At 37.5% G+C, this 72,089-nt stretch overlaps 1 protein-coding gene and 1 pseudogene across 5 annotated transcripts; one reads left to right on the top strand and one right to left on the bottom strand.

The window, feature by feature from the left end:
• Positions 1 to 12,872: 12,872 nt before the first annotated feature.
• Positions 12,873 to 59,279, bottom strand: DCN (decorin). Of its 5 annotated transcripts, XM_007449105.1 has the most exons (9): positions 59,269 to 59,279; positions 46,185 to 46,230; positions 45,158 to 45,404; positions 33,812 to 33,924; positions 27,348 to 27,561; positions 26,433 to 26,546; positions 22,092 to 22,185; positions 18,639 to 18,777; positions 13,376 to 13,892 (listed from the first exon to the last, which is right to left on the bottom strand). In XM_007449105.1, the coding sequence occupies exons 3-9, from the start codon at positions 45,369 to 45,371 to the stop codon at positions 13,698 to 13,700; spliced, it is 1,083 nt and encodes a 360-aa protein (XP_007449167.1). In that variant the 5' UTR covers positions 45,372 to 45,404; positions 46,185 to 46,230; positions 59,269 to 59,279; the 3' UTR covers positions 13,376 to 13,697. The 5 variants fall into 5 exon arrangements, with proteins under 5 accessions (XP_007449165.1, XP_007449166.1, XP_007449167.1 ...); XM_007449103.1 differs by lacking the exons at positions 46,185 to 46,230; positions 59,269 to 59,279 and adding an exon at positions 49,289 to 49,677 and having other exon boundaries at positions 12,873 to 13,892; XM_007449104.1 differs by lacking the exon at positions 59,269 to 59,279 and having other exon boundaries at positions 13,173 to 13,892; positions 46,185 to 46,360.
• Positions 49,786 to 54,804, top strand: LOC103082373 (coiled-coil domain-containing protein 159-like; annotated as a pseudogene).
• Positions 59,280 to 72,089: the final 12,810 nt, after the last annotated feature.

Below are 72,089 nucleotides of genomic sequence, written 5' to 3'. Positions count from 1 at the left end.
TAAAAGTATCAAATTACTATGTTGTAACCTGATACCTACATGTACTGTAAGTCAATTATACTTCAGTTAAAGAACTACCAAACCAATACATTGTACACCTTAAACTTAAACAATGTTATATATCAATTATGTCTTAATAAGAACAACCCACCCCCCAAAAAATAGTAGTGTTGGTTTCCTTACTCTGACCGACAAAGAACCAGTATTTTTTTGGTAGGATAATTATACCTTGCCACCAACCAAATATGACCATTCCAGTTGCTCACTGAAGAGTTTGTATTAGAAGTCTTTTTACTTTTAGCCATTGTCATAGGTACAGGGTAGCATCTTATTGTGTTTTGTATGTTTTGTTTTCTGTTCTTTAAATAAAAATTATATATATTAAAAGTGTACAACATGATGATTAGATAGACATATAAATAGTCAAATGATTACTACAGTCAAGCTAACTAATGTATCTTCTCACAGAGTCACCATTTTCTTTTCTTTGTAGTAAAAGCATCTGAAATCTACTCTCTTAGCAAATTTCCAGTATTCAAAACAGTATTATTAACAATAGTCATCATGAGCTTTTAAACAGCATTTCCCTGAGGACTACGTGATCTGTACATGTTGTACATCGTTGATCTTACCATACATTTTTTGGGTTATTTACATATTTTCTTTCATGAAATGTCTGTTCAAAAGTTTGTCTAGTTTTTGAAGGTTGTTTGTTCTTACTGAAGTTAAGTTTATGTTTGTATACACACACACACACACACACACACACACACACACACACACTCTGGATGAAAGTTCTTTGTTAAATATATGTATTAGAAATGTTATCTCTCAGTCTGTAGCATTCTTTATTTTTCTTAAAATGTCTTTTGAAGAGTAAAAATTTTAATTTTATTGAAGTCCAACTTATAAACTTTTTTTTATTACGGTTCATGTTTTATGTATCATATCTAGGAAATCTTTGCTTACCTCAAGTTCACAAAGACTTTCTCCTATGTTTTCTTCTAGAAATTTTATAGTTTTAATTTTTACATTATATTTATGATCCCTTTTGAGTTAATTGAATTTTTATGTAGAGTATAAGGTAATGGTCAATTTGCATTGTTTTTCATACCAATATCTAGTTGTTCCAGGACCATTTGTTAAAGTGCCTTTCTGTCCCGTTTCAATTGCTTTGTCACTGTCATTGAAAATCACTTAACTATATACGTATGGGCTCATTTCTGGGCTCATCTCTCTTTTGTTCAATTGATTTTTATATCTATCCCTTGGCTAATGCCACACTATCTTCACAGAACTTTTTTAAAAGTGTAAATGATCAATTTTTTTCTTGGAAAAAGAGCTTTGTATCTACTCAGTTGTTTGCATTTTCATGTAAAATTTAGAATCAGCTTGTCAGTTTCTATATAAAGTCTTATTAGAATTATGATTGAAATTGTGATGAATCTATAGGTCAATTATCTTACAATAATGAATTGTCAAATGATGAACACTGTATATGTCTCCATTGTTAAGGTCTCCTTTGACTTCTTTTTTTTTTAACTTCTTTATTGGAGTATAATTGCTTTACAATGGTGTGTTAGTTTCTGCTTTATAACAAAGTGAATCAGCCATACATATACATATATCCCCATATCTCCTCCCTCTTGCCTCTCCCTCCCACCCTCCCTATCCCACCCCTCTAGGTGGTCACAAAGCACGGAGCTGATCTCCCTGTGCTATGTGGCTGCTTCCCACTAGCTATCCTTTGATTTCTATAAGGGATATTTGATAGTTTTTTATGTATATGTCTTACATGTCTCCTGTTAAATTTATTCATAAGTTTTCAAACATGCATTTTATAATTCTAAGATAAACAGAATTTAAAAAATCCAGGTTTTTGCTGCTGGTAAGCAAAAACAAACCTGATTCTTGTGTATTAACCTTGCATTCTGTGGTCTTGCTAAACTGACTTATTAATTTTAGTAGGTATCTTTTATTGTTACCTTAGTATTTTTATGGCTATATTCATGTCATTTTCAAGTGAAGATGGTTTTACATCTTCTAATCTTCATTCTTTTCATTTATGTTTCCTGTCTACTGCATTATCTAGCACTTTCTGTACAATGTTTAATAGAAGTGGTAAGATTAGTCATTTTTGGTTTTTCCTGATCTTAGGGAAAAATGCCCCACTTTCTAATACCATCATATTGAGGGGTAGGGTTTCAACAGATGAATTTTGGAATGTCACAGACATTCAGGCCATAACAGAAAGGGAATGGATAAATGAGAGAATGAGGGAGTAAGCCAGGGAAGAGGTGGAGGAGATACCAATAAGAATATTGAGCAGGAAAAAAGATCTTTTTCTTCCCCAGTCTGTTAGCAATGCAACTCCTTGTCCCCTAGCTAATGGATTAGGCCTATGTTTAATTTCATTTCTCTATCAAAGCCTTTTAAAATTACTTATACCTTGTCTCTTTCAGAATATAAACAAATTCCACTGTTGGTCGTAAAACAGCAATGAGATTATATCAGTGAATACACTTGTCAACCAAAAGCTGTCATATCAATGCAAAGTATTGTTATTGTTATTATTACCACTGAAAGAAAACCCAGTGAAAGGATATAAACTGAGGAATGTTAACTAAACTTATTGTGGTGATCGTTTCACCACTATATATATAGTATGTGTGTGTAAAGTCGTCCCTCGGTATCCATTGCAGATTGGTTCCAGGACTTCCCACAGATACCAAAATCCATGGATGCTCAAGTCCCAGTCAGTCCTCTGTATCTGTGGATCTGCACCCATGGATTCCATTAACTGCGTATCACTACATGTGTTTATTGAAAAAAATACGTGTATAAGTGGACCTGCACAGTTCAGACTGGTGTTGTTCAAGGGTTAATTGTACACCTTAAAGATAACGTTATTGTTTATAGTATTTGTAATAATATTTGTAATTATATCTCAGTAAAACTGGGAAAAAATACATGCTTGCCCATGTGAAAAAATAAGCCAAAACAACTTCAAATCAATTTGCTATTTTCAGAGTCAAAAAGGACCAAGGTCAAGGAGTTCTAGCAACCTATGTAAAGACACTATTTACATTATTACCTGATTTCCAGTTTTTGCCCACTAGGGCCAAAGGCATTCTTTCTCAGAAAGGAGTTTAAAGTGGACCCTAGATATCTGAGAAAATGTAGGCTTTGTGAATGTGACAGCAACTTTTATATCCCAGCTGTGTTCTACAGCCCACTCATGAGTAGCTGAGTTTTCTGTACTAACTTTCCCTTTCAGAAACTACGAACTCTATCATCACTCATCTTAGGTAAACAGATTTCTAGTATATTTATCAATGAGAGTTGCTGAAGCTAGGAAGATATACCAGAGGAAAAAAAATCCATCTATCAGTCCAGGTGTTATGAAAAGGATCTTAATCAAAATAACAGCATTCATGAACAGCTGGTCTCATAAGTTTATTTATCATTTCCTAGACCTCAGAAAAAGCTTTGTGAGTTGTAGGTGGCCTGGTATTTCTCACAGTGTTCCAGATGTTTTTCCTGAAGTCAACGACAGCCACAGGAAATTTGTTTAGCGTTGTAATTTTTAATCATGAACAGGGACACAATACTTTTGACTTTCATTTCCTCTCAGAATCTTCTCAGGTATTACCATTTCATTCATTTTTAAAGTTGATTGAAATAATATCTCACTTTCACATCCCACTGTTATTAATTACAGGAAATCAAATATACGTTTTTTTGTTTTTATTTTCTCCAGACCTAGCATAGTTCCTGTCATATTCTATGTCCTCAATAAATGTGTGAATTAAATAAATATGTGAATGAATGATCAAATTAATTAGAATTTTACTTTTTCTCTTATGAGCATGTTAAGATTACAAGAAGATACCCCCTCCATACACAACCCCCACACACATGGTTTTGTGAGAAGATAAGAAAAAGTAAATTATTTCAAGAGAAATGTTTTATATTTTTTTACATATTGATGCCAGATCAGGTGGCCTCATGGATTCTTCATAAACTAGTGATCAATAGAAGTTATAACAGAATTGTCTATGCTGGAATTCCATGAGATAATGATCAGCTATGGAATTTATATGTGTTTCCGTGGTTTTCTAGTTAAATGTGTTGGTACAGTGCCTGAGGCCCACCGAGACCTCCTGCAGTTTGAGGAATATGCTTTCTTTATGGTACAGGACTGTTTATTCATAACTGTCAAACCACCAGCAAGTTATCAATCCACATTCAAGGCAGACACCAAGCCGTATTTTTGTTATTGTGAACTCTTGAGGGAAACAGAAACTAGACTGTGTTTTTATATAACTTTTAACTCATAAGAGAAAACACAGGGATTTTTTCAAAAACAATAAAATGCTTTCTCCTCAAGAGGTTTTTATTTCCTCGTATTGTTCAAGCAAGGACTGTTTTGGAAATGCTGACAGGATCTTAGCAAAGGCATCCAGAGGGAAACATATGTTTATTTATCTAAGAAACCACAAGAACATTGCAAAAGGCCAGAATTGTCCCTGTAAAATATGTTGCTAACATTATGGTATGACTGCTTAGTTTTGATAAAGTCAAGCCATTTCTGTGCTGAAAAAGGAGGGCAATCTATACTCTGACATCTCCCAAACTTCTGTCTACAGCCCAACCCTGTCCCTGAGCTCCAGACTCCTAGATCAAGAGCCTCTTGTATACCTCTTCATAGAAACTGAATAGGCATCTTATTTTATTTATTTATTTATTTTTGCGGTACGCGGGCCTCTCACTGTTGTGGCCTCACCCGTTGCGGAGCACAGGCTCTGGACGCGCAGGCTCAGCGGCCATGGCTCACGGGCCCAGCCGCTCCGCGGCATGTGGGATCTTCCCGTACCAGGGCACGAACCCGTGTCCCCTGCATCGGCAGGCGGACTCTCAACCACTGCGCCACCAGGGAAGCCCTTAATAGGCATCTTAAAAGGAACAAATCCAAAACCAGACTTTTGATTTCGGCGCTCTCCACTACAGCCTCCTCGGCGTTTCCCAACTCAGTCAAGGGTGATTTCATCCCCCCAGTGGCTCACACTAAAATTCGTGGAGTCGTCTCTGTTCCTCTTCTTTCTTTCTCACACCCCATTTGATCTCTCAGCCATTCTTGCCCTCTGTATTTTCAAAACACTTCCATACTGTGACCCATTCTCACCGTCTTCTCTGTTACTAACCAGGTCAAAAAACATCATCACCTATTGTTTATTACAATCGCATCCTAAATACCCCTCCTGGGTCCATTTCTGTTTCTGGGTCCATGCAACCTGAGGTACCCTTTCATACACAGTTGAATCAAGTCATTCCTCTGCTGAAAACCCTTCAATAGCTTCCTGTCTTGCTCAGGGGAAAAGATAGTCTTTAAAATTGCCTAAAAAAGTCTTACAGGGTTTAGGTTCCCATTACCTCCCTGACCTCACGCCATATCTTCCCTCTCCTTTATTCATTTTACCTGTCCACATTTGATCTCTTTCTTACGAGAACCTGCCATGCATCTTCCTAACACTGGGCTCCTTTTTTGGCTTGCTTCCTTCCATCCTTCGTATCTCTGCTCAAATGTCACTTTATCTGAAGGTCTTTTTCTGATCATCCTATATAAAATAGCAAGTCCCAGCCTCTCATTTTCCTTATTCCCTTATCTTTTTCTTTCCTCTGTTTTATTTGTCATGCCCTGGAAGGTCTCCTCCCACTGTGATGTCTGCTGCATGAGGGTGAGACACTGTTCATTGCTCTATCTCCGCCATCAGGGCAATGTCCGACACACAGTAGGTCTTTAATAAATATGTGTTGAATGAACAAAGTGATCTGTGCTAGTAGATATGTCAGGCCTAGATAGGAGGGTTAGATTATTTTGATGTTTGAGTAGATTTAAAAATTGATTTGTGTTCCTACGTTTGTCTGTGAAGGCCTGGGAGCATAAATTTAGCTCTCATAGTCCTTACTGGAATAAGGAGCCTGGAGGGCAAGTCTCCTAACCATCGATGGCTAATCAATGGTTGGGAGTCATGTACTCAGGGGAGCACTTCATCCAGTCCTTCTCTGGTTATTGTGCACTGGGGGGAAATACGGACTTTCTCTTACTTCAAATTTAACTCCATTTGAAAGTTGTTTTACATTCCTGGATGTTTATGTTTGATTTTAATAAGTTTAGTGTTTTCCCTCTCTTGATTTTCCTTTGTTTTCCACTGTTACGGTTTGTAGTGTGAAACTGACAGTCTGTCACAGACCTGTGACTTGGAGTAACTGTGACAGATGGTGCACTAGAATATATAAACAGATCTCTTAAAAGAAATTACTTAGCAATAAGTGTGGGAATTAAAAAATGAGCAGCAAAATCAGAAATGAAATAACTCAGCCACCTATAACACCTGTTCTGCAGGAGATGAGAGTCTGAAGGGCAATGAAGTCTTGTAAAGAGTTAACAGTGTGGGCTTCCCTGGTGGCGCCGTGGTTGAGAGTCCGCCTGCGGATGCAGGGGACACGGGTTTGTGCCCCGGTCCAGGAAGATCCCACATGCCGCGGAGTGGCTGGGCCCGTGAGCCATGGCCGCTGAGCCTGTGCATCCGGAACCTGTGCTCCGCAATGGGAGAGGCCACAGCAGTGAGAGGCCCTCGTACCGCAAAAAAATTTAAAAAAATTAAAAAAAATAAAAGAGTTAACAGTGTGCACTGAGGGGCAGTCTTAGAACAGGCCTCGCTGGAACTCTGGATGAATGAGAAAGTGTTGTGTATATGTTTTTAGTGTTTAGTTTACTTAAGGGATCAGGCGTCTCTTTGCCTGGAAGATAAGGGAATGAGATCCTGCATCTGCAGCTGCAATAAACCGTGGAATGAGGAATTGTATTATGGAGAAGGAGGAAGGATAAAAGAAAAGGAAGGTATGGGGATGATTCAGTAAAATGAGTGAACCAGGAAAAAAAGCGTACACCCAGGTTATGCCTGATTTATGTGATGAGAATGACATAGTAACTTTCATTGCCAGATCAGGGTCATTGAAGAGGAATGCATGAAAAGAACATAAATACTGTGTTCTGGAAAATTTGGGTCACTTGAATATGGTAAGATGATAGCTCTTAAGACCAAAATGTGTACAGCCTAGGCTAGCTTGAATGTATGAAGGGGGCTTACCCAGCCACAAAGGGTCAGGGCCAAATTCATACTTTCCAACCTGTTATGTAAACCACACACATTCAAACAAAAGTGTTAATAAAAAGGAAAACAACAACTAAATAAGCATTCTAATAAAGATAGAAAGAAGTGAGTGTTAATGGTTGAATTATGTCCCCTCAAAAGATAGGTTCAAGATCTAACCCCTGGTACCTGTGAGTGTGACCTTGGCAGAGGTAATCAAGTTGAGACGAGGTCATACTGAATTGGAGTAGGGCTTAATCCAATATAACTGCTGTCCTTATAAAAGAGGAGAAAAGACAGACACACAAGAGAAGGAGGCCATGTGGAGACGGAGGCAGAGATTAGAGTTATGCTGCCTCAAACCAAGAACATCTGGAACTACCTGGAACCTAGAAGCAGCATGGAGGTGTCTCCCTTGGAGCCTTCGGAGGGAGCATGGCCCTGCCAACACCTTGATCTTGGACTTCTAGCCTCCAGAACTGTGAGAGAATAAGTTTCTGTTATTTTAAGCCAGCCAGTTTGTGGTACTTTGTTACAGCAGCACTAGGACACTAATACAGTGGGTGGCAGGGGGGCAGGGGGGGTTGTTCACAGGGGCCAAGCAGTGGGAGACAAAAGACAGACATGGTCCAGTAGGAAATGAGAGGACCCTATTGCTTTGTCCCTCAAAGTACAGACTGAGGAACAGCAACATTCCTGGGAGCTTTTTTGAAATGAACAATCTCAGGCCCCACCCTAGACTTGAGACATAATTTCCCTTGAGATGATTGCAGCCCAAACTATGCAGCCTGGGGAAAAACAGCAACAGCAATCAACATATTTAAACCCTTTTCATGTATCAGGCTCTGATCTGAGAGTTATACTCTAAGTTAACCCACTTAATTCACACACCAATCTATAAGGTATGCACTATTATTATTCCCATTTCACAGACAGGGAAATGAGTCACAGAAAGGTAAAGTAACTCTCCTAAGTATGTGAATAGCAAATGTTGAAGTCAAGGAAATGAGCTGCATTTATCTTTATTTCAAAAGAAAAATATACAAGAAAAAGTTGTGCTGATACCTGAGAGTGGGATGCTGAAGGGTTAGCCCTCTCTCTTCTATGGATCTGAACAAAATTAGAAACAGTTTTACTGCTGAAAAAGGTGTGGTGGAATATCTACCTTGCAGAGGAAACTCCAAAATCTTCCCCATCGTTCTATCTCTATCCATTCCTCACCCAGCTGTAGATTAAGCAGCAGGGTAGCTGCACTTTTTCCCCTACAAGAGGAAGCTACAGCATGAAGGAGGCAAGACTAGAGAAGAGAGTGCAGCATTCAAGGTCCAGCTCTGAAAAAATTGTCTAGAGATGACGTAGACCTTGAACGCCAAATGCCTTCCCATAGAGATTACCATTTCACTGTAGTCATGAGAGTGGGATCTCTTGAGAGGTGTGAGAGAGAAGAAGAAAGGCGTTTCCTCCCTCCTATTGAACGTTCTGGGAAATTGATATTTTGTCAGCCAGCAAGACTGTGGAAAGAGAAAAAAGGCCACTTCCGCTAATGTTATCCTCAGCTCCGTGTATATCAAATGTACATATAAACCACTGCTTCTGCTTCAGAAGAAAGTAAAGGAGAAAACCCTCCTTTATGCCAGTGGATCAGAGATGACGTGCTATGTACACTTCTTTTTTGCTTTTTCTTTCTTTTTTTTTTTTTTTTTTTGCGGTACGCGGGCCTCTCACTGCTGTGGCCTCTCCCGTTGCGGAGCACAGGCTCCGGCCGCGCAGGCTCAGCGGCCATGGCTCACAGGCCCAGCCGCTCCGCGGCACGTGGGATCTTCCCGGACTGGGGCGCGAACCCGTGTCCCCTGCATCGGCACGCGGACCCCCAAGCACTGCGCCACCAGGGAAGCCCCTATGTACACTTCTGAGTGGTCGAACTTACTCCCCCACTCAAATCTCCCTGTTGAACCTTCACACGTTCATCAAAATCCACTTCAACACGTACCTGCTCGGTGAAGTCTTCCATGTTCCTCTGTGCTTATTCTCCTACCCTTGGAAGATCCTCTGAACTACTGCTGTAACTTGCATATACTCCTATGATAAAATTTATCCCTCTGTATTTCTATTGTTTGGTTAAATGATTGTGTCCTTTGTTAAACTCTGATCACCTTCAAGTCAAAGATGGCATCTTATTCATTCTTATATCCCCAGTGCCTGGCACAGATCTAGTAAATACTTTTCCATGAATAAAAATCCACTCTGTACCATGAAAATCATATTTAAAGTCATTGGGAGTATTTAGAATATGATACCCACCAGTTACATATGGCTACTAACTTAAAATTCATTAAAATTACATAAAATTTAAAAGTAAGTTCTTCAATTCTATCACATTTCTGATACTCCATAGACGTATTTGGCTAGTGGATACAGTACTGAACAGTATTGATATAGAACATTTTCAAAGTTGAACAGGTTTTGTACAATATTTTCAATTTTTATGAACAAGTTTATCTCTTTTGAAATGTGAAAATACTAATTTGTTTAGTGGCATCCCACCATTTGTTTAATGGTGGGATGCCCATTATTTTATAGCCCTGCACACTATTGCAAAGAAGATGGAAGGTGTTATGGATGTTCAGTGATTCTTCATTGTTGGGCATATTCTTTTCTAAAGTAGCAGAAAGCAACACATTGAAGTGACGGAAAGTTTGCCTTTCTTGCTTACAGGCTGTGTATCCATGGGAAAATTACTTGACCTCTCTGTGGCTCCATCTGCTTATCTGTAAAAGGGATATTAAATAACCATACAGAGCCCACAGGGCTGTTGTGAACATTAAATAAGATACTTTATAGGGCTTCCCTGGTGGCGCAGTGCTTGAGAGTCCGCCTGCCGATGCAGGAGACGCGGGTTCGTGCCCCGTTTCGGGAAGATCCCACATGCCGTGGAGCGGCTGGGCCCGTGAGCCATGGCCGCTGAGCCTGCGCGTCCGGAGCCTGTGCTCCGCAAATGGGAGAGGCCACAACAGTGAGAGGCCCGCATAACGCAAGGAAAAAAAAAAAAAAAAAAAAAAAGATACTTTATATACAGTTAAGACATAGTATTCAATAAATAATAGTGATTATCTTTATGGCACCTGCACCTCAACCCTCTAACCTATTATCACAATGCGGAGGAACTGCTGAGAACCATGGATAGATTCCCTTCATAATTTTTAAGACTATCACCTTTGCTCTTGACATGCTATGAATTGCATAAACTGTTGCATAAGCAAGGGCTGACCCTAACTGGATCAGGGCTATGATTCTGACTCTGCATTTTCTATATCTCAATTTCATCATCTGTGAAATGGAAATAGTATATTTTTATGGAATTTTTGTGATAAGTAGACATGGTCCAAAAAGAGCCAAACACAGAAGCTGGCAATTTGTTGTATGCATTGAATAAACTCTAGAAATAAATATCTATTGTTGCTACTGTTGCTGTTGTTGTTTTTATCTTTCTACCAGGAGTTATCTCATGTCTGCAATATATTCAGTGCTAGTTTATTGAATGAATGAATGAATGAATGAACAAATGAATGGAGTATGCTAAAGCAATAAATAGCATTTCCATTTATTGGCTGATAATAGACTATGAATAAATATCACTAATGTGATCACTTGATAATTAAATAGCTCGTACAGAGCTTTGTACATTCCAGGCAGTAATTGGTATGAGGAGAATATGACTAACTGCAACAGTTTAGAGCCCTGTGCTCTGACTCTCATGATTCTTGTTTTTAAAATTTATTTTTAAATTAATTTATGTTATTTTTGGCTGTATTGTGTCTTCGTTGTGGTGCGCGTGCTTCTCACTGCGGTGGCTTCTCTTGTTGCGCAGCTCGGGTTCTAGGCGTGTGGGCTCAGTAGTTGTGGCGCACGGGCTTAGTTGCTCCACGGCACGTGGGATCTTCCCGGACCAGGGCTTGAACCCGTGTGCCCTGCATTGGCAGGCGGATTCTTAACCACTGCACCACCAGGGAAGCCCTCTCATGATCCTTATAATTATCCAAATATTATTTTGGTTTTCTGCCAAATTTATGTACAATACATAATTGACTCCCTGTTAATATTGACAGTGTGCATCTTCTGTTTACTCTTCGATTTTTAATACTAACCATATTTCTTTCAATAAGTAAACTCTGCTTTAGTCAGAGCCATTATAAAAAGTCTGCTGTTTCATAATGGAAAACCAGATTTAGCTAATCATTTTACAAAGTTTCATCAAATATTTTTGTATTTATTAGCACCTCTGATCAATGCAGAAAAGTGTAAAATAATTGGGGTCATAAAAAGTGCCTGGGATGACAAACGATGTAAATGTAATGCTTAGCTGAGGCTGGTAGAATTTGTTCAATCATCCTACGGATACTGTTATAGTGTTTGGGCTAGTTATTCTTTTATTTATTTACTTTTGTGTGTGGTACGCGGGCCTCTCACTGTTGTGGCCTCTCCCGTTGCGGAGCACAGGCTCTGGACGCGCAGGCTCAGCGGCCATGGCTCACGGGCCCAGCCGCTCCGCGGCATGTGGGATCTTTCCAGACCGGGGCACGAACCTGTGTCCCCTGCCTTGGCAGGCAGACTGTCAACCACTGCGCCACCAGGGAAGCCCTGGGCTATTCTTTGAGTGTCCTGACCGGATCCATTCCCCTCCCTTCTCTGCTCTGCCCCAGGAAGAGGCTTAATCTTCCTGGTTTTCTTGATGGTTATCTTCCCTTTAGGTTTGATCAGTGAAAGGATGTAAAGTAGAAGGAAAGAAAGGTTGATACCCTGCTTCAGTACTTCACCTCTGGTGGGTGTTACAATCCCTCCAGGGACATGGCTGCCTGGGCATGGAAACCTTCCATGGCTGTCCTCTCAGCTCCAGAAACTCAATTTCTTCTGCTGTCCATTTAGCCACATGGGTGAGAATGCCTTTCCTCCATTGCCCATTCCTAGGTGCCTCACCATCCCTAATTTCATGCCATAAACTCTGCACACACTCTAAAACAGTCCCTTCATTAAATTATCCTCATTTAAATTCTCTGGGGTAAATTCTGTTTTCTACCAGACCCTGACTTGTACAAAGGTTAAAAGAGAAAGCTCTATTGCCAGGTATTTACCAGGTATTTAACTATAAGAAAGTTATTAAACTTCTCCTAACTTCAGTTTACTTTTCTACAAAACGGGAATAACAATAGTATTTACTCATTTGCTCTATAGGGTTGTGAAATTTGTATGTAATAATGAGGGAGAATCTCATGACTTTTCCTGAAATTTTGTGTTAATATGTTTTTGTGTGTGAGTAAATCATGGAGGAGATTCATATTTTGCAACCATACAGGAAGCCAGCCTGAAAATGTAATGAAGGAAGGCAAAGCTGAAAGAATTGCAGAGAAACTCTGCTAGAGGCTCATCTAATAGCAGGACTGTTTTGTATTTCCCTTTATCGTTACCAGTTTGGATTTGGGTCTCAGTATTTACAGTCAGAAAACACCCAAGGTTATAAAAGAAATAAACTGTTTTCTCATGTTTACTTATTAGATGGTGATAGCATAAATGTATTTTTTGATAAATATTTACTCTTGGTAAATCAGCCCATTCCCCAGGCTTGTTGAATGGTCTGCTTTGATAGCTATTTCTAAATCCTGCAGAAAAAAAAATTTTAAATCGAAGTTTTAACTAAATGCAGGAAATATTTCTAATACATCTAGTAAGTACAGAAATGCTCAGCCTGATTACACACATAATAGTTTTTAAATTGATTTAGTATTTAGTAACTAAAAATATTGGTTTTTTAGACCAATAAGAGAAAGTCAGTTTTGTGCCTTATCAGCTTAATACTGAATATAGATAAAGTAAGTTATAATGCACAAATGTCAAAGGACAGAGGTAGAATACATACCTAAGAACTTGAAAAGGTGTGCTGTTTTTATCAAGAAAGCAATGTTTACTCTCTTCAGAAAATTGAGGTTAGGGAAGATTTACAATTACGCTTTTATACCATAGTAATTTAAAATGTACTTGTGAATTTATTGTTTTTCAAAATAATGACATTAGCAAAAATTTTACATAGGCTGTATTGAATTTACACACTCAAATGAGGCTTTCTCAGTAATAATGGGGATGAATACATTATTGCTAGGCTATGTCAAAGGCGCTAACCCCCCTATGAGTTACAGGAGATTGATACCATTTTTATTGATTTCTTCTGGAAATTAAAAGCTCCACTAAATTGTTTACTCCCAATTTTACATTTAGTGAAATAAGAATATCTGCAATAGCTCAGTTAACATCAATAATAAACTTCAAAACAGGATTCTGAAAATGGCAGGCAAATGTTTTTTTTTTTTTTGTAGGGAATTTTTTAAACTGCATATTTGGCTTTATGCATAATAAGTCATGTGGGAAAAACATCCACATTGCAGTTAGGTTTCCAGTATCTAGCTTTCTTTTTTTTTTTTTTTTTTTTTTTTGAGCAGTGACATTAACGCGATTTTGCCAGGTTATAAAAAACGAGGGTTTTCTTGGGAGCTACTTATAGTTTCCGAGCTGAATGGCAGAGCGCACATAGACACATCGGAAGGTGGATGGCTGGATCTCCCAGTACTGGACTGGGTTGCTGAAAAGGCTCACCCCGGAATAAGAAGCCTTTTTGGTGTTGTATCCAGGTGGGCAGAAGTCGTTAGGGCCGATTGCAGAGATGTTGTTGTTATGAAGGTAGACAACCTACAACCCAGAATAATGGCACATGGTTATTTTCCTCTAAATATATTGAGACCATACACATATATACTTTATTCTTTTTTTAGTACACTCATCCTTCAGTTTAAATACCTTAATACTTCTCAAACCAAACTTTTGATTTCTCTCTCTTTTTTTTTTTTTTTTTTTTTTGCTGTACACGGGCCTCTCACTGTTGTGGCCTCTCCCGTTGCGGAGCACAGGCTCTGGACGCACAGGCTCAGTGGCCATGGCGCATGGGCCCAGCCACTCAGCGGCATGTGGGATCTTCCCGGACCGGGGCACGAACCCGTGTCCCCTGCATTGGCAGGCGGACTCTCAACCACTGCGCCACCAGGGAAGCCCTCTCTCTCTCTTTTTAATCTTGCTTTTCCCTCCCTTCGTCTTCCTCATCTCAGTATATGGCATATCAGTCTTTCCAGATGACTCAGGCTAAAAACACTGACATTATCTTTGACTCTCCCTGTCTGTTATACTCTCTGCCCAACCATCAACAAATCCCGCTAGTGCAACCTTCAAAATGCACATATAATCTAGTTCTGCCCCATATCTACTCCTACAGTCTTATCCAAAGCCACCATAAGGAAGTAATATATAGTGAAGTAAGAGAGGGTATAGAGTATTAGAATCGAAATTAAAAATCACAAACTCTAAGAAAAACTTGAATGTCACTGCATTTGGAATATATAGACCTAGAAATTTTTAAGAAAAATGTATTCTATGTTACAAACTCAGCTCAATGAATATAATGTTATAGTTCATCAGAAATTTTTTCTGAAATATGTTTTATGGTTATGTTTAAGATAATGGTAATTTGTTCATAGATTTTCTTAGGGAAATTAATATCAGACTTAAAAAGAATTATAGAAATGAGTTTTTACTCCAATTATTTATATGTGAATTCTGAAGAATAAGAAGTGAATTGATCATAAACCCAAGGCTAAAATATAATGCTAAGGCAATAATTTCTAAAGCAAGCTATAAAACCTATGAGGTACTCCCTTAAAATAATTGACTTGACGGCTTCCCTGGTGGCGCAGTGGTTGAGAGTTTGCGTGCCGATGCAGGGGCCACGGGTTCATGACCCGGTCCAGGAAGATCCCACATGCCGCGGAGCAGCTGGGCCCGTGAGCCATGGCCACTGAGCCTGTGCGTCCGAAGCCTGTGCTCCACAACAGGAGAGGCCACAACAGTGAGAGGCCCGCGTACCGCAAAATAATAATAATAATAATAATAATTGACTTGAAATATTGTTCCACCTACCAGAACACTTGCACTCATATGCTGGTGAAAAGGGTCTTAAGAAAGGGTTTAGAAGGAGAACAATAGATGTATTACAAAAATAGAAACAAGGAATATTAAAATCAAAGCAGTATCTGTGAGGTTCGTGTGTGTGTGTGTGTGTGTGTGTGTGTGTGTGTGTGTGTGTGTGATTCTCAAACTTTGAAAATTTCTTCTTGTCATTGACCATTCTCCATTTCTCAGAAGTGATTAACAAGAAAGGAGAGAGGTGTTTGGTGGGAGTTTATGGCTAATAGTGAAAACAAGAGAAGGAAATATCAAGACATAAAGAAAGTATTAGTCTGTGTAAAAAGGAAAGTAAATTTCCAACCTGTTCTATGAGGTCAATATTTTCTTAAAGCCAAACAAAAATCATCACGAAAAAGAAAACTACAATTAAATATCTCCTATATAGACAAAAAAATTAACACAATATTAGGAAACTGTATCTCACAACATTATAAAAGGACTATTCACCATGGCCAAGACCAAGCATGATTTATCTCAAGGGTGTAAAACTTATTTAACTGGAAATCAATTAATTTAATATAGCATATTAAAGGAATAAAGGACAAATCACATGATCATCTCAATAGAAAAGAGAAAGCATTTGAAAAAACACTTTCATGATAAAAATTTTCAGTAAACTAGAAATCAAAGGGAACGCTTTTAACTTGATAAAGAGCATCTACAAAAGACCTATAGCTAGCATCATGCTGAATGGTAAAATGTTGATTGCCCTTTTAAACTAGGGACCAGGCAAAGATGTCTAATTTTATCACTTCTATTCAACATTGTACTGGAGATTCTAGCCAATGCAATGAAGTAAGGAAAAGAAATTAAAGCAATTCAGATAAAAAAGAATACTTAAAATTCTCTTTATTTACAAATTACATGATCCTGAATGTAGAATATCCAAAGGAATTCACAAAAAATTACTGCAACTAAAAACAATTTCAGCACAGCACTAGGGTAGAAGAAAGATACACAAAAATCAACTGAATTTCTATAAACTAACAACAAAAAATTCAAAAATAAAATTATGGTAAACAATTCATTCACAACAGCATCAAAAATAATACAAAATTTAGGAACAAACTTAATAAAAAATTGTAAAACTTGCACACTAAAAATGCCAAAATATTGCTATGAGAAAATAAAGACAAAATAGAGAGATATCCCATGTTTGTGCATTGGAAGACTCAATGTTATTACAAGGAAAATTCTCCCCTAATTGATCTACAGATTCAACACAATTTCTATCAAAGCCCTAGCAATCTATCTGAGAAGAAATGAACAAGCTGGTTCTAAAATCTGAATGGAATGCAAAGAAACAAGAATAGCCAAAATTTTGAAAAATAAGAACAACGTTAGAGGGCCTTCATTTCTAATTTCTAAACATAATCAAAACCTACAGTTATCAAAAGGTGTAGTACTAGCAAACAAAAGTGGTATATCCATACAATGAAATGCGATTCATCAATAAAAATGAATGAATTACTGACACACGCTACGATATGGGTGACCTAAAATTACTATGATAAATGAAAGAAGCCAGCCACAAAAGCCACACATTGTATGATTACATTTATATGAAATGTCTAGAAAAGGTAAATCCATAGAGACAGAAAGTAGATTAATGGTTTCCCGTGGCTGGGGATGAGATTAAGAACAAGTAGAAATATATAAAAGGGATATTTTGGAGGTAATCAAAATGTTTTAAAACTGGATTGTGGTGATGGTTGAATAATTACATGATTTTGCTAAAAATAATTGCACTATATAGATATAGAAAAGAAAGTAGAGTAGGTGAAACCCCTGGGACCCTCTAGAAATGCAGGTAAAATGGGTACATGGATGCCAATTAGAGATGGAAAACCAAGAGTGAGGTCCTTCTGAATGTGGGGCTCTGTGTGAATGTCCATGAGATTTGCTGATATTCAACAAAGATTTCAAAATGGCATGTTTTAGAATTTTTTCTCTGTGACTCACAGTAAGACACACACTATATATTGAGCTTTAGTATATATGGATCTATGCATATGAAACAAAAATTTTATTAAATACTTACAATTACAGTGATATTTTCTATCCTATTCAACTTATTCCATCCCATCCCATGGGATATTCCAAATGAAACTATTAAACTGATTTTATGAACTCAGTAATATGTCCAGACTAAAATTTGAAAAACAGTAATCAAGAAGATGGAAATTATTATTCTGAGATCTAAAAACAAAACCCAAACCAACCAAACAAGAAAGCCCACCACCAACAAAAACCTTAATAATGACAACATTAGCTTTTTTTATTAGGTGTTCCAAGCATCTTGGTTTACTTGTGGCTCCAAGCTATGCTTACTCACCACTCTACTACCACCACCAAAGACCCATTGAAAATGAATCACCATGAAATAAAATGTCTTTAATTTCATCTTCATATGTAGAATTCTTACACTTTACTGAAAGCTAGCTAATGTAAATTGTGATATGTAAACTTAATTTGGAGTTTTTGGCACAACTCAATAAAATAAAAGAGATCAGAAATTTATTGACACTGTTGACAGCAGAGTAAAGGATAAACCCATTTTGAACCTCAAACAAAGAAGTTGAGATACTAGATTACCAAAAGGTCAACTTTATAAAACGGTTTTAACTGTAAAAGAGTGTCAGTTTAAGACACAGTTTCTGAATCACCATGATTTAACTAAGTACCTACTGAAATTTCTGAAAGAAACAATTTAAATACAATCTTTAAAAAAAACTGAAAAATTAGAAGAAATATACAAATATGTAAAATCTGTTGATGACCACATTATTGATCTTTTAAAAATATATAATTTAAATAATGTGTTTGTTTAATTTCCTCAAGGTAACAATGGAAATCTTATATTGTTATATATGAAATTACTATGATTATTTAAGGTAATAAGCACGCTTTACATTTATAGATTTGTGGACTGTAAAGCTATATTACCATAGTGGGCCACTGAACCATATCTTCTTATCTTTAAGAATACACTATAACTTGATAATTTGTATAAAGTTAATTCAGTCAGTCACACTACTATCAATAGATAAACACTGTCTTTTGACCTATGTGACATCTGCTGAAGCTCAAAGTTACAACTACTATTTTATTCCATATCTATGCACTACAGATGATATCATCTTTTCCAACAAGTATGTATTTGTTACACTGATCTGTGACTTGAAACTACCCTGTTTCATAAAAAAAATATTACATTCTGGAAGCAAGCATTATAGTAAGTTCAAGGCAGTAGTCCTAATTTTAAAAAAGTAATACTAATTTAAACCTATAGATCTCACAAAACCAGAATGAATATGTAGAAACATTAAATATATCTCTGCAAAAGAATTTCTAAGCAGAGCTTGAATTGAGGATTTGCTCCCTAGATATCCCTCACAATAGTTAGTGGCATTGCATTACCTGGATGTACTTATGATCCGCCAGCCCACCAGGCACTTTGATAAGCTTGTTGTTGTTCAAATGAAGTTCCCTCAAATGAGGAGTGTTGGCCAGAGAGTCATTGTCGACAGCAGAGATGCTGTTGAAACCCAGTCCCAACCTGCAACAGAAAACAGAAACGAATGGATACGCTACACGTGGATGCCTTCTTACAGGCGTTGTGTGATTAATCAAGTCAATAGGAAAAGAATTTTGTTTTGTTTTGTTTTTGTACTTACTGTTACCTCTGCCTAATGTGATTTTTCCAAACTTTCTGAGTTGGATAGAGCCCATTTGTTCTTAAGGTTTCAGCTCAGAGTTACCCTCTTTAAAACTCCTCTGACAGTACCAGACTGGATACGGTGTACCCCTAGTGAATGCTCATATAGCATCCTGTTATCACCCTCTTGTAAAACTCTAAGGACTGTGTACTTGTGCGTCTTGCCTTGAGAAAAGTGACTGTCTTGTGGTATATCCAGTACTAACACAGAGCTTGATATGATCAATGAATAGCTGCTGAATTGACTGTAAAATGAATACAGTGAATTCATTTGAGAGAAAAATGAAAGGAACATTATCATTTCTGGCACTTTGTAAACCAAGCAATTGTATATTTATTAAGCAAAATTTATTTGTTGTAAATAAAAAGTGAAAGGTTCTAATGAGTCAGTAAACCTACCTGCCACAAAGTTTAACAGAATTAGCATCTTACATTTGTTTGAGTTTATCAGTGACCATCTGTTAACTGTCAGAATATGCCTGGTGCCAACATTCTTGGCCTCTAGAGCCCTGATCTCTGACCCTGACCTTGGCCCCTCTGACATTTCTCAAGGTTTTGGGTTGTATTTTTTTTTTTAATTAGATGTTTAACAAGTGAGACTCTGCAGCTGTGATGTCCCCTCACAGTAAATGGGATTCAAAAGTCAGGAGAAGTTGACTTGAAGACAAAACTTGTGTACCCAACATTCTAGGAATAAATCTCTGTCAGAACCAGAGTTCTGTCAATCCAAAAGGGCAGAGAGAGATGAGGCAACAAGGTTGTGGAAGAGAACCAGAAAGTTCTAAGGAAGAGAAAGGGGAAGAATCTATTGGATTCCTTCAAATTTAGTGAAAAAGACTTGGGTCCTTTTTGTAGGATGATTCCTGCTTGCTTTCAGCTAGTTGAGATCTTTGAGCCCTTTTGGGATTTAGATGTTGGTTTAGGTAACCAAAGTCTTCCAGTTCTAATCATGACTTGGTATTTGAAATAACTGAGATTAAAGTGTACTGATTTTAGGCTATTAATAGCACAGTTGGTTTGTCTTACCTATTGATTATCAACCTGGCATCTTGTCTCAAAATATTTTGTTTTTTCCCAGTCTTAAACTTTCATCTCTTGTTTCTGGTCTTTCCTTTTCTATTTCAGAATCATGTCTCTATTTCTTATAGCACTCTAAATCCCATATCCAATTTGGGCTAATATATTTCTTAGAATATAATAATCTTAATTATCTATTGAAGTAAACTACATTTTCAATGATTAATTTATATTCACTCATCAAATGTTTTTGAGAACCTATTATGTTGAAGACTTTTATCCTAGGCTTGTGAGGGCAGAGGAGACATGGCTCAAAAACCACTATGATTCTTTCCATCAAAGAATATTCCACCTATTAGGGGAGATGATGATATATATGCTTAATAAGAAAAGGGAAGTTTGCCTGATTAAAACACTTTTTTTTTTTGCAGAGGGACATACAGTATTTTCTCTTCACTTGCTCCTAGTAACTAATCGGAATATTTGCACTGCAACAATGTTCTGAGATCAGTGGCTGCTTTTTTCTCCTTTCCTCAGTTTTGATTTTCATCACCAAAATACCCTTCATGCTCCAAAATCAGTGAGGAGCAAAAAACAAAGATTTGATGGTTTAATAGATGGATTTTTCTGGACTTGATTCCAAAGATAAATGTATTTAGTCAATTCAGGAGTTGGGAAAGTTTGTTGGCCAATGAGGTATTTTCCTCTGATTTAATGAATGGAATTCAAAATCCATTTAAACAGAAATCTTCATTTCTATTGACCTTTTCAAAGTTTATTAGCTCTTTATATTTCTATGCTTCTATTTGATACAAAGCATATGATTTTATATTAAAGAGAGGAAACTCAAAATCTCCATACCACTTTCAGTACAAAATAAACTTACTTTTCTAAAATGGCACAAATATTACGACTGATTTACCATATTTAGAATTTTATACTATGGTCAATCCCAACTGTTACTTCTACTCTTCCTCTTCCTCCTCCTAATAATAATAATAATCCAATAATAATAGCTGTCCAAAAGACAGTTCTACACAATGCACAACAATGCAACTTATCTTCCTACAGTTTTCTCCAGCTAGAGAGACCTAATCAACATAGAAAGGCAGGTAATGCATAACAGTATTTTGAAAAATATGTTCTTCATTAGAGAGTATAATTAAAATAGCTTTAGATAAAGGATTTCTTATCATTTGAGACACCAGGGTTATATATTGCAGCTATAGTCACATGCATATGACACCTTCAGGCCTCACGCTTCACTGGGTCACTGGGGTATACCCACAGAAATGGGAAAAACTGCATTATATATCCATCTGCTCTTAGGTATTTCTCAGAGACAAATGATATGCTTTATATTTATTTATCCACTATGAAATTTATATGCAAAAAAAGGAGTGAGCCAATTTGGTACAACCCTGTGCTTCTCTGTAAGGACATTCAGCAATACGTGTGGATGAAGAGCAGAGTGTTCCTTGAAGACAGCTGAAAGGGTCTGCCAGCACTCTTTTTTTTTTATTGCTTTACCACATTGCAAATACAGAAAGACTGAAGTTAGGTTAGAAAGCAGGATGGGCACTAGTGATCATCTATAAGGAAAAGAAAAAGTTAAGAAGGCTCAGAAAAAAAGTTTTTTTAGAGTACATTAAATGTCCAGAGACACTTTAAACTCTTTAGAGAATAGGAATTAGAGAATCTCATGATAACTATTCTGTACTGTAGTGTGAGATGCCCAATATTCCCATGTCTGGTAGCTTTCATTTTAATACATTTTCAGATTCTGAATACTATGTTATAATTTACTTAGCCTTCTGTTTCATACAGTCAAGTTAGAACAGATTGAATGAATATACTGATTTAATCAAATATCTTGTACATATATCTAAATTAATCTAAAAACAATATGGTATTCATAAAAAATAAGGGTGATTTTGGTGGGGTTATGATAAGAACACTTTCATTATTTTTTTTTAATATTAATAATTGGGTAAGCTGAAGTTTGAGGTTTGTAGAAACAACAACAAAAAATTGTGGTTTAGGCAAAAGAATCAATCATCATGTTTCTAATTCTGAGCATATAGGCACAATATACCTAGCCATTTTACTGATAGAATGTTATGAAAGAATATTATTACTTAGCCAAATTATTCAGTCCTTTCAGGCTAGCTGCATCAACTTTGGTGATTTTGTTGCCATCAAGATGTAATTCAGTAAGGGAGGGAGGAAGACCTGCAATATGGAAATATAAGCATTTAAATTAGCAGATAAATGTAATTAGAGAATGTACAAAGACTTAATGAGAACATGTGCCATCAATTTCCCCAAAGACATACAGTTTCAAAGGACTTTCTTTGCATCTGATTCATCAGTTTTGCTTTTCATCTTTTTCCTTCATCCCTTTTATACGATATGTTTTGGGAAGTAGCACAAGCCCTTTCTGCTTTTCTCCTCGATTTATTATGACAAAAACACGGACTGGGTTTATCATGTAGTAGATTTTTGTCTTAGCCACTGTCAGGATACAGTTGTAGAACTGAAGAAAAACCCTGAATCTCATTCGTTTCTTGCAGCTTTGTTAATGGGCTATAGCACTGCCATTGACAAAGGATAATAACTGTAAAATGAAGAGATGGGCATTTGCACTACAATAAAGCGATTATGTATAAGTTCAACCTATAAACAGACTTAACCAGGTATTTTATTAATGAGCATAATTAATAACTAACACTTATATACTGTGCTGGCTTTAGTTTTAATCAAGTTTTCCATGAAAACATCAAATGCCTCTGTAATACAGTGTGTAGCAAGAGCTAACGCTTACTTGTTCCTTTAAAATCAAAACTGTTTCTTTATACAAGATGAGTACAGAGACCTATAATCAAGTGATCTGCCATATGTGGGGAACCTGGGGAAAATATTTTAAATCCAAAGTATCCACTAAACCTCTGGATATTACTTCGTGAATGGCTACGGCTTCTAAAAATTTAGTAATGTAAATTTAAAAGTTTAAATCTTTTATTTTCATTTCCTCCTGCCATCTGCGGCTCTATTAGGTTTCTATACAGCTTTTTAAATGGCATATTGTTCCATTTACAAGAACAGCAACAACTACAAAGAAAATAGCAAGTTGGTTACATGTAGAACTAACATCTGCTTAGCAGATATTGGGTTGGCCAAAAAGTTCGTTCGGGTCCTTCCGTACGATGTTTCAGGCAAATCCGAAAGAATTTTTTGGCCAACCCAATAGTATTGGTTGTTTGTCCATAAAGAATAAAACTGGAAAATCACAGGTTCTGTTTGGTCTGAAATTTTCATTGCAACCCACTGAATTCTGTCAAGATCGCCTATTTAACGTAAAAGTTTATTCCATATTTGATTTGAAAATGACAGTTTCTCAATAGTAGTATGATTTGTGTGGGAGATACTAAGGAAAGGAACTTGTACTTACTAAATGTCTGTTATGTGCTGAACACTGAGATTAGCATTTTCGTAACTTAGCTCATGTAATTTTTTTCAGTGTATAAATTATTTTTCATTAACCTCGTTTCATCGATGAGGAAACAGAGATTCACAATTACCCATTTTGTAGGCTATCTAGCTACTAAGTGGGGAAAGTAATATGCTCCCAGATGGCCAAAGAGAGTTAAAATAACATGTTCTTAAATGAAGGTAATGAAATAACAATGGCATTATTCTTATGAGTAAATGTCAGGAAATCAGTCACTCTTGGAATAAGGGATTTCAACCACTTGAGTCTCCTTAGAATAAATAAACGTGGATTTTTAAAATACTTCTATAAAGAAAGCAAGTGAGTATATAACAAAGCAATGAGTGTATGTCCTTTTTTCCCTATCACTATGAAAAGACATTAAAAAAATGTAGTGTCTCTGGAACACCAATTATCATCTCATCCATCATTCTTACCTTGTTTCTAAGTGTCTTCCCTTTTGGGACATCAGTTTCCAAAAAAAAAAGTTATGGGAAGTTTGACTGTGGAAGGAAATTTTGCAGTGGGATGGAGAGAGGCAAATTTATAAAGAATATCATTAGCCTTTGCCACTATAGCATTTAGCCAAATTACTTTTTTTTCTTTTCCTTTTCCATTTTTAAGATAAAATATATTGAGAGCCTACTTTGGGCCAAGTACTCTATATATATTACAAGTCTTATTTATTGATACATCTATTAATCCTCACAAATATCCTAGAAGATAGGAGTCACTAATAGCTTCATTTTATAGGTAACAAAACTGAGGTTTTGTGGAATAACTAGCTTGAAGTCACAAAACAGCTAAATGATTGAGTCAAGCCTCTCAGCCAGGTTGGTCTAACTCCAGAGTGTGAATTTATAATCTCTCTACTCCTCCATGGCCTTTTCATGTCCCTCAGTGATGGGACATAATATATGGAAATTAAGGCGCCTGGAAAGTGGTGACATCCAGGCATAAGGGTCCCAGCCTAGGAAAGGTAGACTCTTACATGACACAGGCATAAATATTCACAGGAAGAAGGACTTAAGACGGCAGCAGAGGAAAATGGTCAAACGCATGAGCTCTGATGTCAGCCCAGCACAACCCAGCTGTGCCACTTCCTAGCTCTAAGGCCTTGGTCACAATTTATCTCTTTAAGACTTATTTTCCTCACTTATAAGACAGGTGTGATAATATTACTATAAAGGATTGTTTTGAGATTCATATAACAGAAGCCATGAAAAGCATTTGGAACAAGTGCTTAATAAAACTTACTTACTATGATTTTAATATTATTAAGAGTTTAGTAACTAAAAGCAAGCTAGAGAAGATGAGAAAAGAGCACCTAGCATAGGGATAGACACATGTAAGAAATCAAGGAAAACTGATCACTAAGTGATGAAATGTGTTACTGAGGTATATTTAGGAGATGTGATTAGAAGGACAGCAAAATCAAAGATTGTACTTAATGCAAATCATCTGGCAGCATCAAGTAATGAAAAATACCTGGACTTTAAATTCTAGCTACTTTACTTCACCTCCTACAGCTCTAAGCCTTTAGGCAAGATAAATATAGAAAATTATATGTATATGTATATATATATAATAAAATATACTATTGTAAATATAAATTAAAAATATATTTACAAATATAAAATCCTTGCACTGGGGATTAAAAAATTACTTGTTACATGTAACAAGTCAGAGACTCAACATGAAAGTCCTTTGTGAACTATAAATCAATCTCCCTCTATCTATCTATCTATCTATCATCTGCACCAGTAGTTGCTATTAATGGGCATCAAAAACATACTTTGTAGCAAAAAGACTGTGGAGAGGGCTAGGGGTAGTAAGAAAACATTCTATGGACTCCGTACTCGCTAGACTTGAAGTTTCTGTGGAAGCACAGTAAAGGGAAGTTGTTTTCTGTGGGCAAGTACCTATATTTTCTACCCAATTCAAGAACAAGACATCTAAGTTGAGGAAGGGCCAGACTAAGGGGAAAATTGGAGAATACAGAGGCAGTTTTGTGAGACTGAAAAACCTGGGACCAGAAAAATGTAAAACTTAGAGAAACTTATTTTTGGTGATTTGATGCCTTTTCTGTCACAAAGATTGGCTTATGTGCCTCTCCGGGCTAAGCCTTAGCATGATGAGCTTACCCCTGTGACTGTATGATGATTGCTGTTTATTTGCCTGTCTTTGTTCTATGCAATAAGATCCTTGAAGGCAGGTCTACACCCTATTCACTGCCCTGTCTCCAGTGTTTGTACTTTGCCTAGGCAAAAGGAGTGTTTAAAACACTTTTAATGAATAATAGAAGGTAATATTAATCCACTACTTATCTACAGGCCATATATTTCTCTATTTATTTAGTTTTAAAACAACCCAATGAAATGAATGTTAATATTATTACCACTTTACAGATTTAAAAAATGTGTCATAGATGTTGAATAACTGGTCCAAGATCGTAGAGCCAATTAGTGACAGTCTGAACTCATGCAAATGAACCCCCAAATCCACACTCTTTACAACACACACCACCACTCTTAAATAAGAATGTGACCACTGTGAGTCCTGTTATTCAGATAGTAATGACTAGAATGTCCTAAGATGGAAAGGAATTCACTAAGGGATTAGAGACTCAAAGTAAAAATTGGCTCAATATCAGAGGTACTTCCACGTATCATTTTTTTTTAACAAAGTACCACTAAAGCACTCTATTTTTTAAATAACTGTACTTTTTTTCTGTGATATCACAATTCCATAATATAAAATCATTGTGTGTTAACCTACATTTTATGTTAGATGTAAGAGACTTTATAGGTGAAAGAGTCTACGTTTCTACTGTGAGCCTAGAGGGCCCGGCGGTCAGCTAGGTTCAGTAGAAACACTTGGAGGGATACAGAATGGCTGCTTGAGTCACCATTCAAATTTCCAAAACCATTTTTCAGCGTCAAAGCCTTTGGATTTAGATATTCAAATTGCTTTGGAGAATTTTCGTCACCTTGAGGGATGGTGGTTATATTGGTGTCAGCAATGCGGATGTAGGACAGCTTCTTCATTCCCTGGAAGGCTCCACTTTCAATGCCTGAGCTCTTCAGAGGGTTGGTGCCAAGTTCTACAAATGCAATAAGTGCAAAGCTTTTAGAGGACAATTTGAGGATCTTGCAAGTCAGAGTACTGTCTGTTCAACAAGAAGAAATTCGGGTTAATAACAACTTGCCTGAAAAACAAAAGAGAAATTAAAGGACATGCTTCTCAAAGGGATGGAAAATGGGGTAAAAATTTCCCTTATTAAAACAATCAAAAAACGAACAACAACAAAAAACCCCAAAGATTTATGAGAAAGCAATAGTAGCAAAAACGACAACAACAAAATTATTTAAGGTCCATACACAGGTCTGCCTAGAAATCAATAAAAGTAAGTGTTTACAAATCACGCTTATTATGGGGCAATTACTTTACTAAGATATATTAAAATGTTGTTAAAATAATTTGAATCTAGGATTTTTTAAGCCAATTATAAAATTACAAATATTTTACCACACATAGAGAAAAGCTTTAGAACACATTTTTTTTTAAAAGCAAATGATTTATAGATGTTCAGACTAGAACAAATTCCCACAACAGAAAGGTATCCTCCAAATATCTCTAATAAGCACTAGTTAATTCCATCCTGTACCTTGCATCTGCCCTAGAGCTTTCTTCCACATTCTCAGATCCTCAAGGACAAGAATAAAAACGTCTTAAGGCACAGATTCAAAATCCCATTTCTCTTGGCCCCGGCTACTGTTATTTTTATAGTATTAAGACATGTAAGTTCGAGCTAATTTACCTTCCTGTAGCTAAAGCTTACTTGTAATCTCTTAAGGTGAACCTTGAATCCTGCCTGGTCTTAGAGTTATAAGAATATCTGTACCTACGACAATCAACTGGTTCAATCCATTGAGCACAGACTTTCGCACTTTGGTGATCTCGTTCTCATGGACACGCAGCTCCTGAAGAGTTTTGGGCATTTTCTCTGGCAATTCCTTCAGTTGATTCTTGGACAGATAAAGTCGTTCCAATTTCACCAAAGGTGCAAATGCCCCAGGGCTGATTTTGCTAATTTTGTTGTTGATAAGAATCAACGTCTGTAGGCAGTGAACAAAAGCAACATCTTAATTCCAAAACCTTCCACACATAAATATGTATGTAAAGCAAGTGTGTGGTTTATTCATTCCATTCATGGGACTAGCAGAGAAATCTGCAAAATTAGAAGAAATCAGAAAAAAATTAAACTGATCTGCTTCCTTTACTTGAAAACATATGTGGACCTGAACATCAGGAGTAAAGGGGAGAGAAATTTGATAAAATACAGATTATAGATAGATAGAGATAGAGATATTTAACTTTTAAACAATAAATACTCCAAAATATTGAAATTACTAGAGTGACCTGAAAAGAATCGTGTGCCACAGGCATCCATTCTCCAGTCAGTTTTTCAACCTAAAAGTCCATCTTCATTGGCTGTTGTCATAGATTCCACTAAAAAGGGGTGGCACTAATTTATAACATCACAAGCAATGCAAGAGAGTAACATTTTCTTGCAGCCTCACAGAGTTAGATATAATCGCCTTCCAAAAGTTTGCCAAATTAGCACATTATGTTGTAGCTCATTGCTTTACTTTGCATTTCCTTGTCACTTGAGAGGTTAAACAAATTTCCTTTTTTATTTTGCTACCATTTATTGTTTGGAGGAAAAGGAATGCTTGCTCACAGAACTTCACATTTTTCTTAAGTTTTTGGCCCACGGGCCCAGCCACTCTGCGGCATGTGGGACCCTCCCGGACCAGGGCACAACCCCGCGTCCCCTGCATCGGCAGGCGGACTCCCAACCACTGCGCCACAGGGAAGTCCAGGAGTAAAGGGGAGAGAAATTTGATAAAATACAGATTATAGATAGATAGAGATAGAGATATTTAACTTTTAAACAATAAATACTCCAAAATATTGAAATTACTAGAGTGACCTGAAAAGAATCGTGTGCCACAGGCATCCATTCTCCAGTCAGTTTTTCAACCTAAAAGTCCATCTTCATTGGCTGTTGTCATAGATTCCACTAAAAAGGGGTGGCACTAATTTATAACATCACAAGCAATGCAAGAGAGTAACATTTTCTTGCAGCCTCACAGAGTTAGATATAATCGCCTTCCAAAAGTTTGCCAAATTAGCACATTATGTTGTAGCTCATTGCTTTACTTTGCATTTCCTTGTCACTTGAGAGGTTAAACAAATTTCCTTTTTTATTTTGCTACCATTTATTGTTTGGAGGAAAAGGAATGCTTGCTCACAGAACTTCACATTTTTCTTAAGTTTTTGGCCCACGGGCCCAGCCACTCTGCGGCATGTGGGACCCTCCCAGACCAGGGCACAAACCCGCGTCCCCTGCATCGGCAGGCGGACTCCCAACCACTGCGCCACCAGGGAAGTCCATTTGCTTAAGTTTAATGTATTTTAATAACTGGTTTACAGAATAAAGGTATAGATAATAGGATATGCAGAGACAATATACTTTTCTTCTGTTTTTGCCCTTTTTACATATAAGGGTTTTATGTAGTCAAATATGTTATTTTTGGGGTAATTTAAAAATGTTTCTGAGTTCTATTCATATAGGAAGTTACTTGTATCCATTATTGTTATACTATAGATATTGCTATACCTACTTTTGGACTACCTCATTCTCCTCCAATGATCTATATGTATACAGAACAACACTGATATTATTTTAAGTCAATTTATCAACTAATCCTAAGGAATTTAGGATAATTTTATCAAGGTTTAAGAAACTTGTATTTTCAATTGTAGAACATTTTTAGGAGCATATGAAAATGGAGAGAGGCAAAATAGGAACTAGAGTAATAGAACGGTGAGAACTTTCTGTCTCAGAAATGCAGGACTACTTTCTGAAGGTAACAGCTGGTTTAATGACCCATGTACATCCTCATATAGTTCACATTATTTGACTAACTAAAACTTGTTACAAGTAATATAATCTTTTAACTAATCCTAACAGGTACATTGGTTGATTAAAACAAAATCCTAGGAAATTTCAAAGACTATTACAGAAAGTTCAAAAACCCATGAGGGTTAAAGTCATAGGAAATTGATATTAACAAGCAAAATGTCCAGAAAATCAGTAAAAGCCAGAGCTAGACGAGAGAAGAGAGAACGTGCGTCATTAAAAGGCAGCCAAAATGGTGGATGCTTAATTATAAAGGCAAAGGCCATCCTTAATTGCCACCCATGCAAGAAAATTCTGAAAGACCGATACAATTAAATGAATTAAACGTGGTCTGAAAATCTGTCTTATTTTACGTTAAATGTTGAAACCTTTTATGAAGAATCAACCTGCTGATGTGTTATCTGAAATTTCAGGTAATAAAATATTACTTCTTTTCCTAGATAATAACTAGACAATGTCTCTACTGGTGAGTATGCTGTAGTAATAATAACTGCTGCTAAATTTTGGGGTGGTGTGACATTTGTTCCCAATTATTTTTTCAGTAAAGTAGAAACTATAATAACACCTACAGGGGGTTGTTGTGAGGATTAAAAAATGATCATGCATATAGTCTGCTTCTTTGGAAAGCACCTTTCAAATGGCATTGTTGGTTGAAAGGTCTAGTCCAGCAAAAAGCATCTCCACTTTCAGAATAAAATAAATGTGAAAAATGAATCAACCATACAAATTTTGGTCATCATGATGTAAAATGTTAAGATATATATAAATTAGAGCTTCATCTAAAACAGATCCATATGTGAAAAAAGGTACTCATGTATATACAGTACTGCTAAAGATGGTCAATGTTAGTTTCACGCACAAGGACATGTATTTAAGAAAGCACAGTTATAATATTATAACAGGCAATGGAAAGATGTCAACATGGGAAAAAACTAATTACATTGGCTAATGACAAAACAGAGAAAGAATCAAAGCTGAACTGCAGATATTCTTCAGGAGATCAGCTGATGAAAAAATGAATCACAAGGGCTTCCCTGGTGGCGCAGTGGTTGGGAGTCCGCCTGCCGGTGCAGGGGACACGGGTTCGTGCCTCAGTCCGGGAGGATTCCACATGCCGCGGAGTGGCTGGGCCCGTGAGCCATGGCCGCTGAGCCTGCGCGTCCGGAGCCTGTGCTCCGCAACGGGAGAGGCCATAATAGTGAGAGGCCCGCGTCCCGCAAAAAAAAAGAATCACAAGCTGAAATGTATTATAATTAGTTAGGTAAGAGGCCGAGAGAAGTCGAATTAGGAGAGACCTTGTTGTTCAAGGGTCAGGAAATGCCCTGAGTACTATTTAACCTGAAATTGAAGCCCAGACTAAAAAAATCAGGACTGCCTACTTCTCTGGTAACTAAGGAAAAGTGATCTAGCCTGGTAGGTAGGGGAGAGGTGACGAAAAAAGTGACTGACAATAGAAATAGAGTGGAAGGGGGAGTAAAAGCATTTTTACCACCTTCATCAAAGTGGTCAAAAGGTATAAACTTACAGTTATAAGACAAATAAGTACTGGGGATGTAATGTACAACACGATGACTATAGTTAACACTGCTGTGTGGTATGCCTGAATATTGCTAAGAGAATAAATCCTAAAAGTTCTTGTCACAAGGAAAACATTTGTTTTTCTTCTTTTTTTTCAATATCTGTATGAGATGATGGATTTTAATTAAACTTATTATGGTAATCATTTTGCAATATATGTATGTCAAGTCATGATACTGTACTCCTTGAAGTTATGTAGTGCTGTATATCAATTATATTTCAATAAAACTGAAAAAAAATGTTGAAACCCGACTTAATAGTATGTACAATTTTCTCCAAAGCCATTTATGTAGGGCTCACACTGTACCAGGTGTTGTTTAAGGGATTTTATTGTTACTATCATATTTACAGGCAATTTATAAGTGCACAGACTCAAGCCAGACTGTTCCCGAGTTTCGATCTCAAACTCTGGCTCTTATTTGTTGTGTAACAGTAAGCAGGTAACATAACCTCACTGTGCCTGAGTATCCTCATCTGTATTAAAGGTGTTCTCAAGAGTGTCTACCTCATTAGAATAGTTATAAGAATTAAACAAGTTAATGTATACAAGATATTAAGAACAGTGCCTAGTATATAGTAATGGCTAAAGAAGTGTTTGCTATTATTCAATCTTTGACAATTTTATTTTTAATTAAAAATTTAAAAATTAGATTTATTAAGCTTTAATTCAAAGGAAATATATTGAATGTTGATATTATTATACTGAATTTTCCATTACTTTATAGAATAATTATGTATTTTTTTCTGCTATATATGAGTATACAACTACTGTTAAGCAATATATACTGCTCATAGTGAGGCACGGTTGTAAATTAATAAAATTATTGAGAAAAAGGCAACATTCTTCTGTTAAATCCTTTCTATTTTAATCCTTGGTAAATTTTTATTTCTCTCCTTTCTCATTCAAGGGTGGCTTTCCTGGCTGAAATTATGATGTTTATTTGCATAATAACAGGGATAGAAATGGTCATGAATGAAAGAGTAAGAGAAAAATAGCTGTTTAACATCCTCTAAATGGTTAGAAGCTCTAACGAACTCTGTCTTCTTCCAGTGTATACTTTAAAGCAGAAAGAAAGAGATTGCCAAGATGATAAATTGCCTAAAAACATACTTAGCAGGAGACGTGGAAAAGAAAGAACACATTGTTCCAAACACCAGATTTAGTGAGAATGTCACAGAAACTAGGTATCTCTTATTTAAGGTATGAGGAGTTTAAACAAATTATTGAGATTATACTTAAACATACAGGAAGTTGGGTATAAGAGAATTTTCCTTCCTTAAAAAAGTAGCTTTAGGCTAAAGCTATGCAAAAAAATGAAGCTTTTTAATATTTTAGTTTATTGAAGCTAATATATTCATTTTTTATTATCACCTCTTTTAACTTATTCCAATGATAGTTTAAATACTCACTGACAAAACTTTGTTGGTATCTCCATCATTTCACTCCCAGTGAAATCATAATATGAAAGCAGAGAGAAGGTGAGTAGGGGCCCATGTCCAGTAGCCTATCAGTGGAGTAGGATCCCATTGGTCCAGGGTTCAAGATCTCCAGCACAAGCCTTACCTTCCACTACTTTGGAGCCTGTGTCTTTCACTTTAGCCATCTTCTCTTTTTGTCTGCTGCTCATTTTCTTCTGCCTTTCCTTTCCTCTTACACAGAAAACTCTCTTCTCTTCCTTCCAAAATTCTGCTAATCCTCTATGTCCCCTTTTTTCCATATTCTCTCAAAACATTAACTGGGTAACCTGATATAAGAGCGTGTTTTTTTCTTCTCTTACTTAGTGCCCGAAATATTCACTACTTATATCGTAATGTGCTTATATTGTTGGATACTTCAGAAATTTGATGATGCCATTTTATTACTTGCTATTATTTTTATTAACTGTTCCATGGGCAATCTTAAAATCTCAAGGAAAAATTCTTTGCTTCTTTTTAAAAAGCTGGTAAATTGGGCTTCCCTGGTGGCACAGTGGTTGAGAGTCCACCTGCCGATGCAGGGGACACAAGTTCGTGCCCCAGTCCGGGAGGATCCCACATGCCGTGGAGCTGCTGGGCCTGTGAGCCATGGCCGCTGAGCCTGTGCGGCCGGAGCCTGTGCTCCACAATGGGAAAAAATCTGGTAAATTGCCTCCTAATGGATAAATGTTTATTGCTTTTCTCATCTTGGCTGTCAGAAAGTTGATAACTAAATCTTGCCTTGATCATGCCATCTCTTTTCTGCTGGAATCCTGACTGGTAGACTGGATGTGTTACATTACAATAGAGTAGAAGTAAGTGAAAAAGCAGAATAAAAACACAGATACAGATAAGGCTGCAGCATGCATAATCTTAAATACAAAGCAAAATATATAGCTGTATAGACATTTATTTTTTTCTCTTGGTGCCAGTCTTTGAGTCTTTACAAAGCCATTTGCATGTCTTAGAAAATGAATGAAAGAAAACAAAAGAAACAATGAAATAAAATAATACTAAGATCAGTCCATTTTGTGTTTTGTTCCACTATTGAAGTACATTCTAATTGGGAAGATAAAGATATTTATTGATAAAATGTGTGAGAAGATTAAGATATAACATATCTTTTAGAAAGCCAATACTAAAGTTATATGAGGGATATGTAAGAAAATTCGATGTGTTTTAGGGGTTAATGAATATGGTGCTTTGCTCCTTTATCTCCCCCTAAAAAGAGAATTTAATAGACACTTATTTATTACCATATAGTAATCTTGGCCTTACCTAAGTTTTGTTTTCAAAAATACTTTGAGTAAGATCTTGTTATAACTCAAATACATAATAATTCTTACATGAAGGTTCTTCAGGTTCTTAAAGTCTCCATCTTTGATTTCAGTTATTTTGTTGTTTTGCAGGTCCAGCAGTGCAGTGTCAGGGGGAAGATCTTTTGGTACTTTGTCCAGACCTAGCATGAGAGTAAAAGCAATGTGCACTCAGTGAAAAGGGACACATGACTACAGAATCACAGAGGATGTGTTTACAGAGAAATCAATGTTTCAGTGATAGTTTTACCGCTACCATAGTTTTCTTCTTCTAGGAATTACATCAACTGTAGTTTAAAATATCTGTTCTATCTTTTCCAACGAAGTCAAATGATTTTTAAAAAAATCATAAACAGGCACATTATTTACCCCCATGTAATTACTCTTCTGCATAATAGGAAAATTAATATTTTGTAAGGTGTGGTTCAAATGTCTCAGTACACAGTGTGTTTTACCTCATTGTTCTTGTTTTAGAAAGTCATTCCTTTGATAAGTGTTAAGTGGGAGTGATTTGTAAACCTGTATTTTTCTACATAGATATCCTTTCAGTAGAGAAGAGCTTTAGCCAAATCATCAAAGATCCTTTTGATAAACCTAACGCTGTCACAGATCTACATATAAAATTAAAATTATGTGAATATGCAACCACGCTGTTGTGTCAAAAACTTGAAAATTTATCCAAACTTTTAGGAGAACGGTTTTTTCAGTTTTAATTGGAACGTTAAAACAGTATCAATTTTATGACCAATAGATATGTAGCTAATCAGAATAAAGTGAACAAAATTTGTTAATATAACGTCTCTAAAATTTATTATTTGAGGGATTCCCTGGTGGCGCAGTGGTTGAGTCCGCCTGCCGATGCAGGGGATGCGGGTTCGTGCCCCGGTCCGGGAAGATCCCACATGCCGCGGAGCGGCTGGGCCCCTGAGCCATGGCCGCTGAGCCCGTGCGTTTGGAGCCTGTGCTCCACAACCGGAGAGGCCACAACAGTGAGAGGCCCGCGTACCGCAAAAAAAAAAAAAAAAAAAATTATTATATGAAGCATTACTTTTGGACTTTAAATTTAGATCTAAATAACTGAGTTATTGTTTTTAGTTTATAAATGTAAACACATTGAAAAACCAAATGCTCTATGGCATAAAAAAAGACATTTCAATAGTCATTCAACTAGATGTATAAGGATAAACTTCTTTTATTCAAAAGATATGGCATTTAAAATAAATTATCATTATGAATGTTAACGGAGAAAATATTAAATTATATAGCTGTTTTCCTTTCTTTCTTCCATTGGCTTTGTTCCATATTGATGTAAGCAAAAATTTGATATTTTATTAACTCAAATTCCTATGGTCATTTTCATATCTTAAGATTGCATAACGTAAATCAGAAACGCTTTTCAACCTCTCCATCATATCTTAGACTTACAGTGCTGAAGATCATTCTTTCATTCATTCAACAACATCTTATTGAATACCTTTTAGACACCATTAATTTATTAGGCTCTGGGGATATGGCAGGAACAAAACAGAAGTTGCCCACATCCTCATGGAAAAAAGGGTTCAATCTACAGTTTTCAATTAAAAGGAAAATTGAAACAGGGTATATAGTAACTGCTATGTTGGGAAGATATCTTTTCAATTTTCAATCTTATGTAAGCATACAGGTAAATTATCATGCTAACCATATTCCTATCTTCATATTGCCATGAAAATTACAGAAAATGTATCTGAAATACCAACTTCTGATTTCTTTCCCCCCAAAATTTTTTTGTTCACATTATCACTGTTCTGTTGATAATGGCAAAAAGTCTAGTTCCTAATTCAATGATCAGCTATGGTTATAAATTTGAATATCAAAGTGCAGGTAATTCTGCACATGCATAAATATATTCCAAGAACTCACTACAGAAATAGTTCACAGAGAAATAACAAAAATGAAGTGTTTTCAGCGATGAACAGCAAACCACCAGAACAGCTACCTTGTAGGAGGATATTTAACTGCACTATACACTCATGATCACTGCCATTTTCAGAAATGTCAGTTTGCTAATTTCATGCAGTTAAGAGTGGTAGACTTCTGCCAAATCTTTGATAATTAGTGTTCTTCAACGCAGAAAAGGCACATTTCCTTTCATTTGGAGAAAAGTTACTGCCTACATTTCATCATTACTTCGTGGGCTTCTTTGTCAAAGTCTTAATTCCCGCTTATGCTTAGTTTTATACATTGTTGAACTTATATTATAGTGGCCCCCTTAACAATTGTTCAGTGCCAAAGTGAAGATACATTTCAGATGTGAAGAGAAAATGATATATCTGGATGGTTGACAAGTTTGATTATGTCATCCTAGAATTTTATAGTAATAGGAACTGCTTGGGGTGAATTATATATATCTTTTCCCTGAAGATTTAGCATAAAAAAAAACCAGGCTTGTGGTTTCTGCAGCTTAGTTCTTAGAGAGTTGTTATAATGATTAAAATCATGATCCTACAATCTTCTCTGAATTACTAGAAAATTCATATTCATTTGAGGGACTTCACATATCAGCACTTTATTATTAGAACTTTATTTAGCTTTACAATTTATAAAAAAATTGAAAATATGTTATCTCATTTACCTCACAGCAATCCAATGAGACAGGTAAGGCAGTATGATAATATTTTTTCAGATGATTTTTAGAAAAAATTCAGTGACATGAACAAGCCCATGTAGCTAGGAGTGACAAAATGCAGATGAAAAGCCTAATCTCCTGGCTTCCAGTAGGATTTTTTTTTTTTTCCTATCATACCTATTTGTATCCCCAACAAGAATTATTCTGACATCAGACCCAATAACATGCTGTACATTTAAGGGCTAGACAAGGTATTGGGGTATTAACTAGCTCACTCAAAAAGTATAGGCAGAATACAAAGGGGAAATTATCCTAGCTATGAGTTCTTAGAATGTCACAAAGGGAAGGACCATTGAGTATCAGCTATTGTTTCCAAATTCTGATCAGGTAGACTCTATGATGAGGTTCTTATCAGTCTATGTCATAATCAGAAAACCATGAGGGCAATTTGGTTAGTTTTAATATAAATTATTAGACACACATACACATGTACACACACACATTTCTGAGACTAGCTCCTGCCTCCATTTTAAATATACCCTCTTTTAAAAAATGATTCTGATAGCAGATGCCAGGTTGTTGTTATTTCTTTGGATTTGGTTTTGACCTTCATAAGAAAGTAACTTGTCCAACATTCAAAAAATTTTACTTGTCCCAGAAATCAGGAACTTTCAAGCCAGTCTAATACTCTCTTTTCATAGGTAAAGAAACAGAAACCCAATGAAGTTAAGTGCCTTCTCCACAGTGCCTCATGGCTAAACTAAACCAAGAACAAGATGCATGAGTCCTCACTCTAGAACTACCTGATATGCCATGGATGTATGGAAACGATGTACATATTTTTAAAAGATGCTGATCTACACTGTCCCCTGAACATGCTGTGCTTATTCCCAGCTACTCATTTTGCTCATATAATTTGTTTTATGGAATACTCCACCCACTCATTTTCTTCCACTTCCGTTCTAACAGTCCTTTAAAATGTACCCACTATCCCAACCCCCCTCTATAATATTTGTCATAACCGCTCCAGAAAACAAACTCCTCCAAAATTCTGATCTATCAACTTATTATGTATTATACCACATTTTAGTTTTCTTTCTTTTCTGTAAGTTTCTTTTCTGTAAGTTCTTTTCTGTAAGTTCTGGGTAAGTAAGGACAAATGACTATTTTTCATGAGAGCTTTGATCTTATGTACAGAAATAAATTTTTGACTGATTAGTTTTAAAATCATAGTATATTCTCCTGTCCCATTGTGAAAAGTTCATGGCCATAGCTTCAAGATCTTTTCTGCTATATTTTGTTACAATCATCTCTTCACATCCTTCTTTCATAAAGGTACATACCCTCATAGTAAATCTCCCAAATTATTAGGATGCAACTGGCTCAGAATTCAACAAGCTATTCTATAAAATAATTTCCTACTATAGTGCATAGCAGGGTCCCAACTCCTGGTACCTGTAATTATTATCAATAATGAGAAGAGAGGGTAAAACTCTATCTTGCTGATTATTAGTCTGTAAGTCTGTGACAAGTCTGACTTTTTATTTTCTGTACAATTATAATGCATATTATCCTGGAAGCTGCAATCTATTTTTCAGTTGTTATCACACACAGATTTTTCACCTAATGCACTTGATTCTGAGTTGGTTTTTCTTGTCAGTCATTTTGTGGGCTTGTTATAGTCATCATTTTTCCCATGAAGTTCAAGACCTTTGGACAACTTGTCTACCAAGCCCCCCACCTTTGGATGATAACCCCTCAGTTCAGTAGGTACATATTCCCAAAAAACAATTAGACCCCGCAAAAAGCTGTTCACGGTCAATTTAACCCTAGTTCAATTATGGCAAATCCTACAGGCTTGCAAATCTGTAAAATATCAGTCTTTGTTTATATTAGGATATTCTTTCCTTTCTTTTCCTCCCTCCCTCCCTCCCTCCCTTCCTTCCTCCCTCTTTTCGTCCCTCCCATCCTTTCTGCCTTCCTTGGCATTAATTATATCTCCCATCTTACATGTTCTTATTCAATACACACTTGTCCAACCCCATCAAAAGATGGAGTCAAATTCCTGTCCCTTCAAATGTGGCATGGCCTTATGATGTCTCTCTGAACTAATGGAACGTGGTGAAGGTGACAGAGCATGACTTCCAGAGCTAGGTCAGAAAAGGTTATTCAGCTGCTACCCAATTCTTCTGGGATGCTCGCTCTGGGGGCATCGAGGGGTCATGTAAGAAGTCTTTCTACCCTGAGACCACTATGGTGGAGAGGCCATGTGAGACACTCCAGATGACAGAAGAGCGGAGCTCCTAGGCAACAGCAGAACAAACTGCCAGTCATGAGAGTGAGCTGTCTTAGGTCCAGTCTGGGCCATCCTCCCCATGGCTATGGCCTCAGCCAACACCTGACGACAAATGCATGAGAGACCCCCAAGTGAGAGCAGCCCTTCTAAGCCCTGCTCAAATTCCCTGTAGCTTAAATCATGAGCAAAATAAAATTATTTTTTAAGTCACTAAGTTTTGAGGTAATATTTATTCAGCAATAGTAACAGGAAAAAAGTGGCTTCCTAAATTTAATTATTTTTCAATGAGCATTCTTTAATATAATTCTAAATCTTCCATCAAAATGCAATTATTTTCAAGGCTAGACTGAATTATTTAGTTGCTCTTCCAAATTCAGTAAAGGAAACTTTATCTTCTTTAAAATAGGGTTATTAATTAAAGTAAATAAAACTCTATTTAAGACATTACCAGAAAGTCATTTCTGAAATAAAGGCTAATAAGAATTGTACTTTTTTTTCTAGTTGTCTCAGTGATGAATGGTATTGTTGTACTAGCAAATTTCATCAATCTGGTAAACATCATGTTGGACAAAGGCCAGGTCGTCCTAAAACATCATGCCTTTTTTTTGTTGTTTTCTGCCCTGTGGCAGGGGTCCAAACTCTAAGATTTATTCTTGTTGATTTCCAAAATGTTTTTATATTTCTGACTTCAATTTAATAATTAGGTCGGTGGTGATACACTTTAGTTTTGGCATATGATCAAAATAATATGTAGGAGTCCCAGCTCCATCAAAAACCATTTCTTCCAAAGGCAGGAATGTTTCCCTCTTTTCCTCTTAAAAAACAGCAATTCGACTCTGATGGCAGTTGGATTCAGAAATAATAGATCATCATTTTAATTTGATTCTCTTTCCAAATAACTTAAGGAAGGTTTAAGCTTCCTGGTTCTATAGTCATCCTCAAAAAGAGTAAGAAAGGATACGCTACAGTTCCATGACTCCTAATTTCCAGTCAGCCATGTTCCACCCTGTTTCCAGCTTGAGAGAATCAAGAATATTGTAGAACTATGCACTCATTCAAGCACTAAACCATGCATATGTTCATTTATTCATTTATCAAGCATTTATTGATGTTTGAGAACCTACCAAGTATAAGGCATTTTTTGGAGTGGAAGACCAAAAGATAAATTATCACTATGCTTTTCTTCTGGTAGAGAAAGTAAATATTTAAATAAGTAATTAAAGATCATGAATAATTATTATCTATGTACATATAATTGATTATTGCAGAATCATCAAAGCAAATACGGATTACAGTGAAAGCACAGAAGTAGACAAGCTGCAGAAATTGCCTCAAAACCATCTTCAGACTGAGTCAAGGGTTAATTGAATCTTGAGTGTTACAGTGTAGCTGCTACAGGACTGCTTCCTTTTGTTAAGACTAGATTGCAAACTGGGTTAATTCTTCTTTATCCTTATTTTCAAGGAAATATATAATTTTCTTGCTACTCTTTTGAAGGAGAAAAGTTAAGATTAGAGGGTCTCCTGCATTTCCTCTTTCATCCAGGAAATTGATATTCTGACTAACATATTCCCATCCTGTCCTCTGGAGCCAGGCATGATCTTCCAGAGGAGAATGCATCGCAGCTGCAGTCTAACCAAATGCCTTGATCCCACACAGCTGCCTCTTTCTCCCTCCTGGGACTAAGAAGGAAACCAGGGAAATGTCAGTCGTCAGTCACGTCAAGGAGACAGATGCTTCCTTTGGCCTTCTCTGACCCCTCTCTTCCTCCTTCTCACCTTTAGCCCCTTGAATCAGGGGCTTTGGTTATCTGGATCACACCTGAGCATTCCTCTTGCTGCATCTGAGATCTGTCATACTCTATCCCTACCCAAAACTATTTTAGGCAACCCATGGGCATGCTCTGTGCACAGCCTCCTTCTTGCACCACATCTTAGAGATACCCTTTTGATGCATCTGAAACTCTGAATGAGAGTCATCCCACATCCCTGCTGCTGTAAAGCTAGATATAAACAATGAAAGCAACTAAGCTTCCAGCATTCTCTCCTCCTCTACAAATAGTCCTAATTTATTCTTCTAGGATGATTTCATGGAAGAAGTCTAATGGTTCATTTACTTCATGCATAAGATTTGCTTCTGGAAAACCAGTTTCCCCAAACAAGAGACAAGCTCTGGCATCTATGTCCCAAGTGGTGACCACTAACAAAATTTCCACCTGTTGAGGCAAAGATTAAAAAGAAGAAAACTAACTTTATGCAAATTAAAGGGTTGTACATTTTCCTGAGATTTTTAAAAAGTAAAATATCCTTTGCATTATGAGGTACATTTTAGGGACCATTAGTTATTTACAACGCTTTTGCTTGGCAAAATAAAATGTTTCATCTTCTGGCATCATGTCTAGAGGGTTAACTATGCAGGCTATGAATCATCTGTGATTATTAAATAGGCAAAAGCTTTATTGTTCTCTCTACTCAACCAAACCAATTTTGTTCAAAGGAATAGCATTTGGAGAATACTATTTTGATAATTATACAATTTTCTAATTTTTATCTATTTTGTGATGTGGCCTTCTTTGGGGGGAGGGGAGAGAAGGTGCTATTTTGTATCCAGCTTGACAAGCCATATACTTAGTGTTTCTCAATTTCACATAAAAATAAAGAACATCATGAGAAATAACTTCATGTTATTAGCTGACTTTGTCTGAAATGGTCAACTGAACATAACAGTTACTATGAAAAATATTTTTATAAATATTTTCTATTCTTACCTAATAAGGTAAGAGACATTCCCATTTATCCAGTGAGGAAACGGGTTTTGAAAGTTTCAAAGTTACAGTTAATAAATGGTAACGCAGGACTTGAGTTCAGAGGTGTTGAACTGCATGACCCAAGATCTTTCCACAATTAAATATTTTTAAGGGTATTTCAATTCTTTTGAAAGTTTATAAGAAATACATCAATAAATATTGCTTTAATTTGGAAGAATAGCTAAAAAACAATACTTATGCTTATTTCACCTGGCAGGGCTGATGTGCCTTTAATAAATGAGATGAAGGTCGGTGCCAAACAGTGCTTCTTGGTGACACTTGATCCACAGATGAATGGCTGAGCCAAAGAGTACATAAGTAAGGGAACTGTCTTCCTTTAAGATACTAAGTACATAAAACAAAGCATCCAAGCACAGGATTAATATTAGGGCATTCAGACAAGAATGAGTAACATTGTGGGATTATTATTTTAAGGAAACCCATAGGGTTCTGAATTTGCTAATCCTACATTTACTTTTATATTGTTATTTTTATAAATGCTATAATTATGAGTGGATTTTTTATGTCTTAAGAGGATAGATAAAGAAAGAAAAGAAGACATGGGTCTCATAAAATTCTGGTTCAAATTACAAGTTAAATTACAAGTTCAGCCAAATAATTTGGCCAGTATCAATGGAGAATTCATTACTTTCTTAGACAGGCTAAAATATATGTTTACTTTTTCAATCCCCCATGCTCTAGAAAAACATATTATAATGCTATTCTGATAAGTTGGAACTAGGGACTAAAACAGTCAATGGATCTTCTTGAACACCTCAAGTTTCCCATGGACTAATTATTCAATTTTAATTCCACAGTTTTTATATCTTAGGTTTGAAAGAACTGTTTAAAATTTTGATGCTGTTTAACTTTGTCAGAAATACGTCTTACTGGCAAAAATAGTCAGACATTTGAATAAGATATGTTTGCTTATATTAAACATTATGTAGATAATAAGATGACAAAGCTCTATTGTCCTTCAACACTGAGCCTCCACTCTGCTCATTAAAAGCTCTAGCAAGAATAATCCTTAAGAAAATATTAGTCCTTGGTATAAATAGGCATTCACATTTCTCACCCCAAAGGGCATTGCATTTTTTCTTTGCTATAATAATTCAAGCTTCATGCTCAGATTACTAGAGAACTTAAAACAAAAAATAAAATAAACGGCATTGCCTTTACTATGAGTGAGGTTGCCCGTTTCCCCTTCTCTGCTTTTTCCTATGTTTCTTTCATCTTTTACTCCACATAATCATTATATAGAAAAAATGTATGGAGGCTCTACTATGGGTCAGGTACCTCACACAGATAATCGAATCTCTAAGACTGACTGTGATTTCTCTACAGATGAAAATGTCAAGGCTCTGAACAGCTTGCCGTGATCATAAAGGGAGCAGAGGCTATGCAGTAGTTGAAAATGTGAATACAGTGTTTTCTTTAAAGGCAGTGGATTGCTTTTCCTTTTAAGAAATGTATTTTCTGTTTCAGAAATATCTGACTGATTTTTTGGACAGTATATTTAAATATGCATATGTGGAAAAAAAAAGTAAAAGTAACTTGGATGAGGCCATTGCTCATTGGAACTCAGTACTCCCCTTTAAACATGGTCCCCCAAAACGAATCATTATTACAATCTTAGCTACTACTTCTGTATATAAGATCAGTAAGCCCAAAGGAATGCTGTACACTCTGGGCTCTTAGAGAAAAAGATAACTTGGAAAACGTTCTCATCTGAAAACAACACAAAATAAACAAAGCAAAACAATAACAAGGACAACCAAAAAACTGTATCATGAGACATCCACATCAGTGAACTTGATGTTCCCTAAGGCTACATTTTCTGTTTAGTTTTGAGCAATAGGCTTGGGAGTTTTTTTGTGATAGACAATTAGAAAACTGTCCCAATGCTTTAATCAGAGTCAAGCTTTATGAGTTATTTATCATGAAAGCAAAGTAAAACTATATTTTTGGAAGAATAAAACTTCAGTGAAGTGACTGGACAAGGTTTCCTGAAAAATATCACCTCTTTATTGTTGATAATATGTGTAGTGGGGGGTAGTTATGGATCCTTTTAAACTTGTTCTCAGGCAAAGTGAGATTCAATTTGCATCACATTTCTTAGGAACTCGGCCATTTTTGCAATATTTGAAAAACTTTACCACTAGTATATCCATCATATGGTGATTCCCTTCTTCAGATATTTTTAACACGGTTATTTTCCTGTCTAAACCAGTAATGGAGGTAATCTCTAGATGCCATAAAAGTTTCTGTAGAATTTGCTAGTAATATAATTCCCCTTGTCTCTAATACACAATTCAAAAAAGGAATAACCACCACCAGTAGAATATCAGACCCACAAGAACTAGGACCATATTTGTCTTCCTCATCCCTTTCTCCCCAGGGCCCAGAACAGATCTGACCCATTATGGGATCTCAATATATTTTCTGAATTAATGAGCCAATTAATTAACCTAGTGGAATTATCCTGTAGCCTTTTTAAAGCCTTTATTTACACGTTTTATTTGGGTTTAAATGGCTATACAGTACATGCCAGCATCAAAGAATCTATCTCAAAGTGTTTGTTGTTCAGTTGTCACTATTTAACATGTTTTACATTTTCCTGGGTTCCTGTATGTAGTTTATTCCAATTCTAGGAGTTAGTAGCAAGTTTTCCTGCAAAATACTCCTAGAAAGCATATTCTGAATAAATATAGGATTTCAAAAGTAAGTGCTCTACAAAGCTATGGGGTTTGTTCTATAAGGAAATGCACCATGGCAGATTCATTCTGTGCGGATTTTTTTTTCTTTCCAGTAAGAAAAATGAACCAAAAAAAAGAGGAATGTGAATCAGCTGCCATGTAAACTAAATTCATTCCCTTTTGGCCCATCTGCTGGGGCTTCGAACTTTCTGGAGATTTATCTTCTGAGTATATTGCTTTTGGAATTCCCAGGCCAAATTTTTCTTGAAAGCTAATAAATCAAACTGTATTTACAGTGTTAGGATAAAGATATATGCTTCACTATTATGTTGAATATTTATACCACAACTTAGTTATAAAGATTTCCTTTGAAACTTTCTAAAGACTATAAACAGCTAGATTACAAAATGCCAAAGGCAGAGGCAAAACTAAGACCCAGGGATTAAGGGAGTATTTTGGTACTTGAAAGATAAATTTCTGTTCTAAAAGTTTACTTGTTTTGCTCTTGATAACTCTGCATACTTTACAATTTAGTAATGTTCAAACTTTTATCTGGGCTAAGCCAAGAGTAGAGAGATCACCCAGGTTTTCTTAATATCTAAGATTTCATGAGAGCAAATCATCAAATTAAAATAAGCTATCACCCTGGAATCATAGAACATAAGATATTATTTTGTTCAAAATTTTATTTTACAGAATGGGAGCCATGAAGCTCAGAAAGATGATTTTCTTTTTAAGTGACTCATCCAAGATTGCAAAGTGATGGAGCCCTGACTTAGAAGAAAGTCCCCTAACTTCAAAGCTATTTCTTTCTCTCCTGCTCTGCTTCCCTTACTCCTCATTAGGTGGCACTGTCTCTCACATTTGGAATTGCAGAAATTAAAACTGAAAATGCTAAACTCCCACAGAAGCCATTCCCATGAAAAAAGCAGACAAGGTAGGTAAAGAGAGCCCGCACCCCACTCACCCAAATCAGAACACTGGACAACTCGAAGATGGCATTGACAGCGGAAGGGGCACACTGGCACCTGAGGCTCTAATTCAGGAACTTCGTGAAAGCGGTTGTCCGGGCCTATCCCAGAAGCCTCATCTTCCAGCATAAAGTCAAATAAGCCTTTCTGCTGAAACGGTCCAGCCCAGGAAACTTGTGCAAGCAAGAGGAAGATGAAAGTTGCCTTCATGATTTATCTCATGTATTTTCACAACCAAGGAACCTAGGAAACAAATGAAAGGTTTAGAAGAGTAGCCTTGCCTAGTGTATGTGGTTACTCTTAAGTAACACCTGACAGTGGAATGAGCATACAGAAAAGCATAAAAAGTAATATTTTATTTATTGTTAGGAGCAGAGTGTTAGAAATATATTTGGACGGTAACAAGGTACATTAGAGACTAACTTGCACAGCTATTTACTTATGAAGAAAAATTTGAATAGTATTTGAATCTGCTTGGTTTAATTTTGGTGTGAATTAAGACCATGGGTTATATAGTCAAGCCACCTGCAAAACTGTTATGATGATAAACCACTTTGGAATTTTCAATGCTCACTCAACACAAGCCATGCCACAGTTAAATAAAATTTTGTCTGTACACATGAGAGATCTCCAATTCCTACTTCAGAAATATCTCTGGAAGCCAATCTCATTTCTCCACCCCACTCTATTTATCTTGGTCCAGACCCTTCTCATCACTCCCTGAACAAGAGCTTCCAAATGGACTCAGCCTTGAATATTTCTTCTGCTCCAGGCCATCTTCCACTCTGCTGCCCAAGTCATCTTCTAAAAATTAAATTTCATTGTATTAATTTTCTACTGCAAACCCTTTGTCGACTTCTCACAGCTTGCCAATAAAGTCTACATCCCCTTTGTTGCATATAAGACCATACATAATTTGATACCAACTGATATTTCAAGCCATATTTCTCTCCATTTTCTCTCTGCTCCCAGTCTCCACCTCAAACCTGACACGCAAAGCTAATCACCATTTAAAATACCTACCTTGTAAGAGTGTTGTAGTAAAGACTAAATGAGATAATGGGATTCCCTTGTGTATTCCCTGGCTCATTCAGGCAGGATGCTGCTTTCTCTTCTATGCTCCCAAAGCATGTTGCTTACCTCTTTTAAAGATCTTATCACATTATATTGTAATTTGTTTCGCATGCTTGGCCTGCCCCCCCCCCCAGAAGATGTACTCCTTCAGGGCGTGTCTTAATCTTTGTTGTGTACCAGGGCCTTGCACAATATTTTGCACATAAATGACTCAATTGACCGTCAATTTATTAACAATACATGTTATTCAATTTGTTCTAGGCAACCAACTAGTCTGATTTTTAAAAATATGATTATCTTTTTTCAATATCAAATTTCTAGCATAAGAAAGATACCAAATTGATAACCTCAACTTGGTATAAGCAAGATTCAGTTTTTAAAATAAATCTATTGGCTAGTTTCTCAAACTAATCATTTTTAATAAACTAATAAACATATATGGAAAATCCTATCTGATTTTTATATGACTTATATGTTATCTGATTTTTCCAACAGGACTATTTTGTAAACAAATCGACAAACAGAAAGTATGATTTCGACAAATCCAGACAGTTTTTATCCATTCATTCAACAAGCCCTTATAGATATGTACATCTATGTTATTAAGTCGGTTGTTTAGTTGGCTGAAGTGAACTAAATGTATCTGAATAAAAAAATCTTAATAAATCTGAATAACAAAAAGTAGTTGATCATGGGGGAACAGTCTATTTTTGAGTTCTTATATTTTCAAACCCCACTGAAACTGCTCAAAGTATTCCCAGAACACATTGTAGATATTATCTTTAGTCTCATCATCTTTAATTGTACACTTATAAGGGTTCATATTAAAGTTGTACATTCGTAATTAGAATTAGAGAATTATTTACAGTCATTATCCAATTACAGCATATACAGAAAAGAAAAAGTCTTTGTGTGCTCTAACCTTAATGTATCTTCTGGAAATGTTTGCCTAGATCTACTAGAGGGGAAACAAATGTTTTAAAATTTCTTACAATTTTATTCTTAGTTTGTATTTATTACTGACGCACATCTCAGGCAGCACGTATGCAATACAGAATAGTGACTTTTCATTTAAATAATACCACGAAGATTATTATTCACACTGCCCCTTTAAATTCAGTATCGGGTTTCCTTTAGAAACCCATTCCCACTCAGTTACTGCATTGCCTTTTAAAGGAGACCCTATTGTTTTGGCAGTGTTCCCTTGGATTGGATCTAAGGGAGTGGTTTTCTGTCTGTTTCACATTAAAATGCAATGTTTATGGTTTACCACAAGTTTGCTAGCCTTGCATATTTAATGTCTTACAATTTTTGAGAAAAATGAAGCAAACTAATTGCAGATTTAATAAATAGCAACGAGAATTAATGCAGATGTCACTTTCTGATCTTTCTCCAGAGCAGAAAATGCCTGGTTCACAAATCCAAAAAAAGGAAATGCTAAACATTAGCTCAGAGGAATATTATCATTTACACTTGTTTACTCTTGTTAAAATGGTACAAATTCTCTACACAATATTCTTTTTGGTTGAAGCTGAACTCAGACAGCATTTAAGCTTCCATTACTTATCATTTTGTGTGTGTGTGTGTGTGTGTGTGTGTATGTGTGCACGCGTGTGCATGCATTTTAACCCTGAATGTCCTGGGGAAGAATAATATGTGTCCAGGTACTTTATACAAATTCCTCCATGAAATAACTTCTTTAAATTATTGTCATAGTACTTAAAAACTTAGCATCTTAAAACAGTTAATGTGGGCTGTTGATACTGATGATTTCTTTAATCATTTCCTTCCTTTCTTAATAAATCAGAAAACTAAACAAAAAAAACCCAGCAGTTGCCCATGTAGACAGCAAGGAGACTATTCTTGAGATGATATGCTATTAAAATTTCATTTCAACTGTTTTAAGTATTCTTAGAATGTATGCCTCTTTTTAAAATGCTAATTGCTAAGAATGTCACTACTTTACTAAAGCTCATTGCCATAATTTATGTGTTCTATCAAAAATAATAATTTCTGGTTTCTTAAACTGCTTTATTTCATTATACCATTCAGATCAACATTTGTATGTCATTTAAGCCTTTGGTGTGATTTTCAAAGTCAAAATTTAACCCTCACGAGATAAGTGAAGCTGTAAATGCAGAGCAAATTAAATCCCCCACAGCACTAGGTGAATTAAAACCTCAATAATAATAGAAATAAGTTAAAAATAAACAGTAAAAGCAGTATCCATCCATAAATAAAGGGTACTATAGGAGGCATTTGGTTCTTTTTCTGGTCAAAATAGCAATTTGAAGAAAAAGCCACAGGTATTTACATCACTGGGAGTCCATTTAACCAGTGGTCGTCATGTTACCCTGTTTTGAAATTAGAAAGAAAAATAACCCACACTTTCATTTTATAGTGAATGTATCTTATAGTAAAATTTTATTTGCAGCGAAAATTCTGGCAGGGTCTCTTCTTTACATTTAAGAAATTATGTAGCTAACTGTGAGATTATCTTAGTTCAGTCCTTAATAATCAGCATAAATATATTCAGTGTTTATTTTCACCTCTCTGGTGATAATTTCTATTATTTTCTAGTATACATTAGACTTCTATAAGTTATCACTAGAGTTCACTTCTCTGAGGTTTTAAAGTTCTTAAAATATACAAGAATTCAGGAGGAGAATAAATCCTTAAATATATAAGCCAACTACGAATAATACGCCAGTCTAGAATACTTTTCTATAAACATTTCCCAAAGAGCTAAACATTTAATTAGCACAAATAAAAAATATATCAATAAAGATAGTCATGGTGTTAGGTTATAGTTTCTTAAGAAACGTCTTTGCAAGAACAGAGAGAAAGAACTAAAGCAATGCATTCAACCATTTTACCAAATATTTACTTTCTGTTTTCAAGCAATACTTGTTTAAAATGCTGCATAAAGGTTACTAAAAGTTTAGCACACATTGTTTGCTTTTTTCCTCTTACCAAATAATCCCTTTTTTCTCAACTTGATCAAAGTTTTATTAGTCTGTAGCAGAGTTCAGGACAATTATTGAAAACCATACCTTTTAATCCGGGGATCTGCCACAGGAGCCCTCAAAGCTGAGATGTAATTACACTAAATATTCAGCCCAGGCAAAAGAGTTTGCAGGTGTGGAAAGGAGGAGGGGGCAGGTGCTGCTCTGTGACTGTCACTAGGTTGAAAACCTCCTGCTTCTACTCCATAGCACAGTTAAAAAATAAGGTTTCCCTCAATGAACACAATCCGGCTGACACCCACATTAGATCATATGGTAATGATATGTCTCTTGTATTGTAGCCAGAAATTTTATCGGCCTTTTTTTCTCCCCATTTAAATGCTTTATTCCTTTTTCATCTGCTTAAGATTCTAAACTTCTTCTGTAGTATAGCAGTAGAGCAACTTGACTTGGAATTTGTTTTACCGTGTGGATTCATTTCCCTAAAATTGTTAACTAAAGGGTTTATTTCCCCACCCCCAACCCTACTCCTTTATCCACCCTTTCTAGTCTTGTTTGTAAGTCACATTTATCATATTACCGAAATGACAGTTTTTCTTGCTTTCAGGATGTGTAAGTCCAGCAAATGGAATGAAATTATTTTAAGTGTGGTCTGTGAAAATAAATGAGTAGTCATTCGGATTCATACTTGCCTTGGGCTGTTTGTGCAAGTTCAAGTACTACGCTGTGGAGGTTTTCTAAGTATTTTGAACGTATTTCTAAAGTGTCCTGGAAGAAAGCCATGGTTTTATATGAAAAGCATGTCATTTATTACTTTCCTTACTCATAGTTTAAAACCTTTCTTGTTGTCTACCAGTTGTGTGTGTTTTCTTAAAATAAAACACATAGATATTAGAAGTTGATCACAATTTAATTTAGCCTGTATATGAAAAATTTTATTTTCATAGGCTACACTTTTATGTAATTCAGAACTTTGAAAATGGCAGTAAAGTCTATGGCTCTTTCCAAATTCAGTAAATAGAAAGTCCAAATTCAAGGAGAGATATTTATTCAGCCAGTGGAAGCTTTTTTGAGTTTCTGTAATTCCCTTGCTGGATGCTGTCAGTTCTCTGTGTGTGTCTCTATGTTTTGACTTGTATCTTTATGTCCTGGCCCCTAGGCTGTTACCAGGTAGAAACTTGAAATCAACATCTGTGAAACATGAGAGGATAACCCTCCCATCCTCCACCCTCCCTCCCTCCCTCCTCTAGCTATCTAAGTGCACAATTCTACAGTAAATATACTTTTGCCTTGATGAAATGTGAAGAAATTAAAATTTTGAGTGTGCATCTAAAGAAGGGAGGAAGGGTACTATCACATGCTATTTTGTCTTATTTTCTAAGCCCAGTCTCCATAATTTTAACACCTTACCCCACTCCTTTTCTCCTTGGCATTTAATAAACCCATGCCCAGTTAGTCTGATGGTTTAGGAAAAAGCAAATATTTTCCCTGGACATTGGTGCATGCTCCCCTTACCTGGAATCAATTAACTTTTCCACTTGAACTCCTCTTGCATTTATCTCATTCTTATAACATGCAATCACTTCTTCATATTATGGTTTTTTATGTACATCTCTTACCCCAAGGAATAAAGCACACCCTCTTCATATTTGTAAGAGTCTCCACACTCAGCACAAAGTATCTAGTAAATTCTCGAGTCACACTTGATGAATGACTATTACATGAAGATAGATCATTAGCTATGGATCATACCATGATTATTGTTTTGCTCAGGTCTGGTTTGCTCCTTATCAAAACCCAATCTACTATATTGCTATAGTGTATATGATGAATAACAGTAGTAGTTGTTACCAGAGAGAGAGAGAGAGAGAGAGAGAAAGAGGGAAGGGGATTGGGAGAAGAAGAGGAAGAAGAAGGAGAAGAAGGAGGAGGGGGAGGAGGAGGAGGGGCTCGACTGGGGGCCTGCCTGCAATTGACACTCAGAAATGCATCTTGACTTTCCCCCTCCAAGTCTCCCAGGGCTCCTATGATTCCCAAGTACCAAGTCCTCAGTGTGATGTTCAAGGACAGACACTGAGCTTCCCACTACTGTATATCAGGCACTGGCATGGATTAATTTACTTAATCACAACAACCCAGTAAGGTGGATAGTATGACATTCCATTTTTATAGTTGGGGACAATGAGGCATGGAGAGGTTTAGTAACTCCTCCAACATCGCACAGCTGGGAAGGGGCAAAGCTAGGATTTGAACCTGGGCCATCTAGCTGGAGGATCTCCTTGCTTAATCATCATGCTGTACTGCCTCTGGAAGTAAGGACCTCGCTGAGGCAGTGACTTTTGAAGTGGTAGCTTAGAACAGTTCAGGCAGAATAATAACTCCTACATCATAGGGTGGGTGTGAACACCCAGTGAGGGCTTAGGGTGGTGCTCAGCACTCAGCAAGATGCTCAGAAAATATGAGCTTAAAAAGGGATTAAGGAAGATTTTACAGAGGCAATGCTGAGTAGGGTTTTGAAGGGTATGTAGGAGTCTTCCAGGAGGACTGGCTTAGGGTAAAGATACCAGAGGGCCCAGCAAGGACAAAAGAAGAGAAAGGCGTATACTGTGGCCTTTCTGGCTGAGTGTGACCCATGGCAAGTTGCCCTTCACCTGGAAGTTTTTCCAGACAGACCTCCCCCAGGTTTCTCCAGCTGTGCCAGCCCTGACTACACTGGAAGGGCAGGGGGTGTGGATGTGAGACCCAGAACTGAGTTCTTTCCTGTTTCCAGCCTCACCTAGTACAGGCCTGGGACCCCATTCAGCTACCATTTATTAAATTCTCCTGCTCACATTCTGTGTCTCCCATTTACTTGGGGAGCCAGTTCCCAACTCCCCGGCTTGGCTTGCCCTGCCTTGCTTGAACTGCCCCACTAACCTCCTGCTGCTTCCTTCTGGACCTGCCTCCAGTCACCACCCTGACTTGACCCGCAAAGAGCACCTGGTTGCAGACTTCCAAGTTTTTGCACATGCTGTTTCCTGCCAGGGATGTCCTTCCCTTAGGGCCCAATGTTAAGATCTTTTTTTTCTTTTAGGCTTGTCTCAGACCTCACTGACTCCTGTGGGATCTTCTGGGTCTTTCTCACTGCCCATCCTAACCCCTGGGGCTGGGATCATCTTTCACCCAGCTTTGGCTCCTTATCATAAATAAGAGGCCTGTGTTCAGGGCTGAGGCCTCTCTGGGGTGTCAGAGAGGGCATGAGAGTGTCAGGACCTGGGAGCTGGTCTCAGTGCAGCCCTCTGTCCCCCCTACTCAAAGCAACCCTCTTCTGGCCGGCCTACCCCTGGATCCTGACTACTCCGTGCCTTGATACTGCTCACCTCCGTCACCCTCCAACGTGTGTTTGCCTGCTACTGAGAAGTGTGACAAGTGCTGCGGTTCGTTAAGCCGCTGCCCTGGGGCTGGAGAGCAGGAGGGGCTGGAGTACTCTGGGCTGGCTCTCAGGAAACCTTCACCACACACCCCCCTCCCAGGCCCTTCCTCAGAAAATACCTTGGAATATACATTTCACTGGTCCAGGACCCCAGAGCCAGAGACATTGCAGCTGGCTGCACCCGAAAACACAGTGACAATTGGAACCTGGAGGCCAGGGAGAGACTCGGGGCCTCAGTCGCATGGGTCCCTCCCCAACTTAGACTCACAGAAGCACTGTAATGACCAGGACCCTCCAAAGAGGCATCACAGCAACACTAAGGTCATCCCCACCCAGGAAACTCCTTCCTGCCGCACAGCTATCTACCGCTGCAGGGCTTAGGGAGGGAGCTGTGGGGGCAGAGTCCTCCTTGAGACCCCTCACATCCTCTGTCTTCAGCACCCCGAACAGCCCCCAGTGCTCAGCAGGACTGCACTAAAAATGTCCTGAATGAATGGAACGGATGTGCGATTGTGTGTCTTAATGAGGTCCTGTCTGTGATTGTCTCTGGATATGACTGCTTGTGTGTCTATGGTTGTGTGTCTGAGATGGGCATGAGTGCATGCCCTGGGTCTTATGACTTAGTGTGTACGGCTGTGTCTGAGCCTGCGTGTCTGTGGTCGTGTTTTGATGACCATGTATGGTTGTGCATCAGTGGCTACTGGTGCTCCTTGCAGACATTGTTGATGCCCCTAAGGAGGAGGGCCATTCCCTGAGCGCAACCAGAGACATGGCTCTGAAGGCGCATGCTCTCAGGGGCAGCCCATGGGCCTGCCACACAAATGCACTTCTGAGCATGTTCAGGCTGGGGCAGAGGTGGGGGTGGGGATGGCAGTGGGGTGCCTGCATATGCCTGGAGGCAGCTTTGCCTTCACTTGGGGGTCTAGGACACCCAGAACTCAGCAGATCCAAATCATGTCTGGCCCCCACACACTGGCTTGGGGTGAGCAAGGAGGCGGACCAGGGATAGATTATTACTGCTCTCATGCCCACCTTTCATAGAACCCCTGGGAGACCATCTCTTCCAAAACCAAAGGTGAGAAACTTCCCGCTCAACAAGACTGTGGGTGGGAGACTTGCCAGTTCCTACCTCCACCCTCTGCCCCAGCCTCAGTGGACCCCCACCGTTGCTACCCACTCATCCCTGCCCCATTGTCAGCTGACCCTTACCCCTGACCTCACCCACCATCCCTGTCCCTGACCTTGACCCCTACTCCTGCCTCTACCTCTGCCTACCCCAGCTTCTTGCCCTGTCCCCCCTCAACCAGACCCTGAGCCTCTACTGACCTCTGCCCTGACCTTGCCCCTGCCCCCACCCCTCCCAGCCTTGGCTGACCCTCACCTCTACTCACAGTTAAGTCCACCGTGATGATTCCCGAATCCCAGAAGCTTCTGAGATGTGAACTGGAGTCACTCAGGTGTCAGCTACAGGCCCAGACCAAGGTGAGCCACCTCAGCCCTGCCCCCAGCAGTTGTTTCTCCCACCCCCCCCAATCCACCCCTGCTCTCACCCCCAGGACTGGCCTCTCCCTCCAGGCTTTCGAGTTCCTAAACCACTCAGTGACCATGTTGGAGAAGGAGAGCTGCCTGCAGCAAATCAAGATCCAACAGCTAGAAGGTGAGAACTGGCCAAAGGTCAAGGTAAGGCTGGAGGCTGCTCCTATCAGGGTCAGCTGAGTCAGGCCAGGGTGAGAGAAGTAGGCTGAGTCTGGGTTCAGGACCAGAGTCTGGTCAGGGTGGGGGCAAGCTGGGTTCAAAGCTGGGCTCAGGGTGTGGGTGGGGCTCAGCCAAGTTCCCACCATCTCTCTAGAGGTGCTGGGCCCCACAAGCCACCAGGCAGACAAGGAGAGACACAAGTGGGACGTGGAGGAGGGATGGCAGGAGCTATATGAGGCCCTGGCTAAAGGCCTGCAGGGGCTGCAGAAGACCCTGTATGACAACGAGGAGGTGTAGCGGGCCTGTACCACCTGCTGTCTACAGCTGTTGGCGCAGGAGATCCAGGACAGGTGGGTATTGCCAGGAGGGAGGCTGTGGGAGGGAAGGGAGGCCAGGGAGAGGGAACCACAGGTGGGATGGGGGAAATGGGAGGGGCCTGAGAAGAGAAGAAGATGTAGGACCGGAGGAGAAGAAGACACATTATCTTGATATGTAGATCATCTTACTTTTATAAAGCAGAACCAGCTACATTTCGGGGAGGAGGAGGGGGAGGAGGTGGGGGAGAAGAAGATGTAGGACCGGAGGAGAAGAAGACACATTATCTTGATATGTAGATCATCTTACTTTTATAAAGCAGAACCATTTTGGCTACATTTCACATCCAGGTTCTTGCCTCTGATAGTAAGCTATATGAACTCAGCATTCTTATCCTCTCTGAGTCTCAGTTCCCATATCTGTAAAATACATAAAAAGTATTACCTAAAACATAATGGATGAAATGAGGCAAAAGGTATAAGGCATATAATTCAGAGCATGGCTGGGATAAATTAAGCTCCCTGTAAATGTTAGTCTTTATTGTTTTCTGATGTATATCATAGCAATCCTTTGAGCTGGGCAAGGGAAATCATTTTTACTCTTTCCAGTTTATAGATGAGAAAACTGAAGCCCAATGTTCTACCCAAGCTCACAGAGCTAGTAAGAAGCCCAACAGAAATGAATACCCAAACCTTCTCATACCTAATCTAGTTTACCATTACTATACTGCATTTTAAGAAAGATCAAACTCTTAAGTTATAGGAAATCAATAATAAAAATTCTTGGGTAACATGTCTTTGCAGACTAGTTTAAAAGCTGTGACCAAGTTTTACAATTCTTTTTAAACTTTATCTTTGTGCAGGAAAAAAATATTTCTTTTAAGTTTTAGTAAGAACCTCACCTCCAAAATCCCAAGGATTTTACTGAATATCATTTTATTTAAAATTTGTACCTTTAATCAGATGTTGTTACATATGTTGTCATATCCACTTTTAGATGGAAGAAATTAAGTCACAACAAAGTCATATACAGCAAGTCACAAAGAAGCCATAAAGACCATCGTCAGAGTCCTAGGTCACTTGCAATCAAACGGGAAATGGAACAGTTTTGAGGCTAGAAGCCATGCTTGTGCAAAGGAGGCTGAAATTTATCCTGGCTTGGAATGTTTGGGGGTAGGGTTCACTGAAATCTTGGCTGCTGTATAGATATTTGAAATATTCAAATACAGAGCAGATACCAAATCTGCTGTTAAAACCACTTAAACTGTGATTTCTACTGACAAGCCACTAGTTAACAGGGTGACTATATTCTGCATGTTATCAAAGTTCATTTCAAGGCTAGTCACTCTTTCTCGCTGACATCAAATACAAGTGATTTAAGTTGTACCTGCATACTAAGATGTAAAGAATGCCAGAGCTTAGGAAGGTCTCCTTCTGACACCCTTTTATTTTCAAAGAGGTCTGGACGCAAGTGATTATCTTCACAAACCTAATGTGACTGTTTTATTCTCATACTGACTCTTCAAAGTAAGGTCAGCAGCTGGAATGGGTTGTTTGGCTCTTTTGCCACCCTAGACAGATTTTCTTCTTTAGCCAAGAAAGAAGGCTAGGGTGGAATTCAGGGTGGCCTAGAATGCAGGTTTGAAACAAAATTGGTAGTAGAAAATTATTACCTTGGCCATCTTTCTTTCCCATATGCCTCTACTCCCTCAACCTATCGCCACTGTGTTCAGTGTCCTTGTGCCTTGCATAAGTAACTTAACCTTCTGTTTTTCAGGTTTCTAATCTATCAAATGTGTCTAGACATAGTACTACCTACATTATAGGTTTGTGGTAAGGTTTAGAAAAAGATTAATACATAAAGCATCTAGAACTGCACCTGACACATCTCAAACAATATATACGTGTTTGTCGTTGCTTCTGCTGCTGCCACTCTTGTGGGCATGGTTGTTACAAACCTTTCCTTGGACACTCCAGTCCAGTAATCAGACTGCACCCCTGTCCTAGCCTAAGGTGTTGTCTACCTAGCAACGCAAAATATCACCTAAACTTGGATATAGTTGGAAAAACAGGTACTTTGCAGTTAGATAAGCTTGGGTTTAAACCTCTACTTTGTACTTGTAAAATAACTGTTTGGCTTTCTTCATGCATGACGTTTTAGTGGGTTCCAAGCCCTGCTGAAATCCATTCATAGATTTTATAAGGATCCGGAGACTCCAGGTAAAGAATCTCTACTCTGAACAATGAAGGAGAAGTGGGAATAGAAACAAGGACAGGGTAAGTTATGAATTAAGATAAAGGTATGGAGATACGTGCCTCTCTTTCATGACAAGGAGGTATTCAGTTCCTCAATTCTCTGACTCTTGAATGTTCAGGAGCATCTCTTTTGTCAAGTGCAGTCAAGAGATTTATTATTCTTTTCACAGAATTGATCAGTAGGTTGTGCTGGGACACCAAGCCAAGATTTATTGAATATCTAGTAACCTATCAAGCAATCAATCAACCAGCAAATATTGACTGATGAACCACTATGGAAGAAAATGTTAATACTAGGCCCTGTGGAGGATACTAATAAACAGAAAATATAAAGTGAAGGGCACGACCTCAAAGGACTTACACTGCAGTAAGGAGATAGGGCATAAGCTATATATCTATATCTATATAAAATAACATTTTAGAGTTGTAGTACCATAAAACTTATAATGTATCATACAATTATAACTCCTGGCCAAAAGTAAAGTATGATGTAATTAAAAATAATTGTCTTAGCAAGTCAGAAGAGGAACAAGGGAGAGATCACCTTACATATGGGTGGTTAGCTAAGTGTTTATGCAAAACAAGGTACAGTTTGAGCTGAATCCTGAAGGATAAAAAGAGTGTGAAAGAAGAGGGGCAGCTTTTTTAGGCTGGCAGAACAGCACTATCAAAACCTTGGCAATGAGAAAGCAAGAGATAATAAATAAATAAATTTGGTTTAAAAGGACACTTTTCAAAGAAGCTGTGAGCTCTTTTCTCATCCTTGAACATTCAACAACTACAGCGGTGTCTGACGTGTGGATACCACACAACAAATAAATGTTCCATGTTTATGATAATAACTAGAGATAAGGAAAGAAATGAGGGTAGAGTATGCCTCCCATGGGGCACTTATTTACTCATTCATTTGTTCAGAAATATTCATTTGATGATTAATATGAGCCAATTCCCATGCTAGCATCTGGATGTCATCAAAGGTACTTGAATGAGGTAATAATATGATACAATTTTATTTTAACAAATCAAATCTAGCAAGTATATGCAGGGTGGTGAAACTGGAATCAAGGAAATAAGGAGGCTATTGCTTTAGTTTTGAAGTATTAATACCTTAGTAACAAGAAAATGATCATGGCCAAAAATTGGGCCGTTGCTCAGGAAGCTGATGTGATATATTAAAGATAAATGTTTAGCGCACCTATTCTGTGCCAGGCACTGTGGTGTGTTCTTGAAATTCATTATCTCGATTAAGACTCATGTTAACCATATCAGTTATGCACTATCATAATTAATTTTCGTAATCAATTTTAAAAGCCTGGAACTAAGGCTTGAAGAAGTTCTGTACCCCACCCACTGGTCTCTTTACCACTCCAACCAGCTGCTTTTGTCACGTAGGCAACGGCAGGAAAATAGTTAACTTCTTTGCTTGCATCTCTATCTCCAAGGAGAACATTGTTTAAATGGAAAAGATCAGCAAACAGAGATGATTAATTAAAGCTCTTGATGTCTGCAAAAGTCATAAGAAATTAACTATTTTATGTGAGTTCAACTTTTAAGGCAGTAAAATAATCACTCATCTTTTTTTTTTTTTTTTTTTTTTTTTTCGGTACGCGGCCCTCTCACTGTTGTGGCCTCTCCCGTTCTCCGGACGCGCAGGCCCAGCGGCCATGGCTCACGGGCCCAGCCTCTCCGCGGCATGTGGGATCTTCCCGGACCGGGGCACGAACCCATGTCCCCTGCATCGGCAGGCGGACTCTCAACCACTGCGCCACCAGGGAAGCCAATCAGTCATCTTGATAGTGACTCAAGTGTGAGTAATTATGGAGAAAACATGCAATCTAAATTATGGAATAAAAGAAAGAAATGAAGGATTTACATAGAAGCCTTCTCTGTGAATTCTCACATGGGAAAAGCCCTTGGGTTGCATGAAGGCTTGCTTCCCACCTTGAGTGATGGAAGAAATGTTAACATTTTACAGACAAGACCACCTTTGGAGATGTGCCTATCAAAAGTGAGTGGAAACTACAAAAGAAAGAGATAAAAGCCAGACGTTATCTGAAAGACCACCTCCTAGCCATGCTCCTGCCTGTTTACTTATTAGTTAACTAGTGCTGCCGGAAATGAAACCTGCTACCACAAAACCACCAAAGTTTGGCAATGCTACACTTCCTTCTCAAATGAAGAAAAACATTCTGTGTGAAGATGAAAGTTGAAGCCAAACAGATGAGATAGACCACAATAATGTGCAATGCCTGAATTGTGAGTTGAGCACACACACCCTGAGGCCAGAATGCTCAGGTTTGATTCTTGGCTCTGCCACTGATTATGTGTGTGACCTCAGGCAGTTTCCCCATTAACGATCACACCTTATGACACAGGAATAATAATCACACCTTATTACACAGAAGGATAAAATGAGTCTGTATTTGCAAAGGGTTTAGAACAGAACCTGTCCTATAGGATAACCTATGTAAGTTTATGTCAAGTAACGCAAATTTCAGAACAAATTGAGAATTTTAAGAGATTATTTGCTTCTTCGTCTTGCCTTTTATTCATACTCTCACCTGAAAGTTATGTCCTGTTTAGTTTGGAGCATGCAAATGCAGGTCATGTCTGTGCAGTGTACTTACTGCAGGGCACCTATTTGGTCTGTAAATATTCTCCTTTCAGTTTACCCTGTATCCCAGGAAAAAATAAATGCTCCACCACAGAATATAGTCCTCCAGAATTTAAGTAGGCAAATGAATGAAAAGTTCGATTCTAATGTCCGTACTGTAAAATAATGGCTTTGTTTAGGAAATTTGTCTGAGATAGTTATAGCCCCCTGAGAATTACTTGACTTGATTCAAGTTGTCCCTTCAATAGCAACAATTCATCCCTTGTAGTTTTTTCTTGTTTAAGTTATTTCTTTAATAATTCATGAGATGAAAGTTTTGATGCAGATAGATATTAACATGATAACAAAGTGAACCATGTTTTCCCATTTAAATCACATGAGTGTTTTTATTTTTGGAAACAAGCCTCTTTTGAATAAAACCATTTTAACTTCTTGAAGAAATATTACTGTTTAGAAATAAGTTATGTGCCCATTTTTTTGTAGAATGATGTCTGAGCATATTATGTATAAAAGCATTAAATCACCAATGTGTGAGCTTACTTTATAATTATGAGTCTCTGGGGAAAAAACAAAATGGAGGCATGATCACTATGGTGCTTCAGGCTTAAATTCTCTTTGGGGCTTCTCCTTCATCAAAAGGTTGGCTTCTCATGAAACATCTTCATTCCTTGAGGCCAGTTTCAATAATTTCTCTGGCATTCCTCATGGTCTGAGACAATACAAAATCCAACTAGAAATTAAGTATTTAATTCTTCCCATAGGCCAAGAATCATACAAGTTGGTGCTATCAAGACAGCTCTTAAAGATTTGTTACCTTCTGAATGATAAGAACATTATGTGCTTGTCTGAGAAGAGTAAAACCACGTAGTGAAAGCTGCTGAGAGATGACAGGAAATACGGGGAAGATTATTTATGTTTTTGATCCATGTAGTTGCAAACCCCAGTGGTTGCCAGCTGGCAATTAAAATGTAATGGCACCGGGCTTCCCTGGTGGCGCAGTGCTTGAGAGTCCGCCTGCCGATGCAAGAGACGCGGGTTCGTGCCCCGTTTCGGGAGGATCCCACGTGCCGCGGAGCGGCTGGGCCCGTGAGCCATGGCCGCTGGGCCTGCGCGTCCGGAGCCTGTGCTCCGCAAATGGGAGAGGCCACAGCAGTGAGAGGCCCGCATAACGCAAGAAAAAAAAAAAAAAAAAAATGTAATGGCACCAACATTACATTAACAAGTACTTAATGATGCCGTTGCAAATCTGGTGGTGTCAAGGGCTTTTTTTGGTATGTTTTCATTGTAGTAAAAATATACATAACATATATTTTATCATTTTACATTTTGTGTTCAATTTAGTGTCATTAAGTACATTTACAACGTTGTGCAACCATCACTACTATCCATTTCCAGAACTTTTTCATCATCTCAAACAGAAACTCTGTACCCATTTAACATCTCCACATTTCCTTCTCCCCTTAGTCCTCAGTGACCTCTCCTTTGCTCCCTGCATGAATTTGCCTATTCTAGATACCTCACATAAAGTGGAATCATACAACAAAATTTTAATTTAGGGAAAAAAATAAGCTTTCCTTTCTTTTTTTTTTTTTTTTTTTTAAAAGAATGTATTTAAGTGGAGGGAGAGTGGAATACAAAGAAACTATCAGGGACAATGAAAGAGCTGGAACCATGTTGCTCCAAGGGAAGGGTTTCTTCCAGGAGGAAAACCCTGGCCTCAGTCATTAAACCTGATAGATGGGCCTGGGAGCTCACTCTGTTTATGTCAAAGATGTAACTTGAAGGCACCTAACATTCTTTATTAAAATCAGCACCAAACAAAAATGTAACAATTAAGATATATTAATTTTCTGTAGAAAATAATTCACCAAGGAAACTTTCTTATCACCAAATGTTTGTTTATAAGCATTGAGAATATAATTTTCAGGCCAGCTAATGCATTTGGAATGAGGGTATTGACACTCCTTACTGGTAGGCAGTGCTTTGCTCAGTGCTGGTAACTGAGCTACAGTAAGTATATGTGTCTTGTCACAGCAGTTCTGTGAAATAAGGAACAAAAGGGTATGTTTTGTGACTATAAAATACACTTAAATTAACGTGGCATAGCCAAATAAAACCTTTAATATTGGTCTTACGAGAAATACTTTCTGAACCAACTAACTATTTTTATGAAAGTACTAAAGAAAATATTTTCCTGAAAGAATAGCATCTATTTCTATAAAGTGTTTTTAATATTTCTTTTAAAAATATTGAGTATGTTAAAATTAAAAACAAACTTCTTAAATGTTGAATTCCAAACAACAGAAATAATTTAAGCACCGTGCAAAGATTTTTAGAAAAAGATATCAGTACCAGACAAAAGCTACCCTGGGAGAAGTGAAGTTACTTTCATCCATAATTTAAAAATCAAAATTCAGTTCCCTCCAAATTTAATTTATACTAAGGCATCCTAGATGTGGGTGCCAGAATGAAAGCTCCATCAAAGCGGGGATATTTGCCCTTTGTTTCACTGCTGTATTTCTTGTGCTTAAACAAGCATGGCACGTGGTTGGCCAACGTAAATAGTTGTTGAGCACTAGCCCTCTAGGGTCTGAGGTTCCCCAACTTCAGGGCATACAACATTCAATTCTTCCATGTTACATCCCTTAAACACCTAGAAGAATCTGTCTTCACTGGTAAAGACCTCTTAGATTGGCACAGGATCAAGTCCAAGTTCCTCCTTCAGACTGATCATTTTGGAGATAGTCCTTCCAAGCTTTCCCTGCCACATTCCAGAGCTCAGACTTCACCATCCCTAATTGCTCTTCAAAGCACCACAAATGATCCCCAGGTACCCACACATAGAATTGCAAAACCTCATCTGTCTAAACTTCCTTATGTGCCTCTTTACAACCATTTCTGTATTTTTTTCACCCTGCATCCTTTCACTCACAGCTGTCATTTCCCCCATAACTCAGTGATCTTCAAAATTCGTTAAAGTTGATTACCAACATCCTAACTTTTTATCTTCTCTGTCTTACCTAATGATTATTAGTTTTACTTCATAATTATTTACTTAATGACTATTTTTCTAAATAAAGTCTGAAAAACCATATCTCTATATAGTAGTTATATTTCCTATTATATGTTTAAATAAATAATTATAATAATAAAACTATTTATCAATGAACCCCCTAAAATTGCATTGCCTACTATCAATGAGAGAGGTTTTACTTTTTGGAAAATATTTAATAATCCTTAACCCAATGCTCTTAAAACCAAATTCCAATATTTTATATTTGACAATGGTAATAATGATTAATCCATAATAGATATCAGGCATGTAAATATTTGAGGGCTTCCTATATCATGCCCCTTTATTTTGCTGGGGTCAGGTCAGAAACATATCCCTAGTTCTCCATGTCTGTGAGGTCATTCAAACCTCTTTCCCAAGTGTCACAGAGATTCCCAATAACAGCAATCTAAAGGCTACACTACTCTTATTTTCTTTGTGTTAAATCTACTCTGTATGGATCCTGGGCTGGTTACTCATAATGCTTTTGCTGGGTGAAGTTACCTGGAACAACAGTATCTAGACCAAATTTCACAGACCTTCTAACGCCCTATCAATCCAGCATTAGATCTTCCCTAATAGATTCCCTTATTATTGTCTTATCTTATTTCCAGACTTGCCCCTCAATATTTTCTTTGACAGTTAAGACTCTTACATATACATATATTCAGAGATGCCTTAGGTCAGGTTCATCAGAAAGTAGATCCTGAGACAAAGTTTTCTTGCAGGAGGTTGACTGATAAAAGCTCTCGGAAACAACCCTTGTAAGGGAGAGAGGGAAGCAGGGGTTAGACAGAAGGAGAAGTTGAACTGTGTTGAGGTCACAGCTAACAACATTGGTGAATCCGGTGGAAAGCTGTGAAGCTGAGTGGACTTTAGACTTGACTCGAATTCAGCAAGACAGCTATACCCCAACATCAGCCAGATACAGTGTGTGAGTTGCCTCTGAGAAGGGACTTAACCTTGTGCAATGTAGCTCCCTTCACCAAGGGACCATGATGTGAACTGTCAGATGACACAAATTCTGGCAGCTAGAGAAATAATTGCCTCAATACTGAAGAGGAGATCTGAGCAATGACCCACATCCACCACGAGAACTTCCTATCCTATAGTATAGGGAAACACAAACCAAATTTTTATATGAATCAAGTTCACAGTATTTTCCATTATTTTGAAAATGCCTCTGTAATTGTTTATCTCACTGAACTATGAGTTGGTTGAAGGTCAGGGCCAAGACTTTTCCACTTTTAATTCCTGACCTCTGGCACAATAGGTATATAGTTGCTCAAAGATTGTTAAAACATTGAAACTAAAAATCTGGACATTTGACACAAGTCCATAAGCAAGCAAATTACAACAGATTAATAATACAGTTGACCCTTGAAAAACGCTGGTGTTACTGGGCCCTCCATATACTTGGATCCTCTGTACACACAGTCCTTCTACATCTGTGGATTCAATGAACCACAGATAGTGTGGTTCTGTAATAAGTATTTATTGAAAAAAAGATCCATGTATAAGTGGACCCTCCAAGTTCAAACCTGTGTTGTTCAAGGGACAACTGTATATAAAAATCACAAATTTAGCTAACAGACTTATACATGACTTTATATATTATAGCGTTTTGTTATAAAAGTATGATGAATTGTAATCTAATCCAGGGGTTTCAAACACACTAGCACTTGAGGGTTGAGGAAAGAATGGCTGATTCTTCCCCAAACCTCCTCTGCAACTAGAACAATACTGACATTTTATGTCCACATCACCCCATCACTGAAAAGAAGTCCATAAAAAGCTAATAGTTCTCAACAGTTATTTCATACAATATCTATGAAGAAGACACAGTGTTTTAGTCTGTGAAGGCTGCTATAACGAAATATCAGGGACTTATAAACCACAGATATTTATTTTTCACTGTTCTGGTGGCTAGGATGTCCAGCATCAAGGTTCCAGAGATCTTGTATTTGGTGAGAGCGTGCTTCCTGGTTCATAGAGGGCTGTGTTTTTGTTATAACCTACGTGGCAGAAGGGGCAAGAGATCTTCTCTGGGGCCTCTTTTATAAGAGCACTAATCCCAATCATGAGGGCTTCACCCTCATGACCTAATCACCTCTCAGAGGCCCCACCTCCTAACACCATCACATTGGGGATTAGATTTCAATATATGAATTTCAAGGGGCTGTAAACATTGAGTCTATAATATACTACTTTACTACAATTTCTTATATTTACAAACAGCTCTAAAGTAAAATAATTACAAGAATATACAAATTAGATATATCATGTCATTTTTTAAAAATTTGGCTATTCATAAGATTCAAAAACATTTTTAAAAAATTTTGTCTATTTTCCTAAGATGAAGTTGAGGCTACAGATTTTAGATCTTCTTTTGTAATACATGCACTTAATGCTATAAATTTCTTCCTACCACTGCTTTTTTACTGCATTCCACAAATTTGATAAGCTGTCTTTACATTTTCATTCACTTCAAGTATTTTCAAAAAAAATCTCTTCAAACATTTCTCTTCTTTTACCTAAAAGTTATTTAGAAGTGTGTTGTCTAACTTCAAATATTTGGGAATTTGCCAGCTATCTTTCTGTTTGATTTGCTTTATAATTCCTTTGGGTCTGAGAGCATACTATGTGTGTTTTCTATTCTATTAAATTTGTAAAGGCACATTTCATATCCCAGAGTGTGGTCAATCTTGGTGAATGTTCTATGTGAGCTTGAGAAGGATGTGTACCCTGCTGTTGTTGGCTGGAATAGTCCGTAAATATCAATTAGTTCAAACTGATTAAATTTGGTTAAATATATCCCGATTTTCTGTCTGATGACCTATCAGTTGCTGAAAGAACAGTGTTGAAGGCTCCCACTATCGTAGTGAATTTGTCTGTTTCTCCCTTCAGTTTTATCAGTTTTTGTCCCATTTTTTTGGACACTCTATTGTTAGGAACACACGTTTAAGAGAAATTGAAATTGACTCTTTTATCATTATGTAATGCCCATTTATCCATGATAAATTTCCTTGTTCTGAAGTATGATTTGTTTGAAATTAATAGAACTGCTTCAGTTGTCATTTGATTATTGTTAGCATAATGTCAATTGCTCTATTCCTTTTAACCAATCTGAGATTTTTTTTTTTTTTTTTTGCGGTACGCGGGCCTCTCACTGTTGTGGCCTCTCCCGTTGCGGAGCACAGGCTCCGGACACGCAGGCTCAGCGGCCATGGCTCACTGGCCCAGCCGCTCCGCGGCATGTGGGTTCTTCCCGGACCAGGGCACGAACCCGTGTTCCCTGTGTCGGCAGGCGGACTCTCAACCACTGCGCCGCCAGGGAAGCCCCTGAGATTTGTTTTTTTAAAGTTGGTTTCCATCAGACAACATAAATTGAGTCTTGCTTTTTTATCTACTCTGACAATCTTTGAATTTTAATTGGTGCTTTGACTACTCACATTTAGAGTAATTCTGGATGTAGTTGGATTAATGTTTAGCATGTTTGTAACTTTGTTCTATTTGTTGAATTTGGGTTTTTTTTTTCCCTTTTCTGCCTTGTCTGGCTGCTAAATGAACATCTTATATGATTCCCTTTTACTTCATGCCTTAGCACATAAATTAGTTTTTTAAAATGTAGTGTTCACCTTAGGTTTTCCAATATACATTTTTAATTAATCTAATTGTTATTAAAATGATACTATATCACTTCACTTGTAGTGCAGGCGCCTTATAACAGAATATCCCCAATTCCTTTTTCCTCTCCCTGTGACATTGCTGCTGTTCATTATTTATCTATAGGCTATGCTCACACAGAATATTATTACTATTATTACTTTAAACAAAGTTATTGTTTATATCAAATAAGAATAAGAAAAATAATTTTTTTAATCTTTATTTTTTTCTCTGACGTTTTTCTTTAAATAGATCCAAGTTTGTGGCTTATGTCATCTTCCTTCTGCTTAAAGAAACCTTTTAACATGTTTTGTATACAGGTATGCTGGTAATGAATTCCTTCAGTTTTTGTTTGTCTTAGAAAGTTTTTACTTCTCCTTCACTTTAGAGAGTAATCTTTCTCGATATAGAATTCTTGGCTAGTGCTTTTTATTTTTCTTTCAACACTTTGAAGATTTATCCTACCTTCTTTCTTGCATAATTTCTGACAAGAAGTCCATTGTATCTTTGTTCCTCTGTAGGTAAGGTGCATTTTTCCCCTCCCGGATTCTTTTAATTTTTTTTTCTGTCTGTCTGTCTGTCTCTCTCACTCTCTTTATTTTGGAGGGAAAGGGTTTCTAAATACTATGTGCCCAGAAGTAGTGTTTTGTTTTATTTTTGGTATTTATCCTACTTACTGTTCTCTGACTTTCCTGCATCTGTGGTTTGGTGTCTATCATAAAGTTTGGAAGCTTCTCAGCCATTATTACTTCAAATATTCCTTTCTTCTTCTAGTATTCCAGTTATATGTACGTTATATCTTTTGACATTATTCCACAATTTTTGGATGTTCTGGGGTTTTGTTTTTTCCATTCTTTTTTCTCTTTGAATTTCATTTTGGGAGGTTTATATTGACTTATCTCCAAGCTCACTGACTCCTTCCTCAGACTTATCTAGTCTACTGATAAACAAATCACAGCATTCATTTTTTTTTTTTTTTTTGCAGTATGCGGGCCTCTCACTGTTGTGGCCTCTCCCGTTGGGGAGCACAGGCTCCGGATGCGCAGGCTCAGCGGCCATGGCTCACGGGCCCAGCCGCTCTGCGGCATGTGGGATCTTGCTGGACCGCGGCACGAACCCGTATTCCCTGCATCGGCAGGCAGACTCTCGACCACTGCACCACCAGGGAAGCCCCCAAAGCATTCTTAATATCTATTATAGGGTTAGGGATTTCTAGCATTTCTTTTGGATTCTTCCTCAGAGTCTCCATCTCTCTGCTTACTTTACCCAAGTGTTCTTGAATGTTATATACTTTTTCCATTAGAGCTCATAATGTTTTGTCAAAGTTTTTTAAATATCCCCTGTGAAAGTTTCAACATCTGTGTCACATGAGTCTGGTTCTAATGCTTACTTTGTCTCTAGACTATTTTTCCCTTACCTTGCATCATGCTTTGTAATTTTTTGTTGAAAGCCAGGCATGCGTATCAGGTAATGGAAACTGAGGTAAATAGGCCTTTAGTATGAGGACTTAATGCTAATTTGCTTAGGAATTGGACTGTATTTGTATTTGCTCCAGCTTTAGGTAACAAAAGTTTCAAATTCCTTTAGTGTCCTTGGTTTGTCTCCCCACTTAGCTTTTGGCTTCCCTAAGTACTCTTCCTCAGAAAAGGTTTGTACCTTGCAGCTCTTTCAGCTATAATCCGCTGTCACTGCACTAGAGCCTTATTGTGTGACGATAAGGAAAGGGGGAGGGAGAGCATTCTCTAATCTTATGATTAAATCTTATTCTTTTAGTGGGCCTATGAGTCTGGACTATGGCCTTCACAACTATTTCTCTCCTGGTATATCTTCCCCGCACCCTGCCCCCACCTTGCTTTGGTAAAACAGGAAGTTTAGAGGAGCCGGATAAGGACCAGCTGTGATAAGGCTCTGGTAAAATCCTTTCCCCAGGATAGTAGATCTTTGTTACAGAGGGCACTCTGGGTGTGTTACACAATGATTATACAGCTCCTCCCCATTCCGGAGCTCTGAGGGGATCTTCCTCGGGTCTTCAATTGAAACCTGGTAGAGTTTCTAGAGGTAAAACCCATGTAAGTTTGGGGTTCCCCTAAGACCTCAGAACCTAAGAGTTTCTCATTTTCATGCTAAACCGCAAAATTACCATTTAAGTGTTTCTACCATTTTATGGCTACCTCGGCTTCTGCTCCAGTTAGCAGATTCCAACTATGAGTCTCTGAATTCAACTGTCTAGCCAGTATAGTGTTTTGCCCTGAAACCTCCATTTTCTGATGAGTTCAAGAAAAGTCATTGATATTTGTGGTTTCTGGGTTTTTTGTTTTCGTTTTGTTTTGAAACTGTAACAGCAGTTACTTCCAAGCTCTTCACATATTATTGCTGCAATTGGAAATGTCTTAGTTCTTTTAGGTCAGTGACATTTGTCTTTCTAGCTTCTAAAATTTTATTGCTGTAATCTTTTTTTTTTTTTTTTTTTTTTTTTTTGCGGTACGCGGACCTCTCACTGCTGTGGCCTCTCCCGTTGAGGAGCACAGGCTCCGGACGTGCAGGCTCAGCGGCCATGGCTCACGGGCCCAGCCGCTCCGCGGCATGTGGGATTTTCCCGGACCGGGGCACGAACCCGTATCCCCTGCATCGGCAGGCGGACTCTCAACCACTGCGCCACCAGGGAAGCCCTGTAATCTTATTTTTTCTTTTCATTGTCCTTTTTGATGTTAAGACCTTTTTTTGACATTTTTATGGGATTTGGTGAAGAAATAGAGGTTAATACATTTGTTCAATTTCCCACCCAATTAGTTCAACTTTACCATTATATTCCCTCAGAACTCCATGAGACATAGTTTCCTCAGCTAGGTCAATATCTATATTGGCTCTTAGAATCATTATTTTATTCACTTTTATATCTTTTATATCTTCAAGGCCAAAACAGTACTTGGTAAGTAATAGGTACCTCAAAATATGTGCTAAGTAAATGGGTAGATGAATGAATGACTGATTGAATGAATGGTCACTTAATTTACTGGAGTTGTAGGTATGCCAAGAAGGGCCTTTTCTTCAAACCACCTCATCACTGGTCTGCTTAGGCTGGAAGTTCCTTTGGAGTTTCATAGATGTCAGTCTGTAAGCATTTTCTTCTTTCTGGAGTTGTGTGTTAATGTTGAATGACTCTGGGAGAAATGACAGAGAAGCCAATATCACCTAACATTATGGTAGAAAATTTGCATGAACCTAAACAAAATTGTTTGAAGACTGTCAAAACTGGCAGAACTCACGTATTTGTGTTGGTAAGATACTCTTCTTTGTAATACCTTGAGAGGAAAATAAAATATCTTTAATATTAATTCTTTTTCCTTATCACAATTATATCTGCATATATTTTTTTAAATGCTGAATTATTACTTTTACTGAAGAATTTCCATGTATCATTTGTTAGTCTAATGCTTGGCACATAGGTAGTTTTCAATAAATAATAGTTTCTAATTGATCAAACAAATTGAATGAATTCATTCACACATTGGGTTGAGGGATGTATGTTTATTATAGAATTCTGCTCTAGAGTAGCAGTCAGCAAATTTTTTCTAGGTAAAGGGCCAGGTATTAAATTTTTTTGGTTTGTGAGCCATAAATCCTGTTATAACTATTTAGCTCTGGCACTGTAGAGCAAAATCAGCTATAGACATATGTAAATGAATAGCCATGACTGCGTGCAAATAAAACTTTATTTACAAAACTAGGAAGTGGGCTGGATTTGAGCCATGCACCCTGGCTTGGCAAACCCTACACTAGAGTCCAGGCATTTGACCTGTACTCTGTAATTTTGTATTCCTCTTTCTACTGAACATTCCCTCTGGTATGTCCCATAGGCCCCTCAATCTCAGCATGTTGAAAACTGAGTTTATCATTATTCACCAACTTAAGTGTTCCCTGTGTATTTTCTACCTCAGGAAATGCCAAAACCTTTTCCCCAACCAATCAACAGTCTAAGATTGCCTATCTCCACTTCACTTAGTTGTTCCGGGGTTTTATCTTGTTCCTGCATCTGGAACATATTCCTTTGCTGTCTCATTTTGTTTAATAGAGACCAATATCCCTTTCATTTTATAGGATAACATTTTAAAAAGTAACATACATGAAAAGAGGATTTGAAATCAGTTGTGTTTTTAAAGACATGTTATCATAGTTTCTTTTAAAGTCCACCAGTGTATTTCTACAACAGTGCATATCTATGACTATATCTCTATTTGGAAATAGTATTAAAAGTCAAAATTCGAAAAGTTGTAAATGTCAAATCTAGAGCCAAATGGTCCTACTATATACCTTACCCCCATGATGAGTTTTGATTTTTATGTATGAAAACATAGAGGGAATATATTTATTTATGCACACGTAAAATTCTTACTTTTGAAATTTTTACAAGTTTTCATTGAGGGAATGTAAAAATTGATGGGTTAAGATATTTTATAATACTTTTTTGAGCATAATATCTATATTATTTAAACTGTTAACTCAAGATTTCCATATTTCTTACCAATCGGTTGTCTTATTTTTCCCTTGTTGTTTTATTTTGTAAGTAATTATTGACCAAACCCGGTTGTTCTCTAAAAGAAATTCATTTCCCCATAATGTTTGTGTGGACTCTGGGGCTATAAATCATGGAGACACATAATTTATGTATTTGTAGGGATACATTAATGCATATTTTTTTACTTGAAATTACATTTAAACCCTGAATATAACAGTAAATATTACTCAGCTGCTTTTTTTAACATACAAAGTTTGTAAAGTAAGGCCTTTAAAGCATGCAATTCATGTTAAAAGACCTAAAACACCCATCGGCCTGATCTGGAGTGAGAAGTCCCTGGAGTCAGGGGAACATCCATGTCCAAATTTCAGTTCTTCAGAAATAGCTATAAATCTGGGCAAACAACGTCTCTTATTTATTAATACCACCTTTATTTACACTGTATGTGTTTTTCCTGGAAGATTACTCAAATTTTTGCAAGTTAGTCTGTGAATGAATACGTAAGAAAATATTTATCACTAATCACATGCATTCACTCACTTCAGGGAATTTCCATTTCATAGAAGAGTGTGTTCCAGATGTGTTTTATAAGTTGCTTCTCCTAGAGACATTGGTAGAGAAAGAAAACTCAGATCCTTAAATTGCCATTCCAGAACTCCACGTTTTGTCTGAGAGCAGAAGCAGTGGTCTTAGGGGGCAGAAGCCCTTTGAAATTCTTTTCAAATTTTAGCCTCCAGGCAGCAAGGAGAGGCAGTGGTGGCCAGGGAAGGGTGAGTGAGCAAAAGAAAACGTGATCTCAGGATCCAGAATTCTGGGTCGATGCATGGCCAAACATCTTCCACAAACTGGTTTTTAAGAAGCAGTGAAAAAAATCGTGCACAAATGAACTTCTGTAAAGTTCTGATGCATTACTGTAAATTGCTATGAAAAGACCAAGATTTATTAATATAATGTACGGTTTCCTAATGCTATCCCACCTGAGGCCCATGGCACTTTATGTCCTCTGGTTGGTGTTGGTTCCTTTCCAGGTAGAACCCAAATCAAAGGTCCAATTTCAACTCAGTGGAATGAGCAGCTCTACTTCAAAAGCTCAACTTGTGTCCCAAAGATGACATAATTAACCTGAACTATTAGGTTCAGGTTAACCTAACCTGAACTATTAATAGCCATTCTTACTAGTTTCCAAAAAAGAACAAGTTCTTCTTACTGTTAGCATTTTTTCACCAAAGGTTTTGGTTTAGTGTTAGATTAAAAGGTGAATTTAAGTGGACGTGGTACATTGTTTTGGAGTTCTTTTGCTTTGGAATAATATGTATTTTGGTAACCAGTTTTTACTGACAGAGCCACAGAATGACAACGTGGT

Source organism: Lipotes vexillifer, unplaced genomic scaffold (genome assembly GCF_000442215.2).
Source record: "Lipotes vexillifer unplaced genomic scaffold, Lipotes_vexillifer_v1.1 scaffold415, whole genome shotgun sequence".
Lineage (NCBI taxonomy): Eukaryota > Metazoa > Chordata > Mammalia > Artiodactyla > Lipotidae > Lipotes > Lipotes vexillifer.
This window is presented reverse-complemented; position numbering and strand designations above follow the sequence as displayed.

Coding starts and splice junctions, on each gene's coding strand:
- DCN (XM_007449105.1), bottom strand. CDS start 45,371: ATGAAGGCAACTTTCATCTTCCTCTTGCTTGCACAAGTTTCCTGGGCT. Junction 27,562..33,811: donor AGAACCTGAAGAACCTTCAT/GTAAGAATTATT, acceptor CACTGCCTACAG/ACGTTGATTCTTATCAACAA. Junction 22,186..26,432: donor TATAACCACCATCCCTCAAG/GTGACGAAAATT, acceptor TCCATATTGCAG/GTCTTCCTCCCTCCCTTACT.